The sequence below is a fragment of the Quercus robur genome, chromosome 3 (genome assembly GCF_932294415.1).
Source record: "Quercus robur chromosome 3, dhQueRobu3.1, whole genome shotgun sequence".
In the NCBI taxonomy this organism is placed as follows: Eukaryota; Viridiplantae; Streptophyta; class Magnoliopsida; order Fagales; family Fagaceae; genus Quercus; species Quercus robur.
The window spans coordinates 62617269-62678216 of record NC_065536.1 but is presented as its reverse complement, the minus strand read 5'-3'; the positions used below and the strand labels follow the sequence as shown (position 1 = coordinate 62678216).

Here is a 60948-nt window from a genome sequence, read left to right as displayed (position 1 = left end):
TTCGGAGGTCATACACAATCGGTTTAAAAGTAGCATTTAAATGTAGAGAAGAAAAATTTGAGGATATCTAAATAAATTTGTGAGCTAAAGCTGAAAATTCAAACCAACACATAGAGGAGAGTCCTAGTCATTATTGATTCAAAATACGAAGGAAACAATGTCAAAGAAATTCAAATTAAAATCTTCGAAGGAAGTATTGAAATTTTCTCACAATATATACATTTAGCATGTTCTATGTATTCACTGAGATATTTGAACAAACACAAAGATAACAATACCAATAAACCAAGACAAGACCTTTAAACCCACATTGTTCCTTTTAAAGAATTTGACATACAAAACAGGGAGGATTCTTGTTATTGATAAGTGTCTTCATACAATGGTTGGTGGCTGTGAAAAAATATATATATATATATATATTTTTAAAAGCTGTTAGGAAAAAAAAATTTCCCAAAGCCAAAGCCTATTAGTAAAATCACTTACCAACCACAACTTCCAGTACTCATGGCTATTAGCAGTGTTTGGCTTTGTTTAGTATTGAATCTATTAGAAACTTCAACACAAACACCTTTTTTCTTCAGCATTTGTCAGTATTGAATCCATTGATTTATATGACATTGTAATGTTCTTCAGCTTCTGTCAGTATTGAACCAAAAGATAGAGCTTCAATTAAAAACCCTAGGAATTAAAACAATCATCCACACCACAACAAAGCAATTCATTGTTATTTCTAATTGAACAAAAAATTACAATGTTGTATTTCTTTTGTTTAATCCTTTTGGTTACATAAACTGAAGAAACACTACGCTTGTGGGATACTATGGAAGGTAATGATGTGCCTTCTGCGTCACAATGTTTCGGATGAAAGTTGACAGGTATAAACAGACTATGTTGGGCATTTTTCTTAAGGTTCTGTTAGTCTGAAAATACAATGTAAAAAACTGAACAGCTAGTGGCAAGGCACAATGTTTTGGATGAAAGTTGACCCATAATTCTCTAATTTACCAAAGCACACTCCATTAAACCCATGAATTACAAGAACAGCATAGAGATAGAGATAAGACATAAAGAGTCCATATCTGCATCAATTTTCTTGGGCTTCTCTCTCTCTCTCTCTCTCTCTCTCTCTCTCTCTCTCTCTCTCTCTCTCTCTCTCTCTCTCTCTCTCTCAATTAATCAATTATATCTCTGTCAAAGAACTAAATTCTTGGACCAATAGTAAAGATTAAATTTTGAATGTGTGTTTGTCTTCCTTATAATCTCAAAAAAGAGTTGTGTGTTCAAAACCAAGCAGCAAACCATTACTACCAATTCATATAAATCAAAAGATAATCTATTGGACATTCATTACTACCAATTCATATAAATCAAAAGATAATCTATTGTCGATATTTCTACAGCTTCTGTCAGTATTGAACCAAAAGATAGAGCACCAATTAAAAACCACAGCAACCAAAACAATCATCCACACCACAATACAAAAGAGATAGAAACAAAATGTACAGCTTCTGTCAGTATTGAACCAAAAGTCAGAGCTCCAATTAAAAGCCCCAGCAATCAAAATTTCAGCATAGCAATCATCCACACCACAACATGAAAGAGGATGTAACAAAATGTAAAAAGGGAAACAAAAAACATCAAGCAAAAGAATGGAGCACAAAAAGAATTGGGATTTAGAGATACCTCAATTGAATCAGCCAGGTTCTGTCAGTCTTTATATATTGTGAGGAGAGGAAGACAAGAAGGAAGAAAGTCAATAGGCGGTTGTTATTGTGAAACTGTAAAGCAGGAAGGTGGGGAGATTTTCACGGTTTCAAATGGTATCAGATTCCTTCCCTTCACCGTTTCAGACTCTTCGGTTTTCCTTAGGTTGAGACGATGTGAAACCTAGAGCAGAAGTTCAAACCATATGTTTGTCCTTGAAACGATGCGTAACTGTAGAATAGAAAGGTGGGAGGAATTCAAACTCTGTTTTGAACTGCCTATTCTCGTTCCCCATGCTGTGCTTCTTACGCAAAACCCTTCGAGGTTCCACGGTTTCAAATTTGTTGTTTATCCTTTAAGTTGAAAAAGCCTTGGATTGGGCTTTATGGTGGAAGTAAATAGATAAGAAGTGGGCTGGGATTTATTATGTAGATTTATTATTATTTTGAAATTTGTAAAAACTATTTTAAAATTGTAGGACAAAAAAAAAAAAAAAAAAAAGATTGGAATGACATGGCCGCTAACGTGGTGCAATATGAGTGCAACAACATTAAACGCTATGCTTTAACTTTTAGTAATATATAAATCCTAGTCACAATTTCGTGCATTGCGCGTGGTAATATTTTTTAGGGTGGTCTCATTAGATATATTATTATTATTATTATTATTGTTTTAGTTATTAACAATTGGTTTTTCATTATCTTTTAAGTTTACACACACACACTAGCCTCAATGCATGTGCTCAGAGACTCTTCCATTTTCTTTGATAAGACAAAACTTTTCACCAAAATTCTAGGGGAATAATGATTTTTTTTTAAAAAAAAAAACATTTCTTAAAGAGGAGATGGTATCTAGTAAGATAAAATTAGAGGAAATCGATGGAGTTGTGGAAAGAACCTAGAAAAGAGAGGTAAGAGTTATGAGAAATAAATAAATAATAGGAGATTAAATCAAACATATTAGATTAGTTCAAAGAAAATGAAAATACAATGAAAAAAAAAAATAACAATATCAAAGGAAATGTACCTTTCTCAATGAAGAGATGGTGATGAATTAATTGAAAAAACAAAATGAGGAAATCAAAGTCTTTGTGCGAAAAAGGTAAAAATTGAAACGTGAAATATATACAAATAGAGTAATGTGCATTGATAATAGCTTAATTTTGCATATTTATATCATTGTTAGGAAACATTATCATACTTATTTTGAGTTAATTCATGCATTTTATATTTGGTTTTGGAATAATGCTAAATAATCAATATTGTGCTTAATTGAATTTTATTGTGTGAATTTGTCTTTTGCAGGAAAATGGAATTAAATAAGTGGATTTGTGCAAAGAAGAAAGCAAATGGACTTTAGTTTTACAAGGGCCATGATGAAGTTAAAGAAGGCCAGCCTAATTAAATTTAAGTCCAATTGGAGCAAGGAATCAAAGGAAATTTGCTGCAAATCCAAGTCTAATTCAGATTAGGATTCTAGCTTGCATATCAGTTAGTATTTTTGGTATAACTTTCGGCTTAGATGTCCAATCGAAATGATTCAAGTTGGGCTGAAAATTTACTTAAAGGGCTACAACTTTGTAGTTTACCAAAAGTCTAAATTCTGACTTTAAATGGGCCAAAATCGTCGGTTAAGTGAAGCCTAAAAATCTGGGATTTTCTCCAAACGGGAATTCAACTTGTAATAGGATTCCTTGACCTATTTAAAGGCTCTTTAGGGCAAAATTTAGGGAGGCTAAGGCTAGTGCTAGGGCTGGGATGCAAAACATAAAATTGGAGCAAGAGGCAATGCCGCATGTGGCTTCTCTATTGCTTTTCTCCATGATAGCATTATGACTATTTTGTTCTCTATTTTATATGTCTAGTTTAATGTTTAGTATTTTATTCTTGTGTTTTATTTCAATTACCATGAGTAGCTAAATTTATAATTAGGGTTGAGGATGAAACCTTGTTAAGGATTATCAATAATATTTATGTGATTTGAATTTTCCTGTAATAGTTGTTCTTTAATGATTTAAATTGTTCTTGCTTCATATCAATTGACAAAGATGAGATTCTATATATGAGTTCAATCATGTTTTTCTCATGATTTAGGATTCATCTTAATTAATTGAATGCTTGGTTTATTATTTCTTGATTTTAAAATGGGATATCTCTTGTGATTTGTTTGGCTATGGATACAATTGATGATTTGATTTTATACATAGGAAGCGAAGAAAAGTATGTTTTAGATATTTAAATAGAAGTTTTAACGATAATATTTTCCATGATAGCAAAATTGATTTCTAGATTATCATGCAGTAGTTGAGAAAAATGAATGATCATAAATATATGTTGATATGACTTACAAGGCAGATTCCAAAACCTTAATTCCTTCCTCTAGATTGTTTACATCTCTTTATTGCTTTATATCATATCTTTGCTTAGTTTAATTATTCGTTTAGTTTATTTAATTTCAAAACAACCAATTTTTATTAAATTAGATTAGGATTAATTTGGTTAAGATTTGATTAATTTTCCTATGTTCATTCAAGTCTCTGTGGGTTCGACCTCATCTTTGTCAAACTATACTTTGGTACGATTCGTACAGTTGTGAGTACTTTAAAATTTCACAACATAAAGCAAGAATTTTAAAAATCGTAGTAGTTGATAGCTATTTGTTTTTTTTTTTTTGGATCAGATGGGGGAGTAAGAAATTTGAATTCAAATAAGCTAGGTGAAAGAAGTTAAAGAGTTGTGTTTTTTTATATAAAAAAAAAAATTTAAATTAAATTCCTTTTTTTTGTTTAGATGAGGGATTAAAAATTTGAATTCAAATTAAAAGGCAATCAACATGCGTGTGTGTTAGGAGCTTTACTTGTTGCTAATGATGGTAAGAGGAATGAGGGTGCTTGGGCAACATTAGGCCATTCACTTGGCTCCATGTTTTCTCAACACATTCATGGCTTCTTATGCTAGATTAGTAATGCTCCTAAGGGCTCTTTGAGGGGACATACCCTATCTTCTTACTCCAGTTGGATCGATGAGCAAGATGAGAGGGCAGCATGTGGAAGCACCTTACTCTACATGATGCCCCAAGATCATGGCAGAGGAGGGCCATGGTGGGTAGAGTTGGTTTTGATGATGGGCAGCAGCAGATGGTGCTGACCCTATGTGGTGGTGCATGGCATTGGTGGTAGGGATGACAATTTTTCCCCGCCCCACTTGACCCGCCCTCCCTACTTAGCTCCACGCGGGTTTTCCCCGCCCCACAAAGGTGATGGGGCAGGGATGGGGTGAGATTTTTCCCCGCACCATGGGGCAAGGCGAGGATGGGTTTAGACTTTTTAGACTCAACTTCCCCGCCTCGCCCTACATTGATAAGCGCTAAATTGTAAACTTTTCATACCCTAAAACTCTACTATTTAAAAAACATATCATCAACTTGTTTTATTTTACTTAACAAGGCTTTTTGTTTCTTTTTTTTCTGTAGCAAGGTTGGAAATAAGGTACAAATTTTAACATTTTCTTTTATCTTTATTATAAACAAATTTATATACTATTGAATCATTGATTTTGTATTTTGAGATTTTTGTTTTTGTTGTGATATTGCCTTGTTAAACATTTTAATAATATTAATCAATTTTTGCTAAAAATTAGTTTGATTTGATAGGATAAATTTATTTGTAATTTCAAGTATATTTTTATTAATGAAACAGGTTTTATTAAAAACAATTGTAATAGTTGTGGGCAAATTAACAAGAAGTAGAGTTTTACGGGGTGGGGCTAGGCTTCATGGGGCCCCAAGGGGTAGGGATGGGGCAAGAAAATTTTCCCCATCATGCAGGGCGGGGCGAGAATGGGGTAAGACAAAACCATGCGGGGCAAGGGCGAAGACCCCATCCTTCGAACCTGCCCCGCCCCATTGCCATCCATAATTGGTGGCTTAGTTGTCGATTTCTTATGTGTGGACTTGGTGGCTTGAGTGCAAGGCAGGGTTGGGTTGATGGTAGTTACTTGGTGTGCTGTATGTAGGCATGCTATGTGGGCTGTGTTGCTAATGGGAGAGGGCTTAGGCATGGGCAAGCCTCCCAAAACATGTGAGAACATGTTGTGTGGGCTGCTAGATGATGGGCAAAAGCCCTATGATTTGCTGAGACATGGGCTGTGCATGTACAGTGTCAGTTACGAGCAGTTATCAAGCAATTCCTAGTTTCTTTGAAGTTCAGACTTGTTGTGTAGGGGCTGAAAAATGTGGAGAGCAGGCCAAGATAACATCAGTTAAAGGTGCCCTAAGTTAGAACACAAGTGGCAGATTGTTCAAGACCCAGGTAGTTACTAGACAATAATTGCCATAATAGTTATTTTTGTGTATATGACCCTAAAGTTGTTGGGGTTGTCAACAACAGAGTGTATTTGGCATTTGGGAAAATTCTGTGTAATTCTTTAGGCTTGTAAAGGGTTTCCTTTGTACTTGAGATTAAGTAATAAATGTTGGGGTGGGTTCCCTGTAAACATTGTGTGTGCTGTGTGTGTATACATCCCTATATAATTTGTTCTAAGTGTTCCTGCAGTGTGTGTGTGTGGTGTTGGCTAAGACTAAGTCAAGGACTTAGGGCTATCACATGCAGAAAATTTGAGTGAAAAATTGACCCTGTGACAGTGTGTTAGATTGTAAGAATCTATTTTTAGTTGAGATAAGGACAAGGAAAATAATTTAATTTATTTTATTTTATTTTATTTTTTAAAAGAAGCAATATTTAAATAGAACACAAACACTGAATTGGAATGGATTGTGAGGTAAACAAAATTTTTTAACCTTTTTTAATTTGAACATGTGTTTGAAAATTTAAAGTGGTGTAATGGGTTTTATTTTATGTATTTGTCCCTAAGTTTTGTTATTTCTTAAACTTAAGGTGTAAGGGCATTTTTGAACCACATAAAAGTTCAGTTCAAAAAAGGGAATCCTATTTGACATGAATCTTTGCATATACCTTAAGGTAAACTCCATATGTTTCACATCTTTAGATGCATAAAACCACAGACTGTTACTCCACAATGATAGTGGCTAATTAGTTTTATCATTTTTTTTCGTGATCTCATTTGTAGTCTCTTACTATTATCATATATTTACTGATCGATGATTTGCATAATAGAGACATTTAATGAGAGTTAGCATTGTTCATTAGATTTTTAAATGTAATGGTGAATGAAGATTATATATATATATATATATATATATGAATTTATTTGTGTTCTATTTGAATTTGAATAGAACACAAACATTGAATTGGAATGGAATGTGAGGTAAACAAAATTTTTTAACTTTTTTTTTAATTTGAACATGTTTTTGAAAATTTCAAGTGGTGTAATGGGTTTTATTTTACGTATTTGTCCCTAAGTTTTGTTATTACTTAAACTTAAGGTGTAGGGATATTTTGAACCACATAAAAGTCCAGTCCAAAAAAGGAATCCTATTTGATGTGAATCTTTGCATATAACTTAAGGTAAACTCCATATGTTTCACATCTTTAGATGCATAAAACCACAGACTATTACTCCACAATGATAGTGGCTAAATAGTTTTATCATATTTTTTCATGATCTCATTTGTATTCTCTTACTATTATCTTATATTTTCTGGTCGATGATTTGCATAACAAAGACATTAAATGAGAGGTAGTATCGTTCATTATATTTTTAAATGTAATGGTGTATGAAGATTATATATATATATATATATATATATATTATAAATAAGGTTAAATGAAATGTCAAAAAAGAATTTTAAAATTTTCTAATTTTATTTCTTATGTAATTTCTATTATTATTGAAAAACAACTTTTTAGTTATAATTGGAAATATGGTTTAATGGTTAGAGTTTGATTAGTTTTAAGTTTAAAAGTAATACTATGATTGTATTTATATTAGTGATTCTCTTGATCTTTACATTTCCGGTTAATGGTATGTAAAACATTTTTTTTGTAATATTTTAAATTCAAATTAGAGACCATCCATCTAGTAAATTAGACCTTTCTTAATTACAATACAAAAATAAAAAAGCATAACATTTGTAGAAGCAAATAGGGTCACGAGAGAGGAAATGTTGTGTTTTTGCCCTTATTATTGTTGTTCACTACAAAAAAAATGCCTATTAGCGACCAAGAATTTATGACGGACCCAAAAAACCCTCTCAAAAAATCTTATTTGTGATGGCAAAATAAAGCCCTCGCAAATATTTGATAAAATGTGAAATATTTGTGACCAACAAAAAAAGCTGTCGCAATTATGCGTTATAACCGTCACAAATGCTAATATTTTGGAGGGAAATTTTCCCTCCATATTATTTGCGAGGGACAATTAAAAATCTCTCGCAAAAAGTGTACTATTTGTGGCGGTTAAAAAAATGCCGTCACTAATACTAAATTATTTGCGAGGGCTAGGATTTACCTTCACAAATAATCATTAAAATGTCAAAAAAATTGGAGGGAAATGTTCCCACCAAATTATTTCCGAGGGACAATAAAAATCCCTTGCAAAAAGTTTATTTTTTGTGTGGGTTAAAAATATGCCCTTACTAATACTAAATTATTTGCGAGTGCCATGATTGACCTTCGCAAAAAATCATTAAAATATAATTTTTTTTGGAGATAAAAGTTATTCTAAAATTCAAAGAAAAACAAAAAGAAATGCATAAACATATAGCACTTTGTATTCTTTAGATGAACCTTTTGTTTACGGTCTAAAAAAAAACTATTTATGTACATCCTATATAAGAAATGTCTGTCCTTAATTATTTTCTAAACAATTGTACCCATAAAAAAAATGATAGCACTTTCAACTTCAAAATGGTAGCCTAAAATTTAAGAATTTCAGCCTTTTGTACTCTCCCTCTCTCTCTCTCTCTCAAAAGTGAATAAAAATTTCTTAACATTAAAATAATGCATAAAAGATGAGTTCATAAATCAAATGGTAAATTACATCCAATTGGCATGCATGTTAAGAAAATAGAAAACATGTAATCCAATGGTTGGATTTTCAAAATATGAATTCAATAATAAGTTATTAGGTGATGTAACATTCTTTAGAGTTACAACACGTGTAACTTGAACCTAACTCTATATTTCTTAATTTGATGTGAATTTTGACAAATCTACCATTAGATTAAATTATCTTCATATATTTTTCATGCTAATAAAATTTCAAGGTGATCAAATATTAATTGTCATGTCATCAATCAATTATTTAAATTTAAGTTTTTGTAGTTTAAAATAATGCATAAAAGATAAGTTTATAGATCAAATAGTAAATTACATCCGATTGGCATGAAAATTGACATGCATGTTAAGAACATATAGAACAAGTAATCCAATGGTTGGATTTTCAAAATATAAATTCAATAACAAGTTATTGGGTAATGTAACATTTTTTTTTAGAGTTACAACACGTGTCACTTGAACCCAACTCTATATTTCTTAATTCGATGTGAATTTTGACAAATCTACCGTTAGATTACATTATCTTTGTATATTTCTCATGCTTACAAAATTTAAAGGTGATCAAAGATCAATAGTCATATCATCAATCAATTGTCTAGATTCAAGCTTTTGTAGTTTAAAATAATGCATAAAAGATAAGTTTATAGATCAAATGGTAAATTACATCCGATTGGCATGAAAATTGGCATGCATGTTAAGAACATATAGATCATGTAATCTAACGGTTGGATTTTCAAAATATGAATTCAATAATAAGTTATTGGGTGGTGTAAAATTTTTTAGAATTACGTCAGCTGTAACTTGAACCCAAACCTATATTTCTTAATTAGATGTGAATTTTGACAAATCTACTATTAGATTACATTATCTTCATATATTTTTCATGCTTACAAAATTTCAAGGTGATTAAAGATTAATAGCTATGTCATCAATCAATTGTCTAGATTCAAGTTTTTGTAGTTTAAAATAATGCATAAAAGATAAGTTTATAAATCAAATGGTAAATTACATCCAATTGGCATAAAAATTGGCATGCATGTTAAGAACATATAGAGTATGTAATCCAACGGTCGGATTTTCAAAATATGAATTCAATAACAAGTTATTGGGTGATGTAACATTTTTTAGAGTTACAACACGTGTAACTTGAACCCAACTTTATATTTTTTAATTCGATGTGAATTTTGACAAATCTACCGTTAGATTACATTATCTTTGTATATTTTTCATGCTTACAAAATTTCAAGGTGATCAAAGATCAATAATCATGTCATCAATCAATTGTCTAGATTCAAGCTTTTGTAGTTTAAAATAATGCATAAAAGATAAGTTTATAGATCAAATGGTAAATTACATCCGATTGGCATGAAAATTGGCATGCATATTAAGAACATATAGAGCATGTAATCTAATGGTTGAATTTTCAAAATATGAATTCAATAATAAGTTATTGGGTGGTGTAAAAAGTTTTAGAATTACGTCAAGTGTAACTTGAACTCAAACCTATATTTTTTAATTTGATGTGAATTTTGACAAATCTACTGTTAGATTAAATTATCTTCATATATTTTTCATGCTTATAAAATTTCAAGGTGATCAAATATTAATTGTCATATCATCAATCAATTGTTTAAATTCAAATTTTTGTGGTTTAAAATAATGCATAAAAGATAAGTTTATAGATCAAATGGTAAATTACATCCGATTGGCATGAAAATTGGCATGCATGTTAAGAACATATCGAACATGTAATCCAATGGTTGGATTTTTAAAATATGAATTCAATAATTTGTTATTGGATAATGTAACATTTTTTAGAGTTACAACACATGTAACTTGAACCCAACTTTATATTTCTTAATACAATATATATATTGATAACCCCCTGTCACTTTTATGTGTGATCCAAACAGATACCTACTTGCAACTTACCTTTAAAATGAAAAATTTGAAAATCAGAACCTCCAATTGACCAAAATGCTTTCGAAACTACAAAATGAGCAAAATACTCATGGAACATCCAAATAATGATACATGTGTAAAGATATTCATGGTTTTGATTTTAATGGAAAAAAAAGGTTTTAGTTTGAAAACCATTTTGAAAAACATGTGACAGCCAGGAGTGACATTAAGATGGAATGAAAATCCCAACATTTCCCAAGTTGCAGTAACATTTTGGAGAGACTCTAGCCACCATCAAGATGCCATCATTCTGTAGTGAATGATATGATTCGTCGATTAATGAGGATTGAGCTAAGCAATTACACAAAAAGAGACCTCTTTCATGATTTCATTAGCCAGTGAGGTTTAATAGTAGACCTATTATGAAACGAGTTCTCCCGAAATCAATGCCAAGAGCCCTTAAATTTAAAATTTTTAACTTATTATAAATGATTTAGCTCATTGTGGGGATTACGTATTTTTCTTAGCTTACTGTGGTGATTACATATTTTTCTTTTAACATGTGACTAAAGATAATTAATATTTTTTATTATCTATTTTTGGCCAACTATTCAAATGTGTGAATTGTATCTAATTTATTTCATTTTTATTTTATTAATTAATCTATGTGTTGCATGGACATGTTTCATAAAAACGTTGCTATATGCTTCCCCCCAATTTTTTCATTGCCGCACAAAGTTTCCCCCTATTCTTCATTTCCCACCTTTTTTTTTCCCCAAAGCTTTTTTCTTTAATTTTTTTTTCTTTCTTTTCATTCGGCTCCCACTTCTCAAGCTCTTAAAAGTTAAAAACCCATTTTTCATTTCCCATCCAACTCCATTTTTTTTTTCTCTCTCTAACCCATTTTCATTTTCACCATGCGGAGCTCTCTCTCACCATGGTCGAGCTCTCTCTCTCACATCTCCACTGCCCCTAGCAACCGCCCTAGCCCTAGCCGCTGCCACCGCCATCGCCCTAGCTGTAGCCGCCGCCGCCATAGATCTACTCTCTCTCACCTCAGCCACCACCCATTGCCATTAATGGAATAATGATTATTTTCATTTTTCATAGTATTTTTCTTATCATTGTTATTGTTTTTTTCTCCAGGATAGAAGCTTTACTTTCATTTTGAAGACACCCCCTACTTCAGTTCTGCTCTTAAAAGCTGCAGGTATGCTTCTTTAACAATGCCCATTATGTGTTTGATTGTTTTACCCTTCGTTTGTTTGGCATTTACTGAATGTAATTAAGCATCTAATTCCTGGATTTTAACAGTGTGTTTCAGGGCTATTACCAATTTGATGTAGTAACTTATTGAGTGGTTATTACTTGAATCAAGCTTCGTTTTCATACATCCAACATGTAATGTTACAGCTTACAAGTAGAATCTAGAAAACTAGAATTTTTCATCACTGATGTTTTCATATGGGAAAATATACTTATTTGAAAAAGTGGAGCATCTTCGATTTGATTTCGGCATTGACTCTGATTGTGCTAGATGAAAAGTGAACTCATTATTATCTTGCTAAGGGCTCATTAGAATACTCATAATGGAGAAATTGTGCGGAAAGTTTACTACGCTTTTTGAAAGGCCTCTTAAATGAAATACTCATCTACAAACATAACAAGCGAGCACCTGTCAGTGGCTCCAGACCATAAATTTTGAGATGCTTAAATCCTAATGAACAACAAATATGATGATGAACTTTAAAGGGGAGAGTTTGGAGTAATTTGATTGTGTTCTATACAATTAATTTGAGGTGGAAAAAGTGCTCGATCCTTTAAGTTCTTCATTTGATCATCTCTCAAACCCACACTCACTGTAAGTTCTTCTTTTCTTTCTAAAGGTTTTTTTTTTTTTTTTTTTAATAATTTTTTTTGTTAATTAATAGAGAGAATGTTCGGCAATGCTTTGAAGATCTCACACTAAAGGTATTCTATTTCAGAAAGTCTTACATTTTATTTAACTGTCATCTTGTAACAGCAATGTTTCAATAGCTTGTTAGACTCTGCCTCACTTGGTAATGTTCCTGTTGTTATCTATTGGAGGGTGAAAGAATTCCTCGCTGGTTTGATTGATGATAGCCGGCCCTAATTTAATTGGGATTAATACTTAGTTGAGCGGAGTTGAATTGCTTTGATTGGTGAGTGTTCATTACTTCATTTAGAACCTACCAGCCCATGTGTACCTCTAGAATGAAGCTGTTCAGTGAATGAAACAGGGATGGCCATGGGTAGGGTATGGATTGGGTATACCCATACCCGACCTGAAAAATTTACCCATGGATACCCGATTATCAATACCCGATAATATCCATACCCGAATCTTACCCGAATATATTATCCATGGATATCCATACCCTACCCGAAACCCGAAACCCATTTAAAATTTTTTTTTATTCAAAACATTATAACATAAAAACTAACCAATCTTAAAAAAGAAAAAAACTAATCAATAAAAAAAATGAAAAAAAAATGTGATAAATGAAACCAAGAAAGTTTCATTTATATATCATAATAGAGTCACACTATATCTAAACCTTCATAACACATTCATATATCAAAACATAAAGATTGCAAATAAGAGAAGAAAGCATAAGAAGGATGTTAACATTACATGCATCCTTGAAATTTCTATAGATCCTTTTATTTCATTTGGAAGATAGATTTTTTTTTTTTTTTTTTTTTTTTTTTTATAAAGGCTACTAACAGAAAAATTAAGGCTGAAGCAGCATCACCATTAAGTTCTAATTATTTCAATAATAACATCATGTGAAGTCAACAGTTTTCTGGGTTTAGACTATCATAGCGGTTGAAAATATCAAGAAGCTAAACAGCATGGTGAAACATGCAATTCTAAGCAACCCGATGCTTTATGGCCAACAAGAACATGACACGTTATGCTACTTCTTACTTAAGCAAAGCAATGAAATGCCACCGACTTGTCAAGTCACATAAGAACAGAAATGTACTACAGAATAGTCTACAAAAATATCAAAATGAATCTGCACAAATTCAAATTTTCATAGTGAAGAGAACAAAGTAAATGTCGACTTAATATCCCCAAGAGTACCTGATATATGACATCACTTGGAAGCCGTTTACTTATTACTTCGCTACACCAATAAGGGGAATTCATAAATTTAAGTACTTTTTTTTTTTTTTTTTTTTAACGGGTCGGGTATGGATATTATCCATACCCTACCCGAAAAATTCGGGTAATATTCATACCCTATCCGGTTGAGCTCTACCCATTAAGAACCGGGTATTACCCGAAACATTTGGATCGGGTAGGGTTGGATATCCATTACTCAATGGGTATGGCCATCCCTAAATGAAAGGACTAATTATGTCCATTGTATAATTATCACACTAATCGGACCTTGACAAATCTATTGTAGTCATTCTCCTAATAAATTACCGACTCTTTAGTCATTCAGCTTCGGTAAAATGCCTGGCTAATATTATACCAAATAAGGACCTAGAATTGTTGAATGACTTGCTTTCCAATAGATGCGAAAATGAAAGTCTTTCCAAGTCTTCATTCATCGCTTTTCCAATTATCACACCAATCGGACCTTGACAAAAAAACTTGTTTACTATTAACCACTGACTACTGAGTTTCACAGTAAGAAGCAAGTGTTGAAGCAATTAAGTGGCATGGGTTGGTTGAGTAATTTAGGAATCTTATGAAGTTGTAAATTTTGTTGTGTACTTATTACAATGCTATAGCATTGTAATAAGTACACAACAAAATGGATATTATTTATTTTTGACAAATAATATTAGTAGCTACTAATATTATTTATTTTTAATTTTCATTTTTATGAAAAATGGATATATTAAAGAAAAAAGAGATTGAAATAGGGTCATTTCAATTACAAAGGGTAGCTTATTGAGCTACATTGTTATACAAACAATTTACATGCTAAGAGCATTCACAATAGCTCTTTTAAAAGTTCTGTCTATTTTACAAAAAGAACATACTTTTTCTATTTTACATAACCACTCAAAACACTCACGTTAGATTGTCTATTATACACTCACTTTTATTTAAATATTCATTTATTATTATTATTTTCACATTTACTTTAACTTCTGTTCTCTCTCATCTCTCCACTCTCTCATTTTTCTATGAGTTATTTGCTCTTTGCGTTCTCTCATCTCAAATGCCTCTCTCTCTCTCTCTCTCTCTCTCTCAATTTGATCCACCGTCAAACCCACCACCATCCTCTACCCCTTTCTCGATCTAACCCATCCAAGACCCAACTTTACTCTTTTGATCTTGATCAACAACTTCACTCTTTTGATCCTTCAATCTTGATCGGCAACTCACTCTTTCATTCTAATTGGTAACAATAATCACGAAACATGGGTTTTTTTGGGTTGAGGTGAAATGGGTTTTTTGGGTTGAGGAGAAGTGCTTTTGCGATTTTTTGTTGATCATTTGGTCTGGATTTTTGTTGATTTTTGGTTGATTTTGATTTGATTTTCTGTTGATTATGGGTCAATTTTGTGTTTGGATTATAAGGTGTTGTAATGGGTCTTGTGGTGTTGATGGTATTTTGGTGGTTTTGGGTTGCGGTGATGGTGGTGGTGGTGGTGGTTGGGTGGTGGAGGTTGATGTTGGGTCTCTTCTTCTTCTTCTTCACAATAAGAAAGTCTGGGGAGAGAGTATGACAAGAGAGCGGAGGTGAGAGAGAAAAAAATAAAAAACTAATAGATACAAAGCTATTGTAATCGTGTAAATACACACAGTTATTGTAGTAACCTTCTATATTTACAAAGGTTTACAAAGTCGAATTCTGGTGCTTTTTGTGCCATATTGTGTAAATTTTATCACTTTTTGTATTTTAGCATGGCTGATACAATTGATCTAAGGAACAAAAATGAAACGCCAACCAAAAAGGGAGGACAAAGCACCCTTCAATTTAGTGAAGAAGGAAGTTAGAAGCCAAGACGAGGAGGAGTGTAGGTTCAACCAGGCTTCAATGACACCTTTGGAATCCATTTAAAAAATAACATAAGTTTGATGGTTTGGAAAGTAGTGTGGGGCAATTGGGTGGTTTCCTATTACCCACCCCCGCCCCACTTTTAATTCCGGCAGGCTTTTTTTACCCGTCCTATTCTAGTGGGTACCCACAGGTACCTCAAATTTTAAATTTTTTTTTTTATATATAATTTATTAAAAGCTTATTTTGAACGCATTAAATTAAAACTCATAAAACATTAAAAAACTAATTCTAACATTATAAAACCTTCTCAAAGCATAACAATACAAAAATAATAGTAATAAGAAATACAAAAACAATTCAAACATATATAGAACAATTAAAAAAATATAACAACGTAAATATTAAAACAGAAAAGCATAAATTCAATATATAATACAAAAAACTCATAAATTTAAAGTTAGAAACCTAAAAACACATATGTATTTCTTATAAAAAAAATCTATAATTTTTTTTGTTATTTAAATGGAAACGCTAACGAATGTCTTTAAGGCATTGGTTAATAATCCATTTCAAGAAAGTTTTTATAGGAAAAGGAAAAAAAAAAAAATAATTAATATTTTGATAACTTTTTTTATTTTTCATAAAAATTGTGTCAAAATTTTTTTAAAATAAAATATAAACCAATGCCCTAAAGATACCCTTATTTAAATATAAACGGGTGAGCATCGGGTGAGATGTTAATCCCCACCCCCACCCCCACCCCCATTTATAATGTAGGACGGGTAAAACCCATCCATTAAAAACGGATGAGGCAGGTACCATGAGTTCGGATTTAAATTGTCGTCACAATGACAAGGAAGGACGTGGATGGAGTGAGCAAAGACAGCATCTCCAAACTCATTATTGCATAATGCTGCTGTTAAAGACGAGTGGGGTCAGATTGCAACTTTTATGACCAATCTTAGCCCAACCAGTTTTACGTGGGGACCAAGAAATAACTGATTGATTTGCCTTTAAGGATAGTGGGTCGAGTTGCATAACTTTCAAACTTATGAGTCTACGTCGTCAGAACTCAGAAGCAGCCTCCTGTCAGCAAGTCAAAAGCAACTCCGCCCGTGTCGTTGTGAAGGGAAGAGAGATAATAGTAGGTTCATGTGAAGACTCCCCTCCCCAAACCACAAGTTGTGCCAGACTTTTTCTATCTTATGAGTTATGTCTACCATTTTAATTCCTTCTCCACTTCCCACCCCCAAAACCCTCTTTCAGTCTTTTTACTCTCTCGGCCACCATATTATAATAACCTTTCTCCGTATATCTCTACCCTCCACAATTTCAAGCTCCACAAATGCGTCAAATAAACTTCATGCCCTCTTTCTTCTCTCATTGTCACCATATCATTATAATCTTCTTTTCCCTTGTACCAAAAAAATCCTTAGGTGCTGTGGACCCATTCTTCCAAACCTGCAGTGTGCCGAAAACCTGTGGTGATGGGCAACCCATAAGATTCCCATTCTACATCCAAGACAAGCAAAACTCCTCTTGTGGCTACCCTGGATTCAACCTCTCTTGCAACAATAATGGCCATCCAACTATCCTCATATCCAATAACAATTACAACATCCATGAAATTTTCTACCAAAACGAGACGCTTAGAATCTCAAACTCTGCCTTCTCAAATCCAAACTCCAATTGTATACCTTCTATAAACAGCATATCCCTTCCGAGTAGCCAGTTCGATCTAGCACCAAACCAAACCAATCTTTTTTTGTTTTATAATTGTAACTCTTTGGTGCATGAGAGTTGGCCTTCAGAGTTTTATCCTAGTTGTTATGGCGAAAACGACACCGTTCTGGCCCTGTCTGGACAGGACCCGAAGCTGATCAGCAGCGTATCAATGGAGTGCAAGTCTTCGGTTCTAGCACTGGTTGAAGCTTATGGAGGTGGGATTGCAGAGTCGTTGAGAAATGGGTTTGTGCTAAAATGGAAATCCAGCAACTGTAGCATTTGCGAGGATAGTGGAGGGAACTGTGGGTTCGATAATATTATGTATCATTTCAAGTGCTTCTGCCCAGATAGGCCTCATGCTTGGAACTGCACTAACACTACTCGTCTTGAGTATCTTCCTGGTCAGTTTTTCTCTCTAGAAATTTCTCTTTCTTAGTCTAGCCTTAGGGTCTTTTTGGATACAGTTGAAAACTAAAAACACTGCAGTAAAATAATTTTTAAATGTGTAAATAGTATCGTAAGACCCATTTTTAATAAAAAAATTGTTGAAAAATATATTTGTGAGTCCATGAACCGTGCACGTATTGAAAGTCAACAAAATCGACTTAAAAAAATAATAATAATAATAAAAAAGGCTGAAACGCAGATGCATGCGTTTTAGCCCAATCCAAACCTTACCTTAGGCATTATTATGAAACATTTGAAACTTTTAATGTCCATAGCCCAAATGTTTGGTGAGGCCTAAGCATTTTCCATCCAGTCTCACAAAAAACTCAATTTTTCTCCAAATTGAAAAGAAAATAGGTATTTTTACGCTTTTTTATGAGGAAAGATCTGCCCCAACCCCAACTGTCCTTCTCTCCAACCCCATTCTTTCTATTCAGTTCTTTTCTGAGACCTTCCTTCCTCAATGAGTTACTAAACTAATAATATAAATTTATATGTATGATATGTTAATATATATATATTTTTTGATAATATAATTTTTTATATTATTTAACTAATACAAATAAAGGGCAAGACTTAGGTACAGAATTTAGGTGCTGTTCCTTAAGTTCTTCTTTTAAGATTTTGTCATGTGGATTTTTTTTAATGAAAATGAGGTGTATTTTTTATTTAAGTAGCCACATGGCTGAATCCTAAGAGATGAACTTAAAAAACAGCACATAAGGTATTTTACTTAAGTTTTGTCCACAAATAAATTATTTCTTACATATTATATAACAAAAGCATAAGATTCAATTTATATAAATTATGTTTTTTATCCTCCTGTTTTTTTAATAAAAGAGTTTTCCACCCTTTCACCTTTCTACCCCTTCAACCAAATACACATGAAAGAAAACTAAATATTTTCTATTCTAACGGACCTTTAATGTCCATTAGCCAAATGTGTCGCATGCTAGGCTTGACGTAGCCACCTGTTTTTAGAAGTGGTTGACAAATTTTGCTAAAGCATCAGCTATGAGGAAAAGAAAAATTCTACTGATAACACTTGTATTATTATATAGCGCTGAGATAGACCATAACATTTAATCTAAAGCTCAATTGAGTGCTTAAAAGCCTGATTTGGCATTTTCTTTCTACTGATTGTGTCCGTTGCATTCATAGTTGTGAGTTTTGACTAAGAAACAAAGAGTACTAAATAGTTGAATCAATTTTTTTGCAATCTTTCCATTCTCCTCGTGTCCAATTGTTGCTTCACTAAACTTCTACATAGTAATCTACACATAAAACTCTAGTCAATTAATTGATTTACCTACAAAATATTGGAATTTTGAGATCAGTACATAGAGATCCTAATCCTTCTTAATGTTTGAAAGGTATTAGAAATAATGCATTGAGATAACTGTATCTCTCTTGAATGATCTAAAAGATATAACGGCAAAGAAAAATCTTAAAGAGACAAACTTAACCTTATTGTATGGTCCATAAAAATGGAAGAGTTTTTATTTTACTCTTTCTCAGTTAGTTTTCATAATTTTTGAGTGGTGCATTGGACAGGTCCAAGGCAACCTCCACATATAGTTTATAGACAAAAAAGGAAGGCAAGAGAGATAGAGAAAAATGGACTACATTCAATGGATTTCAAATCTTGTAATTATTCATCAATGATATGACCTCATTCTGGCTCAATATTAGATGCCACTGTCCTTAGCTCCTACACATAAATCAAATGCACTCTATGGATTGAATTTGTAAATATTAAGTACTCTAAATGGCACAATGGATTCTGAGCAGCTGCCTTGCCTAATCATATCAAAATATGCTCAAAGGATCCAAAAGCCAAGTCAAAGTATTCAAATTAAAAACTTTCTCATCAAAATAATTTTTCCAAAAGAATATTACTTCTATTCGATAACTAATTATTCTCATCAAAATTTGTGTGTGCACGTGCCAGCACACGTGTTTTAGTGGTTCAGAATAGATTTGCTGCAACTGGTTCTCCTGATTCAAAATTTATAAATTTAGGTTACGAGTCATAAAAGTAACTCCTTTGCAATGAAAACTATATAAGAGACATGAGCTGGTTTTCATAGTGCCTGTGTAAGGCTGCTAAGATTTCAAAGCATGCCAATTTAGCTGCGTTATTTTGATATTTTCTGTTTAACTAACAAAATTTTTGTATGGATCTTGCTGCAGGGAATAACAAAAGGGTAGTAGTGATAGCATTAGGTAAGATGCCTCTTCAATCATACTTCTTGTTGCAATTGATATTCACGTGTGCTTGGACAGTATATGGAAATTAAATTATTCCATCTTAAAAGTGACATTTGTTTTTTCAACACATCTAAGGTACAGTTCCAAGCCATGATGATTTTCTCCTTGACTTGGTATGGCTAACCATCAAAGCTATACTGCAGTTATTTTTTATCTCATACAATGATGAGTTTTCAAATAACTTCTATTTTAGTTTTGGTCATGGCTCCACTTGCCTATTTTTTTATCATTCAAAAGGACGTGCTTGTATTATACAGAATCCATAAGAAGACTTCTAAAACTTGTCCTCAAAATTTCAACTACAATGATGCATAGATTTCTTCATTGACCTACAATAGATAAATTTCACAATTCATGATTTTTCTCCAGGCAACCAGTCTGCCTGTCAATCAAAACCTCACTACTCTATTTTGCCTAAGGTAACCCAAGTCCCATGCCAAGCCAATCTGTCATTTTTCTTCTTCATTGTTAGTCTGTTGTCGGTGACACCACAGGCAAATGTAAATTTTATAAGGTTCAAGAGATCTCAAGGGATAAATTGAGCTACTCTGTTTTATGCGCTGCATAACTTTGTGATTTCTATTCTTTGCAGTCACTTCATTCGCTGGAATTGGAGTTCTGGTCATTATAATCTGCTACTTCTGTGGAAAGTTCTCATCTAAGAAAATTATTTATTTTTGGAAGAAGAAAACTTTAACCTATCAGAGTGTAGAGGCCTTTCTACCACTAGCAATTAGAAGATACAGTTATTCAGATATAAAGAAAATGACTAACTCTTTTAAGGACAAATTAGGACAAGGGGGCTATGGTGGTGTATACAAGGGAAAGTTACAAGATGGTTGTTTTGTGGCTGTGAAGGTTTTGAAAGAATCAAAGGGCAATGGAGAGGAATTCCTTAACGAGGTTGCAAGCATTAGTAGGACCTCCCATGTTAATATTGTCACTCTTATGGGTTTTTGCTTTGAAGAATCTAAAAGAGCACTCATTTATGAGTTTATGCCGAATGGATCTCTTGAAAAATTCATATATAAAGAAAATCCCTCAAATGTTGACCGTCAATTGGGGTGGGAAGCATTATACAAGATTGCAGTTGGCATTGCTCGAGGATTAGAGTACTTACATAGAGGTTGCAACACACGAATCTTGCACTTTGACATAAAGCCTCACAACATTCTTTTGGATGAAAACTTTTGTCCAAAGATTTCTGATTTTGGCCTTGCAAAAATATGCCCTAGAGAAGAGAGTGTCATATCAATGTTGGGAGCAAGAGGAACTACAGGATATATAGCTCCAGAAGTATTTTGTAGAAATATTGGTGGGGTCTCCCATAAGTCAGATGTCTACAGCTACGGAATGATGGTTTTAGAAATGGTTGGGGGACGAAAGAATATTGATGTTAGTGTTGATCGTGTCAGTGAAATATATTTTCCACACTGGATTTACAAGCGCATTGAACTTGATGAAGAACTAGGACTGCAAGGCCTCATTAGCAAAGAGGATGAAGAAATTGCAAAGAAGATGATAACAGTGAGTTTGTGGTGTATACAGATTGATCCCTTAAGCCGACCATCAATTAGTAAAGTGGTGGATATGTTGGAAGGAAGCCTCGACTCCTTGCAAATTTCTCCCATGCCTTTCTTGTCTTCCCCACCAACAACAACTGTAGATTCTTCTACTGCAACAGTGTCATTATGAAATGCATCTCTGTTCTGCATTTCTTTTAATCTGTTGTAGATGGCAATGAACATCTTTGTGAACTATATTGATATTGGACTTGTACATGAACATCCTTTTATGATTACCTACAATATGAATTTCTGGCATTGTGCCTTCGACTATGAATTAGCAATTCTGCAAGTCTACAGTAGTAATCGTCATGTATGTCTTAACAATAATGGTACCTATACTAAAATAAGATAGTTCTATAAGTTGAAACTTAAAGGAAAGCGTTTGAAAATTGTTAAAAGAAAACAGTTGGGAACCAAAATAATTGACAGCACAAACGACCCAAATTGTGTTATAGGCAAAGCCGAAATGTAAACTCCCAACCCTCCCCATTATTATGCAGGGTGGGTAAAACCCGTTCATTAGAAATGGTTGTGGCAAGTACCCATGGGTTCGGGATGGAGTGGGCAAAGACAGCATCTCCAAAGTCCAAACTCATTATGGCATGATGCCGCTGTTAAAGAAGAGTGGGATCAGACTGCAACATGAACCAAACTTAGCCCAACCAGTTTTTACAAGGGTTCCAAGAAATTACTGATTGATTTGGATTTAAGGACAGTGGGTCAAGTTGGCAGTTGCAAAACTTTCAAACTTAAAAAAAGTCTTAAGCTGTCAGAACTCAGAAGCAGCCTCGAAGGCATTCAGCCGCCTTATCTTATGTCTACTATTTAGTCTATTTTAATCCCTTCTCCACTTCCCACCCCCCAAACCCTCTTTCAGGCATTCGGTCACCATATTATAATAATCTTTCTCTGTATATCTCTACCCTCCACTATTTCAAGCTCCACAAATGCGTCAAATATACTTCATGCCCTGTTTCTTTTCTCGTTGCCACCATATTATTATAATCTTCTTTTCCCTTGTACCAAAAAAATCCTTAGGTGCTGTGGACCCATACTTCCAAACATGCAGTGTGCCCAAAGACTCTGGTGATGGGCAAGCCATAAGATTCCCATTCTACATCCAAGACAAGCAAAACTCCTTTTGTGGCTACCCTAGATTCAACCTCTCTTGCAACAATAATGGCCATCCAACTATCCTCATATCCAATAACAATTACACCATCCATGAAATTTTCTACCAAAACGAGACGCTTAGTGTCTCAAACTCTGCCTTCTCAAATCCAAACTCCAATTGTATACCTTCTATAAAAAACATATCCCTTCGGGGTGGCCGGTTCGATCCAGCACCAATCCAAACCAATCTTTTTTTGTTTTACAATTGTAACTCTTCTGTGCATGAGAGTTGGCCTACAGAGTTTTATCCTAGCTGTTATGGTGAAAACGACACCGTTCTGGCCCTGTCCGGACAGGACCCGCTGATCAAGAACGTATCAATGGAGTGCAAGTCTTCGGTTCTAGCACCGGTTGAAGCTTATGGAGGTGGGATTGCAGAGTCGTTGAGAAATGGGTTTGTGCTAAAATGGAAAGCCAGCACCTGTAGCATTTGCGAGGATAGTGGAGGTTACTGTGGGTTCGATCATATTAAGTATCATTTCAAGTGCTTCTGCCCAGATAGGCCTCGTGCTTGGAAGTGCACTGGTCAGTTTCTCTCTCTAGAAATTTCTCTTTCTTTTTGGTAATAGGAAATTTCTCTTTCTCAGTCCAGTCGTAACATTATTTTGAAACATTTGAAAATAAAGGAGCAGGACACGGTGGACGAAAAATAAAGGAGAGAAAATAAGAGTAAGTATTGTTTGGAGAGAAGGGGAGGAAATTTTTTGATCCAGGCTCACAAAAAACTCAAGAGGTGTTTGGTAGATGTTTTCAAACAACAATTTTCAATTTTTAAGTGCATATATCAAATACCCTCTCAACTTCTCTCCAAATTGAAGAGAAAATAGGTATTTTCACACCTTTTGCCGGGGAAAGACAAAATTGCTCCAACCCTGTTGGAATGGCTTGAATTGTCAAAATTGGTGACTTGACAATTAGACCCATATATAGGAAAGTTGCATAATTGCTATACGTGAAGAAATGCAAAGAAGTTGCATGAAATTGTTGCATGGACTCAGCCGAATTTGTTTACTTCTTGGTTGATAGAAGTCTTGCATTCCCATTGGTCTAGAACACTTGACATGCAGGCAGCCGAAATATGTGACTTCATTGAATTCATGAATTGTCAAGAAGAGTGTGCTAGCCGAATTGTATGAATTCTTTGGCAATAAATGCTTGGCCACTATTGTTGAATTCCTTAACAATTGGTGTTTCACGTTGGTGGCATTTCGGCTGAATCCTTGGCTATAAATTGAGGTGGATCAAATGAGGAAGCATGCAAGTGAGCTACGGATAGCAATTAGTGTCTTGCAACTTATCTAAATACAATAGGGTGTTCTCTATTTATTTGTGAGAGAACCAAGGGTGTATTTGGGGTTTGGGTTTGTGTGAGAGTGTCTTCAAGTCATTGTTGTAATCTCTACAGTTATAGTGAAAATATATTCTATCGCCTCTAGTGGACGTAGGCATATTGCCGAATCAAGTAAATTCCTTGTGTCATTTTTTCTTCTCTCTTCTTTAACCTTGTGTAAACAGATTTATTTCACCCAATTTTTACAACAAACCCCAACTGTCCTTCTCTCCAACCCCATTCTTTCTACCTTCCTTCCTCAATGAGTTACTAAACCAATAATATAAATTTATACGTATGATATGTTAATATATATATATATATATATCTATCTGTGTGTGTGTATTTTTTTTGAGAATATAATTTTTTATGTTATTTAACTAGTACAAATAAATTATTTCTTACATATATATTATATAACAAGAGCATAAGATTCAATTTATATAAATTATGTTTTTTATCCTCCCGCTTTTCTTTTTAACCGAATAAAAGAGTTTTCCACCTTTCCACCTTTCTACCCCTTCAACCAAATACACATGAGAGAAAACTAAATATTTTTTATTTTACCACCTTACCACTCTTCTAACCAAATGGACCTTTAATGTCCATAGCCAAATGTGTCGCATGCTAGGCTTGACATAGCCACCTGTTTTTAGAAGTGGTTGACAAATTTTGCTAAAGCATCAGTTATGAGGAAAACAAAAATTCTACTGATAACACTTGTATTATTATATAGTGTTGAGATAGACCATAACATTTAATCTAAAGCTTAATTAAGTGTGTAAAAGCCTGATTTGGCATTTTCTTTCCACTGATTGTGTCCGTTGCATTCATAGTTATGAGTTTTGAATAAGAAACAAAGTGTACTAAATAGTTGAACCAATTTTTTTGCAATCTTTCCATTCTCCCCGTGTCCAATTGTTGCTTTACCTACAAAATTTTGGAATTTTGAGATTTGTACATAGAGATCCTAGTTCTTCTTCATTTTTGAAAGGTATTAGAAATAATGCATTGAGATAACTGTATCTCTCTCGAATAATCTAAAAGATATAACAACAAAGAAAAATCTTAAAGAGACAAACTTACCCTTATTGTATGGTCCATAAAAATGGAAGAGTTTTTATTTTACTCTTTTCTCAGTCAGTTTTCATAATTATTGAGTGATGCATTGGCCAGGTCCAAGGCAACCTCCACATATAGTTTATAGACAAAAAAAGGAAGGCAAGAGAGATAGAGAAAAATGGACTACATTCAATGTATTTCAAATCTTGTAATTATTCATCAATGCCATGACCTCATTCTCGTGCTTTGGCTCAATATTAGATGCCACTGCCCTTAGTTCCTACACATAAATCAAATACACTCTATGGAGTGAATTTGTAAATATTAAGTACTCTAAATGGCACAATGGATTTTGAGCAGCCACCTTGCCTAATCATATCAAAATATGCTCAAAGGATCCAAAAGCCTAGTCAAAGTATTCAAATTAAAATTTTCACCCTTGACCGTAACACTACTTTCCTTATAGATAATTTGCTTTATTCAAATGAAAATCCTAAATTAATTCTTTGTACAATATAATATAATGGATTAGCAACACAATATATTTTAGAATTCTAAAGCATTAAGTAAAACAATGCTCCTAACCGGTGTAATTCATTCATATAACCTAATAAGTTGTTCTATATTGAAAACTTTAAAGGTCCAATTGAAGAATAGAAATTGTGGGAGATTATATATACTAGCCTCTGAGCACTCATGCATGTGCTCAGAGGCTTTTCTATTTTTTTAGTAAAGGTAAATAATTTGCATCCATTATAAATTAGGAACACTATTTTTTTTAATCACAAAAAAATCTAAGGGTGTGATGAGTGTTATACTATATTTTGTAATAACGACAGATGTGTGTGTGTGTGTGTGTGCGTGTTCTTTTTTTTTTTTTTTTTTTAATTTGTGCGGGAAACGTGTGTTTGTTTTAATTTTAATTTTTTTTATAAATGGATAAAGCAATTTGGAAACCATTAGGAGCGTGGTCCTCTTTTGTAGGCAGTGTTTTAGTGGAAGCTAAAGAAGCATTTTTACCAAGTTTTGCCCTTACTTAAAGGTACGTTGTAAGGGTATTTTGGAACAAAAAAAAAAAAAAATTTTGGTCCAAACAAAGGAAGCCCCTTAAATAGTAGTATAGATACTGTTTCTACCTTGAAGACATGGCCCGCTATTGGTTTTTTGAGATGCTACCTTGTTTAGGAGCTATGCAAGAATCTAAAATTTGCTTTCGCTGAAAGGTTTAGTGGGAATATTTTGTTGTGGTAGAGTGACTTCTCAAATTTAATTTAAATCATTTCCTCTAAAACCATACTGCTAGTACTAATTCCTATTGAGCTGTGATAGGTTTTGATCCCAGGATTATATAGCTGAATTTTATGTGCTGTGCTATCCTAAAACAGTTGTTGTGGAGGCCTTTTAAATTCATATGAAAGTTGTTTAGTGTGTGACAGAGTCAATCATTTGTGGTTCCCTGTTACTATGTTAACTATTCACAAGTTGCTGCTCTACCTAGTCTAGTGCTGGTGTATTAGTGATTTGGCCATCTAGTCAATTTCCTGGCTAATATATTTATTTTAGGTCATAATGCTGATACCCGCGTAGCACCACCCAAGCAAGCAACAGAAATTTTAAAACCCAGAAAAATAAATCAATATGGAGCAATTCTAAAGTTTGCTAAACACTACATTCTAACTTTGTAAAGCTTATCCATACATTCAGGTGCTTTAACCTATCCAAGAATCTCTCATAAAGCTCCTGGTCCTTTCGAACTCACCCTCTAATATTTCAAAACCAATGTATGTCTGTCATTAAACAAATAATTTTTTTCTTTACCAGTTATCTCAAAATTAACATAATCATGTTTCTCAAAAAAAAAAAAAAAAAAAAAAAAATAGCATAATCAAACACACCTTAAAAAAAATGACAAAGCTTTATCACAACCAAGTCAAATTGCCATATTAGTAACCAAAAAAGTGGTCATCACATTTAGAGAATTTTGAGATACCAAATGGTTAGAAGCTTAGAATTGCCCCTATATATGTCACAAAAAGAAGGAATATATGTTGAGCTTTTATGTTTTTTTTTTTTTTTTTTTGGTTTCATCTCCTATCTGCTATATAAACCTCTCTCATTCACAGAAATTGAAAAGGGTAAATACCATTGCGAAGTCCAATTCCAAGTCTTGCGAAGATCATTTGTGGTTCCCTGTTACTATGTTAACTATTCACAAGTTGCTGCTCTACCTAGTCTAGTGCTGGTGTATTAGTGATTTGGCCATCTAGTCAATTTCCTGGCTAATATATTTATTTTAGGTCATAATGCTGATACCCGCGTAGCACCACCCAAGCAAGCAACAGAAATTTTAAAACCCAGAAAAATAAATCAATATGGAGCAATTCTAAAGTTTGCTAAACACTACATTCTAACTTTGTAAAGCTTATCCATACATTCAGGTGCTTTAACCTATCCAAGAATCTCTCATAAAGCTCCTGGTCCTTTCGAACTCACCCTCTAATATTTCAAAACCAATGTATGTCTGTCATTAAACAAATAATTTTTTTCTTTACCAGTTATCTCAAAATTAACATAATCATGTTTCTCAAAAAAAAAAAAAAAAAAAAAAAAATAGCATAATCAAACACACCTTAAAAAAAATGACAAAGCTTTATCACAACCAAGTCAAATTGCCATATTAGTAACCAAAAAAGTGGTCATCACATTTAGAGAATTTTGAGATACCAAATGGTTAGAAGCTTAGAATTGCCCCTATATATGTCACAAAAAGAAGGAATATATGTTGAGCTTTTATGTTTTTTTTTTTTTTTTTTGGTTTCATCTCCTATCTGCTATATAAACCTCTCTCATTCACAGAAATTGAAAAGGGTAAATACCATTGCGAAGACCAATTCCAAGTCTTTTATATTAGTCTCCAATGAAAAAGATTTCATATTCTCAGACCTATAATTCTTTTTCAAATATACATTATACATTCAAAAACACCAAGCCACCTTTAAATCAGACCCAAGTTCACAAAACCCACAATTTGTTCTCCATTATAAATTTTGAATTTACAGAGGAATCCCAAACTCTAATTTCAATGCAAAAATCCACCACAAGATAAATTATATGCATTTTGTTGTGTTTTTATTATTCAACATTCCTGCAAAAGACTAGAACATAAAAATATGACACTATGCTATCCATCAAACCCCATTTGTTCTATAGATCAACATGCACAATTCCAATTCCCGTTCTCACTACTTTAAATTAGCAGCACATCAAGAATAACATTAAATCATTATGAATCTTTAGTACTCTTATTAGATACTTCCAATTAGTACATATCTAATAAGAAAATCCACTGCAAAAATTGCACAAAATAACATAAATGAATCAATAAAACATATGATTGTGTTGCTAGGTTTATTAACTATCAATTAACAAAATATCAGTCATCTTATCAAATACTACCTTAGGAACACTATTGTTTTTGGTCCATCCCTTGAAAAGAATCAAAAAAAAAAAAAAAAAAAGTGATTGCGCTGCTGGGTTTATTAATTGTCAAGTTACACATTAATCTTTATTCATGGCTTCTTTGGGATGCTGCTGGTATAATTTCATCATCTATTAATTTTCTAACTTATAAGTTATACATGCCAATCAGATTTTAGATTGTTGTCATGAAGCATCAAATATGGCAAAAAATAACCCTTTCTTTAACAAACCTTTTCTTTTATAGGCATAGATAATAGGTCATACATAATGGATTTGTGGTAAACTATAATGAAATAAGCTTCAAGGCCCCAAGAATTATAAACAACTTAGTCAAAAAGTAAATTCCCAAAGCCATAATCTATTCATTCTAAAGACAACCACACACAAAATACACCTAAACACTAACAGTTCTATATAAGCAAATTTATAACTTAAAGAAATTAACAAAGACCTATAAAGAATATATAATAAAACTTAACTTTGAGAATTTTCAATTACCAAAATATCAATCATTTTAATCACAGTATCACATAGAAATACAAGGTTTGAATTATAAATAAACAGGCTTTGAATTAGAATAAAACATGCCACAATCTTAAAATTCTCACCAATAGTACCTGTTGTAATTCACTTTAGCCATGAGTTGCAATAAAAATTCTCTTTTTTTTTTTTTAATTTTTTTTATCGGGCTTTTTCTTTGGAGAAAAATAAAGTTTTTTTTTTTTTTAATAAATATTGTTGATGTGTAAAATTATGCTGAGTGCAAAGCTTATATGGCAAGCTTTAAAAAAGTCAAACAAAAGTCAAAAGTTTCATCTTTATGGTATATATATATAAATAATATTTAAACCTATTTATAATTTTCCCAATAAAAATTATATTACCTAACTACGTTATGTAATCTTTTGGGTGGTATAGTGGCCCATTACTTTATCAAAGGGTGTTGTGGTTCAATATTTGCGCTATGTTTGTTTAGGCAAAAATATTTTTTAGAAAATGAGTTATTTTCTTAAAATTATTTTCCGTAAAAAACTATCTCATTTTCTTATATTCGGTAATTACTTTAAATGAGTTAAAAAATAATCTTCTAACTTCCCTTATTTAACTTCTTGTAAGATAGAGTTATTTTCCAAAAAAAAAATTAATAGAAAACAATCTCTAAAAATAAACCATACTTATTCTATTGACCAAAGATAATTTTCCTTTGATAAATTTTTTTTTTATACTACCAAACACTGAGAAACACGAAATATTATCTTTACAGAAAATTTTCCATCGAAAGAAAGAGCATTGGTCTATCAATGAATAGTCTTGATATAAAAAAGATGTCTCTAGAAAATGTGGGGTGGAAGTCAATATCATACAATTACTATTATAAGGTATTAGGGTCGGTTATTCTTTGTCTTCAAATTTCATGACTGGAGGTAGTTGGTCTAGTGGTCATGGGCTCACTCCTAAGAGTTTGGGAGGTAGATATCCTAGGTTCGAAACCTGCGATGGAAAGCTCCTGGGAAATAACTCCATGCTCTCAGCTTTTGCTCACTAATATCCTCAATGGAGTTGGATGTCTAGCTATGACTCATTTGGATCCCCTGTTCTCGTAGACCCAAGCCTAATGGATAAAGTGTTACTATAATCACGCCTAAGTGAACAAATCTACAAAACAAACCCAAAGCCTACAGTACCACCCCACAAACCACAACCACCCACAGCCCACCACCACCCACATCTCACCCCCACCAAATCCAATTGTATACATTTTATAAACAGCATATCCCTTCTGGGTGGCCAGTTCGATCTAGCACCAAACCAAACCGATCTATTTTTGTTTTATAATTATAGCTCTTCGGTGCATGAGAGTTGGCCTTCAAAGCTTTATCGTAGTTGTTATGGGGAAAGCGACACCGTTCCAGCCCTGTGTAGACAGGACCCAAAGCTGAGCAACGTATCAATGGAGTGCAAGTCTTCGGTTCTAGCACCAGTTGAAGATTTTGGAGATGGGATTGGACTTTAGAGAATGGAGAGTCGTTGAGAAAAGGGTTTGTGCTAAAATGGAAGGCGAGCAACTGCAGCCTTTGCGAGGGAAATGGAGGGAATTGTGGGTTCGATTACATCGTTAAGTACTAATAATTTTTCCAAAAGAATATTACTTCCTTTTTATTCGATAACTGATTATTCTCATCAAAATGTGTGTGTGTGCACGTGCGAACACACGTGTGTTTTAGTGGTTCCTAATAGATTTGCTGCAACTGGTTCTCCTGATTCAAAATTTATAAATTTAGGCTACGAGTCATAAAAGTAGCTCCTTTGCTATGAAAACTATATAAGAGACATGAATTGGTTTTCATAGTGCTTGTGCAAGGCTGCTAAGATTTCAAAGCATGCCAATTTAGCTGCGTCATTTTGATATTTTCTGTTTAACTAACTCATTGTTTGTATGGATCTTGCAGCAGGGAATAACAAAAGGGTACTAGTGACAGTATTAGGTAAGATGCCTCTTCAATCATACTTCTTGTTGCAATCGATATTCACGTGTGCTAGGACAATATATGGAAATTAAATTATTCCATCTTAAAAGTGACATTTGTTTTTTCAACGCATCTAAGCTACAGTTCCAAGCCATCATGATTTTCTCCTTGACTTGGTATGGCTAACCATCAAAGCTATACTGCACTTATTTTTTATCTCATACAATGATAAGTTTTCAAATAACTTCTATTTTAGTTTTCGTCATGTCTCCATTTGCCTATTTTTTATCATTCAAAAGGATGTGCTTGTTTTATACAGAATCCATAAGAAGACTTCTAAAACTTGTCCTCAAAATTTCAACTACAATGATGCATAAATTTCTTCATTGACCTACAATAGATAATTTTCACAATTCATGATTTTTCTCCAAGGCAACCAGTCTAGCTGTCAATCAAAACCTCACTATTCTATTTTGCATAAGGTAACCCAAGTCCCATGCCAAGCCATTCTTTCAATTTTTTTCTTCATTGTTAGTCTGTTGTCACCACGAGAAAATGTAAATTTTATAAGGTTCAAGAGATCTCAAGGGATAATTTGAGCTACTCTGTTTTATGCGATGCATAACTTTGTGATCTCTATTCTTTGATTATAGTCACTTCATTTGCTGGAATTGGAGTTCTGGTGGTTATAATCTGCTACTTCTGTGGAAAGCTCTCATCTAAGAAAATTATTTATTTTTGGAAGAAGGAAACTTTAACCTATCATAGTGTAGAGGCCTTTCTACCACTAGCAATTAGAAGATACAGTTATTCAGATATAAAGAAAATGACTAACTCGTTTAAGGATAAATTAGGACAAGGGGGCTATGTTGGTGTATACAAGGGAAAGTTACAAGATGGTTGTTTTTTGGCTGTGAAGGTTTTGAAAGAATCAAAGGGCAATGGGGAGGAATTCCTTAATGAGGTTGCAAGCATCAGTAGGACCTCCCTTGTTAACATTGTCACTTTTATGGGTTTTTGCTTTGAAGAAACTAAAAGAGCTTTCATTTATGAGTTTATGCCAAATGGATCTCTTGAAAAATTCATATATAAAGAAAATCCCTCAAATGCTGACCGTCAATTGGGGTGGGAAACATTATACAAGATTGCAGTTGGCATTGCTTACATAGAGGTTGCAACACACGAATCTTGCATTTTGACATAAAGCCTCACAACATTCTTTTGGATGAAAACTTTTGTCCAAAGATTTCTAATTTTGGCCTTGCAAAAATATGCCCTAGAGAAGAAAGTGTCATATCAATGTTGGGAGCAAGAGGAACTGCAAGATATATAGCTACAGAAGTATTTTGTAGAAATTTTGGTTGGGTCTCTCATAAGTCAGATGTCTACAGCTATGGAATGATGGTTTTAGAAATGGTTGGGGGACGAAAGAATTTTGATGTTAGTGTTGATCGTGTCAGTGAAATATATTTTCCACACTGGATTTACAAGCGCATTGAACTTCATGAAGAACTAGGACTGCAAGGCCTCATTAGCAAAAAGGATGAAGAAATTTTAAAGAAGATGATAATAGCGAGTTTGTGGTGTATACAGACTGATCCCTCAAGCCGACCATCAATCAGTAAAGTGGTGGATATGTTGGAAGGAAGCCTCGACTCCTTGCAAATTTCTCCCAAGCCTTTCTGGTCTTCTCCACCAAGAACAATTGTAGATTCTTCTACTGCAACAATGTCATTATGAAATGCATCTCTGTTCTGCATTTCTTTTAATCTGTTGTAGATGGTAATGAAAGTCTTTGTGAACTATATTGATATTGGACTTGTAGATGAACATCCTTTTATGATCACCTACAATATGAATTTCTGGCATTGCGGCTTCGAATATGAATTAGAAATGATGCAAGTCTACCAGTTGTAATCGTCATGTATGTATTAACAATAATGGTACCTATACTAAAATAAGATAGTTCTATAAGTTGAAACTATCAGGAAAGCGTTTGAAAATTGTTAAAAGAAAACAGTCAGGATCCAAAATAATTGACAGCACAAACGACCCAAATTGTGTTCTAGGCAAAGCCTTAAAAGTTTATATACATCCCTGTGGTTGATGCGAATAAATTAAAAGTATACTACAAAGCAAGGAAAATTTTTCTTTCCTTTTTTTTTTTTTTTTTTTTTTTGGGGGGGGGGGGGGGGGTGGGGTGGGGGAAGGAGAGGAGGGACTAGAAGATGAACATATCCTGCCGCTAGTGCTTAAAGAAACTATTCTGCTTAATCTTCTAGAGGGCCTCATGGCTTAATTAAACTAGAAGATGAAACTTATTTTGGAGTTTTTTATGCCTCAAAAACTCAGCTCGTGATGCTAGCTTGAAATGATCTAGATCTCGAGACCCTTAAATTCGTAAGCGATCTTGAAGACAGAAGAGATAACACTTTTGAAAATATTATTGATATTTAGAACTTTACTTCCGTTTTACATTTTGGAAGCTTATTTAATGGCTTCACAAAACTTATTTTTCAAGTAAAAATATTCTTAAAGTATTGTAATTTATACAACTAGTCGCTAACCCGTGCGATGCATGGGCTAGTTAAATAAAAAGATAATTAATCAACCACATGGTAAAAAAAAAAAAAATTAAAAGAACCAATAAGAGACTAATTTGTTCATCAAGTAATCAATCTAAGTAGCATTATAGCTCATGTACAAAACTATTAATCTATTGTCAAAGGGTCAAATGACAATGTGGAAAACATTTCATAAATAACTTATTGATAACAGGTATATAGAGAGGGGACTTTCGTAAATCATCAATGGAATTGGAGTCAACATCTCATTGCAAATGGAATGTAGCTCTATATTAAAACTAAAAGTAAAGTTTCATTCATTCTCTTTCTATAAAACATTATCGAAACTATATGTAGTTTACCTCAGTTTCTAAAATTACTTGAAGAAACAACTATATCTATGTCCTTAGCACCATACATTTCCATCACGTATTGCTGTGTCAAGCATGCCAACACAGTGAAGAAACAATTACCAATACATGCTCTCACCAATCATAGAAGTTGGAAGGCCAAATTGTGACGATGCAGAAGATACCATTGCCATACCATAAAAAAGATTCTCTTTCGTCTTATTCAACTTCAGTTCCATTACTCTTTCCACAAAATTGTAAAAAATGAAATGAAAAAGCATGAAGTAAACATTGACATCACAGCCACCAAGAATGTTGTCTTTTCTAAAAATTGAGGGATGAGGGTTCACACCCATCACAACTTGGCAACAAAATTCATTCCTCTGCTTCAAGTTCATAATTTCTGTAAAAGCCATAAAATGTTAAATACTATCCCAAGTTTCACTATTACAACTACCTGTTTTATATGCTTACAATTAATCATTAAATAGGAAGATAAATACTTGATAGATTTCATTTACCTACTTTGCCCAAGTGCTTCAACATCTTCCAAATAACCTTTGTTTTTTTTTAAATTTTCTATTATTATTATATGGTAACATCTTCTAAATTACCTATGACATGGGTGTGATGATTTAAAAAAAAAAAAAAAACATGAACTTGATATTTTTTTTCCTGAGATTGATTACCTCAACCCTATCTATGTCTATAACCTTGAGATTTTGGAAACCTGACCGAGTCAAGTCTTTTAGTAGCTCACAGCCCAATCCATCAGCCCTACTACTAACACTTTTGCATATTTTGCAAGATCCTCACTCAAGTCTCAACTACCACCAATTAAAACAAAAACCTTAAAAGTTTTAACATATTTGAATAAGGATTAAACCCAAGAAGATTGAAGTTGAAATTTGATAAGAAAGAGCAGTTCCATGTGGGGGTACCTTGTTTGCCGATTAAGTCCATGAAATAAAAGAAAAAGAACTAAACCCATAAAAGTTGAACGAAAAATAAAGACCTAGATATTATAAACTAAAGAAAATAAAAATTACTTTAAGAAAGTGAGTGACTTTGAAGGAAAATTTAAAAGAAACATTGCCATCACATAACCAAGTATATGCTTTGAAGAGCATCCCAAAAAATAAAAACCTATACCTGAAAGGCCAAAGACAACCTTCATGGCCTTCTACTTTGATCTATCATCATATAATCTTTTACATAGGCTATTTGAGACTTAAAGATTCCATTTGTGGCACTGTGAGATGATAGCCTACCCTAATAAATAAAAATAGAATTGGTAAAGCAAATAATACCTTCATAGATTTCATCCCATCCAATGTAGTAATGATGTCCATTTTTCTTTCAAATCCAAGGCTTTTGTTCTCTAAAGATTTCATTGCATCTTCCATCTCTCCAACTTCTCTTTAATGGTTATTGTCTCTGCTTCCTAATGAATTAAAAGAATAATCAAAATATTTAGTCAAAAACCATGTTATATGTACAAAAGATTGCAAGACTTTTATTTTTATTTATTTTATTTTACCTCATCCTCTTCACACAGGTTCAAAAATTTTGGTAGCACCAAACTTAACAATATAGTTGAAATTTTGTGGGTCAGTCTTGATGGTAAGCTCAACAAAGCATCTGTACATTTGAAGTAGAATCAGAACCTTTGAATACCTAAATAATTGTCACCAATAACATCTACTTATGGGGAGCATCATGTGTGCTTGACCCCTCAAAAGCCTCTGGGTTGAAGACAGGTGAGTAGTATTTGTCTAGCACCTTCCTCTCTCCCATCCTTCAATTATTAAAACCAAGAAAATTTTCAAAATCCAACACCTAATTGTAATGTGTAAGACACAAATAAATACTAAATCATAAGAAACAATTTGTTAGTAATCTCCATCATTTAATCAAACAAAACACATCCATTTAGCTTATTTTTACTAGTCAGCATTTGATACCAAATACCCCCCCCCTCTTTTTTTAACAGAGAAAAGAGTTCAGTCAACATCCGATACCAAATACCCCCTTTTTTTTTTACAGAGAAAAGAGTGCAATAGTGATACACATTGTGATTTCTTAGAATGGGCCAACAATTATGAACGGTCGCATGATAACAAAGTCAATGTTTGGTACATGTTTAGTCATATAATATACAAACGAATAAAAGAATTGAAAGTCAAAGGTTTCAAGTTTTTCATATCTCCTCTTAGATTCATTGTGACTGCTTTGGTTCTCATTAAAATTATAAAACATGCAGATTGAAGTGGCTTTTCATTCTTCTTCTTATAGTCATGCTCCAGTTCCTCCTAACACATAGACACCTAATAATTAAATAAAACATATATAAAAAAATATGCCAGAGTTCCAAAGATTGGTCATTTGGTTGCATTCAGATAAAATAATAATAATAATAATGGAAAAGAGAAGAACAAACAATCTGTGCAAGAGTATAAAACTAAAAGAGAAGAAAAAAAAATGTCCAATACCAGAACAATCTCATATACATAATATTCAACTCCATGCTTCATCTGGTTGTGTCAGATCAGCAATTAATATAGCAATCTCTTCATCAGTATTAGAGGGCACCGGTCTAATAGTAGTGAAGGGCCTCCCGTAGATCTCTCTCTCTCTCTCCAACTCTTTCTGCACAATACATATTCATACAAAAAAAAAAAAAAAAAAAACGAAATCAAAATTAAATCGCTGAAAACTATAACAGAACAAAAGGGCCTGAAACAAAATTGGAACAGAAAATTAATAACAAAAGGCTTGCATTTCTTCTCAACGTCAAAACAAAGGTCATATACCTGTATTCATAAAAAGCAAGGACTTCATTAATTTTGACCCTTTTTTAAAGTAGAGAAACCCCCTGATAGGATTAAAATCAAAAGCACATTAAATTATCAAGTAGATTATAGAGAAGCAGAGCATCGGGTTTAGGGTTTAGAAAAGTTTTAATATAGAGAAGTAGAGCACCGGTATTAGGGTTTAGAAAAGTTTTATTATTATTATTATTATTATATTGTGCTGACGTGGAAAATTGTAGAAACTTCAAAAACTTCGGTTATATATATATATATATATATATAGATAACATAATAGAAGTTTATTTTTACTAACAAACCCTTAAAACACCTAGAATCGAGAAAATAAAATCATCTGTCTTAAAATTTTGAAAATTACACATAAATTCAAAAATTAATAAGCAATAAAAATTAAGCCCTGCATCTTGTTTTATATCAAACCCCTCCACTTGAATAAAGCTGGACCTCAAGTTAGTATGGAAATTGAAATCTTTCCCTTCAAATAAAAAGATACTTTGAATGCTTGACAATGTTCAAAACCTGTTAAATTTATTTTCCACAATCTGCATAACTCAAAATTTCTTATTTTTACCCTTCAATTGGTTTTCCAGATTAACAAATAAATGATATAAAAAAGAAAGACAAGATCAAATTAGAATTTTGGTGTAGTAAATATCAATGTAGGAAAAAAAGAAGAAAAGGAAAGTTAATGTTAGTATGGTAAGTAAACAATACGGTATACATACATCACCTAGATAATAGTAATTTAGAGAACTATTGTATTTGTAATTGTAAAAAAGTGACAATAAGCTTATATGTAGTATGACATCCACTAGGAAAAAATGGCTTAATCCGGGTGATCCAAAAATTCCATATTTTCACTGCCTTATTAAAATTAAGCAATCAAAGAATTGTATCAAAGGTTTTCTGGATAATAAAAGAAAAAGAATGGAGGATGCAGAGCAAATTAAGCAGTTAGTAGTGGATTTCTACCAAGGACTACTTGGAACACCAAATGCAATATCATTGAGAATCAGAGTTCATGGCTATAAGCAGAGGCTACTGACTATGAAATTGGATAGGCTCTGTTCTTCACGGGAGAAGATAAAGCCTCTGGACCAGATGGCTTCATTGCAAAAATTTTCAAGCAGGTCTAGCAGACTGTCAAACCTGATGTGGTGGCTGTCATTACATCCTATTGTCAATTCTAGAAAGCTTCTCTTTGAAGTAAACTCAACCCCTATTGCCTTTGTTCCTAAGGTTCCAAATCCCTCAACAATGGCTGACATTAAACCAATTGAATGCGGTAATGTAGTTTACAAATATATTACTAAAATCCTTCAATAGACTTAAAGATTGCTTGGGTTTCTCAGTAAGCTCTAATCAAACAGCTTTTATAAAAGGAAGAAACATCTCAAAAATGTGTTGCTAGCCTATGAACTTGTAATGGGTTATCATAAGAATAATTCCCTTAGTAGATGTGCCATCAAAGCTGATTTGAGGAAGGCTCATGTTTTTTGTCACTTTGTGACTATTTATCCTGATGTATTTGATAGCTGCTGCCTACCCAATTAATTTTGTTATCTAAGTGAGGAAGTGCTTCACAAACACAAGCTATTTAATTGGCCTAATGGGAGCATGATTGGCTATTTCAAGGGAGGCAAAGGCCTCAAACAAGGGGGGCCACTTTCCCCTTTCTCTTTGTCATTGTCCTGGAGGTCTTCACTAGAACAATGCAAAACAAGGTTCAGAAGAGTAGCCAATTCAAGTTTCACCCTTATTGCAAGGATTTGAAGTTAACTCACCTAAGCTTACAGATGATCTTTTAATATTCGCTGCTACTGAATAATCCTCAATTAAATTAGTGACAGCAAGCCTTGAAGAGTTCAAGTACATGTCTGGTTTGTCAATAAATCCCAACAAAAAGTGAATTTTTCTTCTCAGTTGTACTGTGCCTCAAGCCATAAGAAGCACATCCTAGAAGCATTGTAATATAAAGAGGGGTTTTGCCTGTTAGATAAATATTTCTAATTTGCCCCCACACAAAAAAAGGTATATAATAGTGAACTCATTGGGCATGGCCACGACACCAATCATACCATGGGTTAAATGCTATCAATTCATGTATAAGGGGGAGACTCATATTGTTGACATCCAAGAGGTTGGTCTTGGTTCTGTATCAGCTGTTAGCTCTACATATGTTGATCTTGGTTCTGTATCCTTTAGCTGGGTCTATCTTGAAATGAATTCAGCGGCCCATGAACTAGCTAAATGGTCTCACAGTCAATTTTATTTTGGTAGTTCTACTATTAAAGGTGTGATTGTACAGGAGGCCGACCCTTTTGTGCAGTTTTCTTTTCTTCTTCAATAAAGTCCTTTATTCATTAAAAATAAGTAATCCAAGAGGTTGGACCCGATAATTAGAGTTTAATTCACTTTCTTTTTAGAAAGAACTTCTTAATTTTTATACATGAATATTGGCTCTCTGTTTCGCAGGAATTTGTACCCTCTTCATTTAGTAATCACCGCTTTGGGTTAATGCCCAAATCAAGACATCCTTTTGCCAACTAAGGCTTAGTGGCATTTGTTTGATCATTGTAGCTTCAAAATGTAGGAAGGTGGCATCAATTTTTTCATCCAACCAGCACCTAGAAATTGAATCAATCAAAGAACTAACCTTAGCTTTCCTTTGATGGTGTGTAAGACTATAGAAGTGACACGTGGATGAGATTTCAAAGGGAGTCAACTATTGAACCATATAAAGACTGATTTGTCATTCCCAATTCAACAAGATGCTCTTCTTGGAAATCTGGACTTCAAGTTACATTCTATGTGTGTGTAAATGTGTGTACAACAAAGTGTGTGCAATAAATTTTGCCCCTTTTGATAACATCTCTGTCTCTTTTAGAATGCTCTTCCAAGCATAGGATGCTTTTGAACTCACCTTTGCCTCCATCACTTGTTCCATTTGGTAAAAGTTTTTCTTTAAAAACTTTATAAAACAAAGATTGATGATTATGAAGCCTCACCATGTTTGTTAATGCTTATTATTATTATTATTATTATTATTTATGTTTAGTAGTCATAGACCTATGTGATTGGTGAGAATAGATAATTATTTTGTAAGTGTAATATTGTAGGGTTGAATTTAATCAACCATCTTGTTGGCTTTATTCCGTGTCAAATTTGCTTGTATTTCAGCAATTAGTAACCATGTATTTAGGTGGGTTTGTTGTAAGGGTAGTGAGTGAGATAGAATGTTGAATGCTCAAGAGTGTGCAAGAAAACAGAGTCTCGCGGCTGGATCTCACGGGTGACTCGCGGCTGCAAGCTACCAGAAGCAGCACACGTGCCAAGCATGCCAGAAGTTGAAGCGTTATGCTAGCTGGAGCACTACAGGACAAAATAGGACAAGTGGCCGTTCTGTTATCTCGCGGCTGGATCTCGCGACTCAGTCAAGTCGCGAGGCCAAGCCGAGAGCCAGCCCTGTTTTGAAAAACCTGACGTTTCACATTCCATTCTCACCCTAATATAAATACCCCTTATACCTACGAAAGAATGAGAGCTTCCAGAGAGAATTTTGAGAGAAAAACCCTAGAGTAAAACAAGATTGATTCATCCACAATTTTTACATAAGAGAATCTTCAAATTCCGAGACTCTCTTCCTCTCCATTGTTAAATCCTTAAGAAGCATTTTACCAAAACCTTTTCTCACTATATCCATTACTGTGAGAGGGATGTTTGGTATTCTGGGAAGCAGTTAGGAAGGAACCAATTTACATTGATTGATGCTATGGTCAAGTAGCGGAATCCGGGAAGCTAGAAAAGAAATAGGTTCGGCGCAACCTCGTTGGAGCAAAAAGCTTGGAGGGCTTAGGTACACTGGGTAGATTAGGCTTGGAGGGTCTATTGATGTTCATGTATCCCAACTACATTTTTTAGTGGATTGTTTACTGCTTGGAGGGCGGCGGAGAGGTTTTACGTCGAGGGCTTCGGTTTCCTCTTCGATAACACATCGTGTGTTGTCCTTGTGTTTGCATCTCTCTTCCCTTTATCTTTGCATTTTATTTTCTGCTGTGGATGTGATTTTAATTGGCTTAGAGTGTTTACCAATTATGTATTAAGCTTTTATTTCATGTTCCGCACATTAATTGTTTGATATAAAGCTTGAATTGGTAATTTGTAAATTGGGGGTCTAAACGTTCAAGGGTGTTTTTACACTATTTGAACTTTGAAATATAATATATGATTTGTTTTCTTTATTTTGTGGAAGGTAATTTGTTCTTCATAAAATTTACCAATCCGGCAGTAGTCGCTAAAACCACTATTCCGGTGACTTGACCACCGGACCTCTAGCACAGGTGGCTCAATTGGCCGAGCTACTAGTTTTGGGAGTTTACTTGAAATATAAGTTTAAATTAAAAAAGTATAATCATTAGAGAAAATAATAAAAAATTAATAAAGAATAAATATTTTATTAAAATATCTTCTAAAATAAATTGACTGATGTGGGTGTTCTGAAAAATTGGTTGTTTAAAATAGAAAAAGTAGGTTCTTATATTAAAATAAACTAAAAATTTTACGCAGAGTGATATTCTCTAAGAAGGGCTACATGCTGGATATACACTGATTTCTAGCTTAAGTAAAATCTTACAGCCATACAATGACAATGACTATTGAGAGGCATCCCTGAGAAAAGTCTATCTTCTCTCTCTACAATTTTAACAAGCTGCAATTTCTAAATTTAATGGAAATCTTTCTAACATATGCGAGTTTTAAGCATTGAACAGCAGAAACAAAACACTCAGCCAACCCTTTATAGAAACCAAACAGTAGCACCATAGTTCTGCTTACATTTATTTTTTTGGCTAAGAGAAAAAACGAATTTATTTCTAACAACTAAAAGGTACAACCATCATCAATCGGAGCTTGATACATGGTAAGCCTGTCTTTCCGCTTCAATATTAAGCTTGAGTAGAATTAAGCCAGACTCTGAGCCTGGCAACCAATTTGTCATGAGGCGGTAGTGTCTCCTCCATCAGAGGGCAGTTCTTCAGAGCATTGACCCATGAGAGAAACTTTGGGTTCTTTTCTGATAAGAGTACCGCATCCATGGCCTCATGAACAGCTTTGTAGTTGCATCCATGTGAGCCAATAGAGATACCAAGATACCCTAAGCTCTCGCCATTGAAGAATGGGTTCTGCCCCGGAAAATCCTTTTCAATACCTTCTTCAAACACCTTAAGCACTTGGCTCAAGTCTTCAATGGCTTTCTCTCTTTCTTCCTTGCCTTTGGCCCTGAAGATGATGTGGAAGATTGGCACAACCTGATGACACCAAAATGCTTTTATTAGTGTTCAATACACTATAGCATCTGCCGTCTATCCTCAAAAAAAGGGGGAAAAAAAAAAAAAAAACACTATAGCATCGAAATTTTGTGTGAGAGAGAGAAAAAACCCACCTTTTGATCGTAATAGTTAGCCCAAAAACGGACTTTTGCCCTTTGGTGAGGATCCTCAGGCAATAGTTTTGGGGTGGTATTCCAGCACTCTTCTATGTATTCAAGAATAATTAGTGACTCAGCAATGGATTTCTCATTGTGAACAAGTACAGGTACTTTCTTGTAGACTGGATTGTGGCGAAGGAGCAACTCACTTTTGTTTTTCAAATCTTCCTCCACATACTCATAGGGTATGCCTTTTAGTTTGAGGGCTAGCTCAACTCTAGTGCAGGGATTACTGGCCCATGTTCCAAACAAGACAACTTCACCTTGCTTCTCCTCCATTTTCTCTCTCTCTTTCTCAGTTGGCTTTCTTTTAGACTGAAAAGCCTTAATTTATAGAGTTCATATGAGAAATTTCTTCCAATCATCTTCATCTTTTTGGTCAACAAGTTTTGTCTGTTTGGTTGAGGAAGCTGACCAGGAAATTAATGAGGTTGACCCATTAGAGATCTAGGATCCATGTGTTATACAGTTTTTATAATCAGATAAAGAAGCAGGAAAAACGTATTGGCTTACGCAAGATTATTGGCCTTCGGCCCTTTGTCCAAGCTATTAATTGAGCCCACTATTTCCACTCAGCCGTATGGAGTGCTCTTGAAGTAGGAATGTCTATTTATTTTTTTGGCCCCACACATGGGACAGAGCCAGAACTTAGAGTTATGGGGTGGTTTTGCTGTTGGTTGTGTGCAATGACTTCGGCCTTCAACTTTGTCGCTACTTAGCCGCTTAGCTGCTAGTTGTTTAAAAAATTTTAAAGGATCAAATTGTTTGTTTTAAGTAAAATTGGTTGATTATGCTTAATATATATATATATATATATATTTAGTTTATCATTGATAATTTTTGTTGTTGTACTAATTTTTTTGGGTTTGTATATTTCTTTTTTAGATTTTAGACTTATAAACATTTTTTAATGGTCTTTAAAATGTGGAAAATGGTTTGAACTACAAACTTTTTTACAAATTGTTGATAATGTAAGTGGTGAGCCCAAATACGAACCAATACTCTTAAAAGAATCAATAATATTTTTAAGAGATCAAAAAGTGTAATTTTCTAAAACAAAATTGCTAAAATTAGTACCCATGTATATAATAATATTTTTTTTTTTATAAAAAAATTGGGGGGGGGGGGGGGGGGGGAGGGGGGGGCAATTCCAACCATGGCTCCGTCCATGTGTTCAAGTAGGGGAGGGGGACGTGAATTCAACTATTCAAGTCACAAATATGGATTATTACCAAAAAAAAAAAATTGTCATTATTACTAAACTATCAATTGAAATACATTGCAAGCTCATATAGTTAAAAGTTAAACTATATCGTAACAATGAAATGATGATGCCAAGAATTTAGCTGATGTAGCAGCTCATACTTTAGCTAAATAGTTTCTTAAGTGTAATGCTTTTGGCTCTTTTGATTTGGATAGCTGTTCCTCTTGTTTTGAGTTTGTTATCAGAAGTGAATTATGTTCTTCTGTATATATAGCTTTACCTTTTCTCTTGTAAATAAAGTTTTTCATTCATTAAAAAAAATTATACAACAAGAAGTGGCTTTTTTATATATCCATTTTTCGATAAACAACATAGGATATTCATATCCATTTTATTCAGTGGTGGTTCCAGAATTTTTTTTTCAGGGGTGTCATTAAGAAACTTAAATTAATAATAATTTAATAAAAATAGTATTTGAATTTATCGAATTATCGACAAAAAAAAAATGCAAATACAAGAAGTTTAAAAAAGAAAAAGAAATATATGAAGTTTTACAATTTCCTTTTGAGAGTTTTCATATTCTAAAATAGTTACATGATAGTTCATTATTAATTGTCATTATTTATTATTAATATGGATAAGTGTGACCATTTTATTTTCTTAAGTTTGTACAACATTTTTATTTTTATTCAATTGTTATTTCCTATTTGTCATTTTTTTATAAAAAAATATTTAAACTAAATGACAAAACTAAATCCATTGGCATTGTATTAATTATTGACCCATATAGCCACATTCATTTATACATAAAGGATCATGCTAACGAGTGCCCTTAGGGTACTCGTTAACAATCATTTTTAGGAAAGTTTTTACATCACTTTTATGGGAAATAAAAAAAGCTGTCAAAACATTAATTGTTTTTTTTTTCTTTTCCCATAAAAACTTTTTTTAACTGGATTGTTAATGAGTGTCCTAAGGGCACTCGTTAGTATTTCCCATACATAAATGATATATTAAGGTGGCGTTTGGATACAGACGAAAAGCCAGCGTCTGCATTTGGCGTTTCCTTCTTTTTTTTTTTTGGATGCATGCAGATTACACTGTTCAGGAGACATTATGCACGGTTTATGTACTGTTCACGGGACCTACAACCACTTTATTTAAAAAAAATTAAAAATGGGTCCTACGGCACTATTCACACATTTAAAAATTATTTTGCTACAGTATTTTTAGTTTTCAATTTTCAGTTTTCAGCAAAATAAGCGGTATTTAAATGGACCTCAAGTGTTTACTTAACCAATCAAATACTTGATACATCATTTGTTTTTTTAACAATATACACACATGTAACAAACTCTTTGTATTTTTTAATTATTAAATTATTTAAAGTTATATTATATTTATAATACACACACAGAGATTACAATTCACACAAATAATATTATGACAAAATTAATAAATAACGCATACAATCAATATTACATGCATATATAATATAAATTTATAATAAAGAGAGATACTGATTTAGATTAAAAAAAAAGAAGATGAGATGATATTCATGAGATTGAGATTAGAAATCAAATCAAAGAGAGAAAGTGAGAGTATTTTGTATTATTTTGGGTTTTGAGATTGGCCGATCTGTGTTGTTACTTGATTTTGGATTGAGCTATGATCAGAGGTGAAAAATACTTTTAAGTGTAAATCAAACTAATAAAACAAATATTATATATATATATATATATAAATAATATTTTTTAATTTCCAAGTCAAGAGGTTCATTTGAACCTTGAAGATAATGTACAACTGCCCTTGCTATTATTTAAGTAGCTAGTATATGATTGGATTTCCTTTAGCCTAAGCATCAACCTCAAGGAGATTGGCCCAAATACTTTCCTCTCATCTCAACAACCAACTTGTCATGAAGTGGGAGCATTTCCTTCATCAATGGATGGTTTTTTAGAGCTTTCAACAATGCCATAATTGTTGGGTTCTTTTCGGGGCTAAAAACCACAGCAACAACCTCATGAAAAGCTTCGTAGTTCCATAAAGTTATGCCCATTTAAGATAAATGTATCTCTTTGTTACAATCTTTTGTTTCAAGGGAAGATCTTTTGATTTCAACTGTGTTGCTTTTGTACATAAGTTCATCTTATTTTATGATAGGCCAAAAAAAAAAAAAAACCCATTGTTATAAATTAATTGATTAATTAGCCAAGTTTATTAATTAATCAAATTAACATGCAAAGCATGTGGTAGCATAAACAAATCACCAATAAATAAATGCAACGGAAAATAAATTTGACATGGTGATTTGTTTACGAATGGGGAAAATCTAACGGTAAAAACCCCACTGGGTGATTTTCAGGTCACTATTCCCGAAATTGCACTATTATCACAACAAGCGATTACAAGTAAAGGAATCCCAGTACCTTATACCAACCTACAGTTGAACCCTTACCCCAATACCCAATTGGACTTGTTCTGTAATGACAATTTTCCCTTTTAATGCATGGCTCCCAAGTACGTGACTAACCAATTGTGCGGATCCCAGTACGCGACTTCAGTCACCAACTAGAGAAGGTTGTTGGCTGCAAAGTTCTTCAGTTCATCCCAACGATGAAGATCAAGAAGATGCTTGGTCACAAAACCCTATGGTGTACAAACACAGCAACTTCTTCACAAGAATGATGAACTAAAGCAAACCCTGTCTCCAGTTACAAATTGCTTGAATAAACTTTGCTCAACACTTGTGCAACTTGTGAATTCTTTGACGACCCTTAAAATAATATTTTTATATGTTTAGGGTTGTGAGAAAAGAAAGCCCAAACACATAATCACGGATTAGAGTTAAAATAGAACTGAAATTTTGTTTTCATAAAGCTCGACAGATACCTGTCTGTTGAGATGCTGTCAAGCAGCTGTCGAGCCACGGGGCTGAAACAGCTTCTTAAGCTCGATAGATAGTTAGCTATCGAGATTTAATAAACAAAACTTCTTCAATTTGAATCTTGGATAGACTTGCATATCTTCAACACTTGATCTTGAAACACAGTTTCTTGAAGTATTAAACACATCCTAGATCTACCCAAATACAAGTAAAGTGCTTTGTTAAAGAAAAAGCCAATTACATAAAATAGTAACATATGTTCCTAACAAGTGATTCACATATGTCATAATATTTTATTTTATGTTTGGAGGGATATATGTTTTTATTCATTTGTGGTTGCACCTAATGATTTATTTAGATTGCCTACATCCCCTTGGTGGGGATGAAGCTAATTCGTAGTTCTTAAATTGAGGTTTTAGATTTAAAATCCTCAAATATGATTTTGTCCGATATAAATGATGGACATTTAAGTCAAAGACTTGGTATTTAATTAAGTATTGACTTAATTTTGTTTTGGGTGAGAAAATTTATTTTAATCTCAAAGATAAATAAAGGACCCATGTTTTTATGGATTTTGAACCAAGGATTCTCTTTTTGAGAAATTGAATGTCCGAGTAAATTTCCCTTTCTTTCATTTGCTTCTTTGTAGGAATTTTAACAAGCAACGATATTTTGATTGAAGTTTCCAAATTTAATTAAGGGAAAGAAAATTCCTTTGTAGCAATTTTATTTTTATGAACATGTTTTAGAAATTGGGAATCGAAAAATTTCCTCACATCAATTTTATAGTCATTTTATTTTCTGAATTGGAAACTCCAATTTTGTTTAAGGAATCAAGAATCTTAAGAATTAGTCATATTGGATTTTGAAGGAATTAAAAACCCCACTTTATTTAAAATAATTTTAGGAGTCAAGGACTCCATTAAGTGTATTATTTTAAATTGGTAAAATCAATAATTCCAGATTGTTTAATTGGTGGAATTACTAAGTATAATAGTGGAACCAAAGATTCCATCAACTTGTTTAAATGGAGGAGAGTCGAAGACTCCAATTTTTAAATTGGTAAAGTCAAGGACTCCATATAATGGTAGAATCAAGGATTCCATAAATTTGATTCAAAGTGGTAGAGTCAAAGACTTTATTTGTTTGTTTGATTTGTAGAACTTCAAGTTTCATATATGGAGTTAAGAACTTCTCATGAAACTTCACTCTATTTGTTTTACCAAAAAGAATTCAGTTTTAAGGAAGAGGGATAGAGAGAAATTTAGAGAAGAAATGGACTAATAAAATCTCATATATAAACCTATTGCTTCGTGCTCCTCCTCTTCACTTGCTCTCTCCTTTTCTTTTCTCTTTTCACTCTCTTCTTTTCTTTTCTTTTTTCTGCTTGAAAATGCTTTGTCCGTGTATCTCTTTTTTCTTTTTGGTGTGGACTGTAAGCTTAGGCTGCCATAAACAACCCCACATCTTTTGCACGTGATGTGAGTGTGGGATTTATTTAGTAATTTTTTTTTCTTTTTATATCATCCTTATATTTTTTTGTTTGCACTATTTGTTTTTATAATTGAATTTTTTAATTTTGGAGGGCATTTTTTTGGTCCTACAAACTTGTCCAAAATTTATATTCTTTAATAAATCTTGCTTCAAAATTTTTTAAGTAACCATTTTCTTTTTTGTTGTTGAAATAATATTTCTAGAATTGCATGTATGGCTGTTTGAGGCATTGATTTATAGATTTCCTTTTGTGAGATCTTTTGCACTGTATTGTGGTGTTTGGTGGGCCAGAGAACACTTTAGTCAATGGTGATAATGGAAAGATTTGAAATTTTATTAGAGTTGGACTAAATGTTTCTTGATCAAAATCTTGGAGAAGAAGTCAAAGAATTTGTACATAGTTCAAGATTTTAATGGTAAAATATGGGATAAGAAAATTGGCCTAGCATGATAGCAACCTTTGTCTTCTTGGGCGACATGAAATTAAGAAAGAGCATAAGAACTATGTTACATGTACAATGACTTACATGTTTCATAACAAACACTTTTGGCCTGTATCCTTAAAGGATTGATCAAATAGTTTTTAGGTTTAGGTAATCCATAAGATCTTAGATTTTAATCTATTATTTAATGGGCAAAGCTTGAGTCAAGTGTCCTATTGCATTAGACCTATCACAATGGTGACACGTGTTTATTTTTGACCACATATCATTAATTAACCCAACTAGTCTACTGTACCCAAACTAAGTCCTTATCCAACCGTTTGGACGGTGATATCTTCTTATTTGTAATTATCTAGTTTGTGTAGGACAATGATAGAGGGAATTCCACTCACTAAAAACAAAAGAAAGAAAAAAAAATAATAATCTGGGCATCCACTTTAACTGGGCTAACAATCCGAGGTTATCCATGATTAAATTCAAACTGCAATGTCCTGGAGTGGGCTTGCACCTGGTTTATACTTGACTTAAAAGAAAGGACCCAAGTAGATGCCCAACATATTTTGACAATATACATGGGTTTGCTTGAACCCTTCCTCTGTTCCATGTCTCATCTTCAATCTTCTAGTGTTGTGATGAGAATTTTTCTAACAACGAGCTAACTTTCCTTATTAAGTATCACCAATATAATAGTCACCTAGGTTGTTTTCTTTCAGTTAAACTTACAATTAGTTAACTTTCCTTATTAGATATCACCTATCATATTGGTCGTCTAGCTTGTTTTCTTCCAATAAAACCTATATCAAACTCTGTGGATTTAGAAGCAACCACAAATTTAGAGTGTAAAACACATTTTAGCCTACTTTTTTCATTTGCTCTAGTTTACATTTTAGCCAACTCTAGTTTTAAGAAGTAAACAGTAGAAACAAAACACATAGGCAACCCTTTATAGAAACCAAACAGTAGCATCATAGTTCTGCTTACACTTAAAAGTTTTTAATATGTCTGGCTCAGATGCTTCATAGGCATTGATTTGCCATTTACAGTTGATGTTTTTCAATCACCTCTGCCTGATGATTTCCAATGTGTGATGCCACAACCCTACTCCCAAAGGCTATCTCTCCGCTCACTCAAACGATTATTTATTTTAGGTACAATTCCTCACTGATGTGAGTTATGTTGCAAATTTTCAATGAGTGGTGCTTGGTTTTGAAGTACAAATTCAATCGTAATTAGGTGTGTAAAAGATGACGATGGATTTTAGTTGTAGAGGACTAGTAGAACTGTAGAAGCTATTTCTGTAAACTTTGGAATTTTGGGCAATAAAAGAAAAAAAAAAAAAGGAATTTTATTTAGCATTCTTGATCATTTTAGCAAGCACTTCGTCGTCCTTAATATCTGTTGGGTTGGCCTCAAGGGAGATGATTTCATACCGTATTGGCCGGTATATCTTGTATCGGTGCGTACACTAGTATAGAAATGTTGGTATTTTGTACTAGTTTAAATACCGGCTGTATAAGACCTGTTTCGATTATATCGGGATGTATACTGGGTTTCGGCCAAAAATTAGATACTAGACCCGAAAAAAAAAGAAAGAAAAAAAAAGAGGTCGATTTAACACACACAGTAACCCAGAAATTCTCCTCCTCACACCAATTTGGGATCTCTTCATCTTGGCCTCACACTGGTGATAGCGAATTTGGCACGGGTGATAGCGAATCTGGCTGGCAATGAATAGCGGCACCGACATTGAAGCAGTGAAACAAAGTTGAATGCCTGATCTTAGAAAGAGGGAGAGAGATCAAATCTGAAAACATGTTTTGGCTAATGGAAGGGAAATAGTCCCATGTTGGAGAGAAAAATCTGAAAGTTTATGCGGTGGGAAGAGAAATATAGCAATTCACGTGCGATAGAGAGAGTCTTGGAAGTTTAAGGGGCCGTTTGGTGTGGCATTTTAACTAATACTTTTTAGTTTTTTAAACAACATTACACGTATTTTCACACACTTTTTCACTCATATGTATTTCTAAAAAATACAAATAACGTTACTAAAATAACGTTACCAAACAGCCTCTAAATTATGTGAAATGGGAAGTTGGGCTAGTCAGTAAGTTAACGTGTGTAGAGTAAAAAGCTAACAAAAGGTACTTGAAAGATGGAAAAATTTTTGTGTTCTTTGGTTTTATCACCCACCATTTTAGTTTTTCTAATTATTTAATCTTTTTCTACCAACTCCCTCTCGCTTAATATCTCATTTCTCACCTCCGGGAATGCAAAAAAAAAAAAAAAAAAAAAAAAACCAATTTTACATTTTCAAATACTACTTTATCTATTTTACCAACCTGTTTTACAACTCACTTTACATCTCAGTTTTTATTTTTACATATAACCTAATAAAATAATATAAATTACCTAATAAAATAATAAAAAGTATTATTCTCTCTCTTTTTCCCCCATTCACTTTTTCTCTTCACACACCACATATTAAAATAATATATATTTTTTTACGATCTATGAATAGTAAGGTTGCATATTTTTTTTAAGTTTTCAAACTCGGATGGAGTGGATTATGAGTGGCTTAGGTTGTAAAATAGCATATGAAAGGTGTTTACACATCCCAATGCTAGTGCTCTTATAAGCTTAACAAGTTTAATAGCTTAACAAATTAACTTTGAGCAAATAATTAAAGTTATGAATATACAAATAATAATTATTTATTTATTTTTAAAATATGTACAAATAATATATATATATATATATATATTTTAAATAGCGATAAACCCGAAACGGTACACCGATATTGAAATATATCGTTCTGCTGGCTTAATCTGTACAGCCTCCTATGAGATTGACTTCCTTGGATTGTTTCCTTGGTCAGCCCTTAAAGTCTGGGAACATTGTGAGTTGATGATTGATTGGAATGTTAAGAAGGGCTACATGCTGGATATACACTGATTTCTAGCTTAAGAAAAATCCTACAGCCATACAATCACAATGACTATTGAAAGGCATCCTTGTGAAAAGTCTCTTCTGTCTCTGCAATTTTAACAAGCTGCAACTTCTAACTTTAATGGAAATCTTTCTAACATATGCGAGTTTTAAGCATTGAACAGTAGAAACAAAACACCCATAGAAACCAAACAGTAGCACCATAGTTCTGCTTACATTAATTTTTTTTTGGCAAAGAGACAGGATTTATTTCTAACAATTAAAAGGTACAACCATCATCAATCAGAGCTTGATACATGGTAAGCCTGTCTTTCCTCTTCAATATTAAGCTTGAGTAGATGCGAGATAGACTCTGAGCCTGGCAACCAATTTGTCATGAGGCGGTAGTGTCTCCTCCACCAGAGGGCAGTTCTTCATTGCATTGACCCATGAGAGAAACTTTGGGTTCTTTTCTGATATGAGTACCGCATACATGACCTCATTAACAGCTTTGTAGTTGCATCCATTTGAGCCAATAGCGATACCAAGATACCCTAAGCTCTCGCCATTGAAGAATGGGTTCTGCCCTGGAAAATCCTTTTCAATACCTTCTTCAAGCACCTTAAGCACTTGGCTCAAGTCTTCAATGGCTTTCTCTCTTTCCTCCTTGCCTTTGGCCCTAAAGATGATGTGGAAGATTGGCACAACCTGATGACACTAAAATGCTTTTATTAGTGTTTGCACACAAATGCTACATAATTGGTTGAAGTAGCAAATCAACAAAAAGGAGAGTACAAATGTTTGTTTATTTTATTTTTATAGAATTAGTTATCCTAAGGGGCAAGGTCTCCATCTAATGTTTTAGTGTACTGGATGAGATACAAGATCAACACTAAACTAATTTTGAATATATATCATGTTCATATTGTGTTCAATACACATAATCTGCCATTTTTCCTCAAAAAAAAAAAAAAAAAAAAAAAACTATAGCATCGAAATTGTGAGAGAGAGAGAGAGAAAACCCACCATTTGATCGTAATAGTTGGCCCAAAAACGGACTTTTGCCCTTTGGTGAGGATCCTCATGCAATAGTTTTGGGGTGGTATTCCAGCACTCTTCTATGTATTCAAGAATAATTAGTGACTCAGCAATGGATTTCCCATTGTGAACAAGTACAGGTACTTTCTTGTGGACTGGATTGTGGCTGAGGAGCAACTCACTTTTGTTTTTCAAATCTTCCTCCACATACTCATAGGGTACCTAAACCTATTTAGTTTTTAGGTTTAGGTACTCCATAAGATCTTAGATTTTAATTTATTATTTAATGGGCAAAGCTTGAGTCAAGTGTCCAGTTGCATTAGACCCATCACAATAGTGACACATGTTTATTTTTGGCCACATATCATTTACCCAATTGGTCCAGTGTACTCAAACTAAGTCCTTATTCAACCGATTGGACCGTGATATCTTTCTATATATAATTATCCAGTTTGTGTAGGACAATGATAGTGGGAATTCCACTCACTAAAAACAAAAGAAAGAAAGAAAAAAAAATTTGGGCCTCCACTTTAACTGGGCTAACAATCCGAGGTTATCCATGATTAAACTCAAACTGCAATGTCTTGGAGTGGGCTTGCACCTGGGTTATACTTGACTTAAAAGAAAGGACCCAAGTAGATGCCCAACTTATTTTGACAATATACATGGTTTTGCTTGAACCCTTCCTCTGTTCCATGTCTCATATTCAATCTTCTAGTGTTGTGATGAGAATTTTTCTAACTAGTTAACTTCCCTTATTATCACCAATATAATGGTCATCTAGGTTGTTTTCTTTCAGTTAAACTTACAATTAGTTAACTTTCCTTATTAGATATCACCTATCATATTGGTCGGCTAGCTTGTTTTCTTCCAATTAAACATACATCAAACTCTGTGGATTTAGAAGCAACCAAAAATTTGGAGTGTAAAACTCATTTTAGCCAACTTTTTTTCATTTGCTCTAGTTTACATTTTAGCCAACTCTAGTTTTAAGAAGTATACAGTAGAAACAAAACACACAGGCAACCCTTTATAGAAACCAAACAGTAGCATCATATTTCTGCTTACACTTAAAATTTTTATTTTGCTAAGAGAGAATTAAAAGGTGCAACCATCTTCAATCAGAGCTTAATGCATGGTAACCCTTTCTTTCAGCTTCAATATTAAAATTGAGTAGACTTATGTTAGAAATACTGAATGATTGTATTGTATTTCTCAAGTAATAGAATATACATAAGTGCCTTTATATAGGAGGCAGAGTGTGCAGTACAAGTAAGTGTGCTATACAAGTAAACAAGGTGGGCCTAAAACCCACATACCCTAATACACGTTAACAACTTAAGCCAGACACTCAACCTGGCTACCAATTTGTCATGAGGTGGTAGTGTCTCCTCCAACAGAGGGTAGTTCTCCAAAGCATTGACCCATGAGAGAAACTTTTGGTTCTTTTTTGATATGAGTACCACACCAATGGCCTCATCAACAGCTTGGTAGTTGCATGCAAGTGAGCCAATAACGACACCAAGATACCCTAGGATCTCCCCATTGAAGAATGGGGACTGCCCTAGAAAATACTTTTCGATACCTTTTTCAAACACCTTAAGCAATTGGCTCGACTCTTCAATGGCTCTCTCTCTTTCCTTGTCTTCGGACCCGAAGATGATGTAGAAGCTTGGCACAATCTGATGACACAAAATGATTTTGTTAGTGTTTGCACACAAAAGCTACATTATTGGTATGAGTATAGCAAATCAACAGAGAGGAGGATACAAATTTTTTTTTAAAAAATTTAATTTAATTTTTATTGAATTAGTTAACCAAGAGGCAAGGCTTTTGTCCAATGTTTTAGTACGTGCACTGGATTGGATACAAAATCAATACTTGACTATTGATTTTGAACATATGTCATGTTCATATCGCGATTAGTGCATTGGAGCATTAGAATTGAGAGAGAGAACTCACCTTTCGATCATAATAGTTGGCCCAAAAGCAGAGTTTCGCCCTTTGGTAAGGATCCTCAGGCAATAGTTTTGGGGTAGTGTCCCAGCACTCTTCTATGTATTCGAGGATAACGAGTTACTCAGCAATGGATTTCCCATTGTGAACAAGCACAGGTACTTTCTTGTGTACTGGATTGAGGCTAAGGAACAACTCACTTTTGTTTGTCAAATCTTCCTCCACATACTCATAGGGTATGCCTTTTAGTTTGAGGGCTAGCTCAACTCTAGTGCAGAATGCGTTGGCCCATGTTCCAAACAGGACAACTTCACCTTTCTTCTCCTCCATTCTCTCTCTCTCAGTTGGCTTTCTTTTAGATTCTGAAAAGCCTTAATTTAAAGAGTTCATATGAGAAATATCTTTCAATCATCTTTATCTTTCAATCATCTTTATCTTTTAGGTCAACTAGTTTTTTCTATTTGGTTGAGGAAGCTGACCAGGAAATTGATGAGGTTGACCCATTAGAGATCTAGGATCCATGTGTTATACAGTTTTTATAATTAGATAAAGAAGCAGGAAAAATGTATAGGCTTCAGCATTACAATTGTTATAGTAGTAAAGATGAGCCAAGATCTAATGTGAATGCAGTGGAAGTAAACCAAGGCCTTCGTCCAAGCTATTAACTGATTCCACAATTTCCACTCAGCCATATGGAGTTCTCTTGACTAGGAATGTTTATTTATTTTTGGATCACACACGTTCATATAGGTATTTAGTAGGGGAGGGGGACAGATATGGAGTACTACCAAAAAAAAAAAAAAATGTCATTATTACTAAACTTTCAATTGAAATACACCACAAGCTCGTATAGTTAAAACTTAAACTATATCGTAACAGTGAAATGCCGATGTCAAGAATTTAGCAAATGTAGCAGCTCATACTTTAGCTAAATGGTCTCTTAAGTGTAATGTTTTTGGCTCTTTTGATTTGGGTAGCTATCCCTCTTGTTTTGAGTTTGTTATCAAGATTGAGGCTTGATCCTCTATAGTGTTTTACTTTTTCACTTGTTAATAACGTCTTTTATTCATTAAAAAAAAAATTATACAATAAGAAGTGGTTTTTTTACATATCCATTATTCGATAAACACCATAGGATATTCATAACCCTTTTATTTAAGTAGCTAGTATATTTAGGATTTCCTTTAGCCTAAGGATCAAACTCAAGGAGATTGGCCCAAATACTTTCCTCTCATCTCAGCAACCAACTTGTCATGAGGTGGGAGCATTTCCTTCATCAATGGATGGTTTTTTAGAGCTTCCAACCATGCCATAATTGCTGGGTTCTTTTCAGGGCTAAAAACCACAGCAACAACCTCATGAAAAGCTTCGTAGTTGCAAAAATGTGCGCCCACAACAATATCAAGATATCCCTAGGACTTGCGTTCAAAGAAAGGAAATTCTTCTGGAAAATCCTTTTTGATTCCTACTTCAAACACCTTTAGCAACTCGTTGAATTCTTTGATTGCTTTCTCTCTCTCTTCGCCTCTAGACATGATGATGGGTAAGAGTCTTGCCATAATCTGCTAACAGGATGCATGTAATTAGAATTTACTTAAAATCATAAAGAGAGCCCAATTTTTCAATAAATAATAGTTGAAGTTATACAAGCTAGGCTCCTTCAGAGTAATGATATACGTGCATTTATCCTCTTATTGTGTGCAAATCCCACAGTTATACAAGTGTGTAGGAATAGGACCTACACATTATGTGAGAAATGATGCATATATTTGATATGTGAAATACTTTCTTCTTTTAAGGAGGACTTGAGACTTTTTATTCTTATTCAGAATATGTTTGGAACGGAAGGAGAGGTAGGGATCAGAGAGGAGGAGGTTGAAAGAGGAAAAATTGAAAATGATTGGAATATATATTATTTATAAATTTCGTTCACTTCCCTTTTATTTTTTTTTAGATATTTGTTTTTTTTGTTTGTTTGTTTTTATTTTTTTTATTTTTAAAGTAGAGTTATTATCACCATATTCATACCTAGATAAGATATCATAATTAATTAGGCATGCGGTGGGATACAATTTTTTCTTTTGTTGATAATTTCCTATTTGTTAAAAGTCTATTAATATATAGTTCTAAACTTCTATATGGACAAATTGAAGTTTAAACAAATGATTTTACAATTTTTTTAAATGACAAATATATAGACTCTAGTGCTACTTATTATTTTTTATTAAAAAAAGTAATAGCATAAGTAATTAGGTACTACCCACCTGGTGATCAACAAAGTTGACCCAAAAGCGAACTTTAGCCCTTTGGTAAGGATCCTCTGGCAGTAGTTTTGGTGTGTTATTCCAGCACTCATCTATGTATTCGAGGATTACAAGTGACTCAGAAATGGGTTTGCCATTGTGAACAAGTACAGGTACCTTCTTGTGGACAGGGTTGTAGTGGATGAGAGACTCACTCTTATTTGTTAGATCTTCTTCTACGTACTCATAAGGTATGCCCTTGATTTTAAGGGCTAACTCAACTCTCTTGCAGAAGGCGCTGGCCCATGTGCCAAACAGAACAACTTCATTTTGCTTCTCCATTATGATCTCTCTCTCTCTCTGTGTCTTGTATCTTAAATATTGGTGTGTAATGCATGTATGGCTGTTTGAGGCATTGATTTATAGAGTTACTTTTGTGAGATCTTTTGCAATTGTGGTGTTTGGTGGGTCAGAGATCACTATAGTCAATGGTGACAATAGAAAGATTTAAAATTTTATTAGAGTTGGACTAGATGTTCCTAGAACAAAATCTTGGAGAAGAATTCTTAAGAATTTGTATTTAGTTCTAGATTTTAATAGTCAAATATGGGATAAGAAAAGTGGCATAGCAGCCTTCGTCATCTTGGGTGACAAGAAATTAAGAAAGAGCAAAAGAAGATTGTTATATGCTCATATTATTAAATGATTGATAAAATGGTTTTTAGGTTTATGTAATCCATGAGATATTAGATTTTAGTTTATTATCTGATGGGCAAAACTTGAGTCTAATGTTCAATTACATTGGACCTATCACAATAGTGAAATGTGTCCATTTTTAGCCATATGTTATCAACCCAATAGGTCCAGTGCATCTAAGCCGAGTCCTTATTAAACAGTTTAGACCATGATATCTTTTTATAATTACCTAGTTTGTGTAGGACAAGGATTGAGGGGATTACACTCGCTAAAAACGAAAAAGAAAAAAAAAAAAAAAATCTGGGCTTACACCTTAACTGGGCTAACAATCCAAAATTATCCATGATTAAACTCAAACTGCAATGTCTTGGAGTGGGCTTGCATCCAGGTTATACTTGACTTAAAACAAAGGCTCCAAGTATATGCCCAACATATTTTGAACAGTTCAGACTATGATATCTTTTTATAATGACCTAGTTTTTGTAGGACAAGGATTGAGGGGATTACATTAGCTAAAAACGAAAAAGAAAAAAAGAAGGGCTCACACCTTAACTGGGCTAACAATCCAAAGTTATCCATGATTAAACTCGAACTGCAATGTCTTGGAGTGGGCTTGCATCCGGTTTATACTTGACTTAAAACAAAGGCTCCAAGTACATGTCCAACATATTTTGATAATATACATGGGCTTGCTTGAACCCTTCCACACAGTTCCATGTCTCATCTTCAATCTTCTAGTGTTGTGATGAGAAATTATTTAACAACTAGTTAACTTTCCTTATTAAGTATTACCTATATAATGGTCACCTAGGTTGTTTTCTTTCAGTTAAACTTACAATTAGTTAACTATCCTTATTAGATATCACCAACCATATTGGTCAGCTAGGTTGTTTTCTTCCAATTAAACATACATCAAACTCTGTGGATTTAGAAGCAACCACGAATTTAAGTGTAAAAGGCATTTTAGCCAACTTTTTTCATTTGCTCTAGTTTACATTTGAGCCAAATCTAGTGTTAAGAAGTGAACATGCAGTAGAAACAAAACACATAGGCAACCCTTTATAGAAACCAAACAGTAGCATCATAGTTCTGCTTACACTTAATTTTTTTTATTTGGCTAAGAGGCAAGGATTTATTCCAAACAATTAAAAGGTGCAACCATCTTCAATATTAAACTTAAGTAGACTTAAGTCTAGCACTCAACTTGGCAACCAATTTGTCATGAGGTGGTAGTGTCTCCCTCATCAGAGGGCAGTTCTTCAGAGCATTGATCCATGAGAGAAACTCTGGATTCTTTTCTGATATGAGTACCACACCAATGGCCTCATCAACAGCTTGGTAGTTGCATGCATTTGAGCCAATAACGATACCAAGATAACCTAGGATCTCGCCATTAAAGAATGGAGACTGCCCTGGAAAATCCTTTTCAATACCTTCTTCAAACACCTTAAGCAATTGGCTCAAGTCTTCAATGGCTTTCTCTCTCTCCTTGTCTTTGGACCCGAAGATGATGTAGAAGCTTGGCACAATCTGATGACACAAAATGCTTTTATTAGTGTTTGAACACAAAAGCTACATAATTGGCAGTAGCAAATCAACAAATAGGGGGATACAATTTTTTGTTTTTGTTTTTGTTTTAAATTTAATTTAATTTTTATTGAATTAGTTAACCAAGAGTCAAAGCGCTTCTGTCCAATGTTTTAGTGCACTGGACAGGATACAAGATCAATACTTGCTTGATTTTGAACATATCTCGTGTTCATATCAGGTTTAGCGTACTAGAGCACTAGAGTTCAGAGAGAGAGAACTGGCCTTTTGATCATAATAGTTGGCCCAAAAGCGTAGTTTTGCCCTTTGGTAAGGATCCTCAGGCAATAGTTTTGGGGTTGTATTCCAGCCCTCTTCTATGTATTCAAGGATAATGAGTGACTCGGCAATGGATTTCCCATTGTGAACAAGCACAGGTACTTTCTTGTGGACTGGATTGAGGCTAAGGAACAACTCACTTTTGTTTGTCAAATCTTCCTCCACATACTCATAGGATATGCCTTTCAGTTTGAGGGCTAGCTCAACTCTAGTGCAGTATGGGCTGGCCCATGTTCCAAACAGGACAACTTCACCTTTCTTCTCCTCCATTCCTCTCTCTCAGTTGGCTTTCTATTAGACCGTGAAGCCTTAATTATTGAGCTCATATGAGAAATTTCTTCCAATCATCTTCATCATATTGGTCAGTCAACAAGTTTTTTTTATTTGGTCTTTTTATATTTGGTTGAGGAAGCTGATAAGGAAATGGATAAGATTGACCCCCCATTTGGGATCTCAGGTCCATGTTTTTACATTATTTTTTTTTTGTTTTTGTTTTTTTTTTTTTTTTTTTTTTTTTTTTTTTTTTTTTTAAATTTGTTTTTAAAATTTTAATAATTGGATAAAGAAGCAAGTAAAGGCTTACGCAAGATCATTGACCTTCGTTATTATAATGGTTTTTAGTAAAGACTAGTCGCTAACCCGTGCAATGCATAGGATAATTTTTATAATTTGGCTCAAAGCATATTACAATTTTTTTTTAACCCATAATAGTACAGAATGTTAAAGCAAGAGCAAAATGGGAGAAAATAGAAGGAGAATACAAATTGACTAAAAAAGGGATGAGAATCTTAACAAATTTAAGTTAAGAATAAGCAGTTGCCAATGTAAATCCTTCAATTTAAGAACTTTCATGGCCTTGCAATTAATGCCCAAAAACCAAGTCTTGTCTGGTTGAAAATAGCAACGGAATAAAATAAAAAAAAAATTTAAAAAGGGGGGCTCTCTCCTTTTCTTCTAACCTCAAGTGTCAAGCAAGGATCATGGGATGGATTATGGGCAATAATAAAAGTCCACAACACAAATTTGGGTAAAAGAAACCACCTGCAACATTTAACATTCTGTGAGGCAAAAGATATGACAATCCAACTACAAATTTGAGTTAAAAAATTAATTGCAAGTAATATAGAAAAGCATGATTCCAATCCAAAATTTGGATTCTAAAATAGTAAAAGGTTCAGGAACAAAATATGATCCAACTCAGATTTTCAACAAAGATGAAAAAATTGATGTGTAACCCCAAAGTCTTAGGGCATAAAATTCAACTTAAGCAATCTATATATTAAACTCTAGGAGTTTAAACTTTCTTTTTCAGCTTTAGATGTCTTTGTGATTCTCATTAAAAAAAAAAAGCTTTAAATGTAAATAATCACCCTTTCATCAACATGTTTAATATAAACACAAGCTAGGGAAAAAACCATAACCAAAAAAAAAAAAAAAAAAGAAGAGAATCCTATAGAGTTGAGAACAATTACATCTCAGCGAAGAAGCAATTAACAATAAAAGTACCAAATTTCTAAACTTTGTTTTATCAACATAGTACAACTTTTTCATTAAAAAATTTAAATTAAAAAAAAAAAAAAAAAACTTAGTACAACTTAAAATGATGAACCATAGAACAATGGAGAACTTTGTTCCGATTTTTTTTTTTAATAGTAGAAAAAGGAACAAAACAGAATAGTAGAAGAATTAAAACCTTCTAGGTTGTGTTCCTTGCAATCCTCCAAAACCAAAGGAAACCCATCAAACAAAAACAAAACATGGAAAATAATCAAGCAATAGGGAACCAAACGAAATAAAAGAAAAATCCATATGGAAAAAAGAGAGGAAAAAATAGGGATGTACAAAGATTCAATGGTGGAGTTTACA

The 60948-nt window shown here is 33.5% G+C and overlaps 4 protein-coding genes, 1 long non-coding RNA gene and 1 pseudogene across 6 annotated transcripts; 3 read left to right on the top strand and 3 right to left on the bottom strand.

The window, feature by feature from the left end:
* Nucleotides 1-11354: 11354 nt before the first annotated feature.
* Nucleotides 11355-12700, top strand: LOC126718797 (uncharacterized). Its single transcript, XR_007653051.1, has 2 exons — nucleotides 11355-11792; nucleotides 11897-12700. It is a non-coding gene; the product is annotated as an uncharacterized LOC126718797 (long non-coding RNA).
* A 4010-nt stretch (nucleotides 12701-16710) lies between these two features.
* LOC126718781 (LEAF RUST 10 DISEASE-RESISTANCE LOCUS RECEPTOR-LIKE PROTEIN KINASE-like 2.5) lies at nucleotides 16711-21842 on the top strand. Of its 2 annotated transcripts, none has more exons than XM_050421133.1 (3): nucleotides 16711-17702; nucleotides 19942-19974; nucleotides 20612-21842. In XM_050421133.1, the coding sequence occupies exons 1-3, from the start codon at nucleotides 16922-16924 to the stop codon at nucleotides 21712-21714; spliced, it is 1917 nt and encodes a 638-aa protein (XP_050277090.1). In that variant the 5' UTR covers nucleotides 16711-16921; the 3' UTR covers nucleotides 21715-21842. The 2 variants fall into 2 exon arrangements, with proteins under 2 accessions (XP_050277090.1, XP_050277091.1); XM_050421134.1 differs by having other exon boundaries at nucleotides 16715-17702; nucleotides 20813-21842.
* Nucleotides 21843-22466: 624 nt separating this feature from the next.
* Nucleotides 22467-24227, top strand: LOC126718784 (LEAF RUST 10 DISEASE-RESISTANCE LOCUS RECEPTOR-LIKE PROTEIN KINASE-like 1.2). The gene is made up of 2 exons (XM_050421137.1): nucleotides 22467-23285; nucleotides 23387-24227. The coding sequence occupies exons 1-2, from the start codon at nucleotides 22535-22537 to the stop codon at nucleotides 23425-23427; spliced, it is 792 nt and encodes a 263-aa protein (XP_050277094.1). The 5' UTR covers nucleotides 22467-22534; the 3' UTR covers nucleotides 23428-24227.
* A 17379-nt stretch (nucleotides 24228-41606) lies between these two features.
* On the bottom strand, nucleotides 41607-42647 carry LOC126718789 (glutathione S-transferase U10-like). Its single transcript, XM_050421141.1, has 2 exons — nucleotides 42286-42647; nucleotides 41607-42151 (listed from the first exon to the last, which is right to left on the bottom strand). The coding sequence occupies exons 1-2, from the start codon at nucleotides 42607-42609 to the stop codon at nucleotides 41789-41791; spliced, it is 687 nt and encodes a 228-aa protein (XP_050277098.1). The 5' UTR covers nucleotides 42610-42647; the 3' UTR covers nucleotides 41607-41788.
* An 8840-nt stretch (nucleotides 42648-51487) lies between these two features.
* LOC126718791 (glutathione S-transferase U10-like) lies at nucleotides 51488-59460 on the bottom strand. The gene is made up of 3 exons (XM_050421144.1): nucleotides 59029-59460; nucleotides 58663-58746; nucleotides 51488-51904 (listed from the first exon to the last, which is right to left on the bottom strand). The coding sequence occupies exons 1-3, from the start codon at nucleotides 59350-59352 to the stop codon at nucleotides 51629-51631; spliced, it is 684 nt and encodes a 227-aa protein (XP_050277101.1). The 5' UTR covers nucleotides 59353-59460; the 3' UTR covers nucleotides 51488-51628.
* LOC126718793 (glutathione S-transferase U10-like) lies at nucleotides 55384-56870 on the bottom strand (annotated as a pseudogene).
* Nucleotides 59461-60948: the final 1488 nt, after the last annotated feature.

Bases quoted from the DNA above. Each gene is read 5' to 3' on its own strand.
- LOC126718781 (XM_050421133.1), top strand. From the start codon at position 16,922: ATGCGTCAAATAAACTTCATGCCCTCTTTCTTCTCTCATTGTCACCAT. The intron at 17,703-19,941 runs GTCAGTTTTTCT...ATCTTGCTGCAG, and splicing joins TCGTCTTGAGTATCTTCCTG to GGAATAACAAAAGGGTAGTA. The intron at 19,975-20,611 runs GTAAGATGCCTC...TATTCTTTGCAG, and splicing joins GGTAGTAGTGATAGCATTAG to TCACTTCATTCGCTGGAATT.
- LOC126718784 (XM_050421137.1), top strand. From the start codon at position 22,535: ATGCGTCAAATATACTTCATGCCCTGTTTCTTTTCTCGTTGCCACCAT. The intron at 23,286-23,386 runs GTCAGTTTCTCT...TTGAAAATAAAG, and splicing joins TCGTGCTTGGAAGTGCACTG to GAGCAGGACACGGTGGACGA.
- LOC126718789 (XM_050421141.1), bottom strand. From the start codon at position 42,609: ATGGAGGAGAAGCAAGGTGAAGTTGTCTTGTTTGGAACATGGGCCAGT. The intron at 42,152-42,285 runs GTGGGTTTTTTC...TGGTGTCATCAG, and splicing joins CTAACTATTACGATCAAAAG to GTTGTGCCAATCTTCCACAT.
- LOC126718791 (XM_050421144.1), bottom strand. From the start codon at position 59,352: ATGGAGGAGAAGAAAGGTGAAGTTGTCCTGTTTGGAACATGGGCCAGC. The intron at 58,747-59,028 runs GCCAGTTCTCTC...TTGTGTCATCAG, and splicing joins CCAACTATTATGATCAAAAG to ATTGTGCCAAGCTTCTACAT. The intron at 51,905-58,662 runs GTGTTTGAAGAA...CAAGTGCTTAAG, and splicing joins ACTTGAGCCAATTGCTTAAG to GTGCTTGAAGAAGGTATTGA.